This window comes from Acromyrmex echinatior, chromosome 7 (genome assembly GCF_024713525.1).
Source record: "Acromyrmex echinatior isolate Ae372 chromosome 7, ASM2471352v2, whole genome shotgun sequence".
NCBI lineage: Eukaryota > Metazoa > Arthropoda > Insecta > Hymenoptera > Formicidae > Acromyrmex > Acromyrmex echinatior.
This window is the reverse complement of record NC_141858.1, coordinates 13,180,701-13,252,789: the sequence shown is the minus strand read 5'-3', so window position 1 is coordinate 13,252,789 and position 72,089 is coordinate 13,180,701. Positions and strand designations below refer to the sequence as shown.

General features: G+C 30.1%; 3 protein-coding genes and 6 non-coding genes across 11 annotated transcripts; 6 read left to right on the top strand and 3 right to left on the bottom strand.

Annotated features, from left to right (window-relative positions):
• Positions 1 to 37,433: 37,433 nt before the first annotated feature.
• TRNAC-GCA (transfer RNA cysteine (anticodon GCA)) lies at positions 37,434 to 37,505 on the bottom strand. The gene has a single exon. It is a non-coding gene; the product is annotated as a tRNA-Cys (tRNA).
• A 9,012-nt stretch (positions 37,506 to 46,517) lies between these two features.
• LOC147909228 (U5 spliceosomal RNA) lies at positions 46,518 to 46,638 on the bottom strand. Its single transcript, XR_015545807.1, has one exon. It is a non-coding gene; the product is annotated as a U5 spliceosomal RNA (small nuclear RNA).
• Positions 46,639 to 48,143: 1,505 nt separating this feature from the next.
• TRNAA-AGC (transfer RNA alanine (anticodon AGC)) lies at positions 48,144 to 48,216 on the top strand. Its single transcript has one exon. It is a non-coding gene; the product is annotated as a tRNA-Ala (tRNA).
• Positions 48,217 to 48,566: 350 nt separating this feature from the next.
• On the top strand, positions 48,567 to 48,640 carry TRNAT-AGU (transfer RNA threonine (anticodon AGU)). The gene has a single exon. It is a non-coding gene; the product is annotated as a tRNA-Thr (tRNA).
• Positions 48,641 to 50,423: 1,783 nt separating this feature from the next.
• TRNAP-AGG (transfer RNA proline (anticodon AGG)) lies at positions 50,424 to 50,495 on the bottom strand. The gene has a single exon. It is a non-coding gene; the product is annotated as a tRNA-Pro (tRNA).
• Positions 50,496 to 51,102: 607 nt separating this feature from the next.
• On the top strand, positions 51,103 to 51,174 carry TRNAP-CGG (transfer RNA proline (anticodon CGG)). The gene has a single exon. It is a non-coding gene; the product is annotated as a tRNA-Pro (tRNA).
• Positions 51,175 to 54,343: 3,169 nt separating this feature from the next.
• LOC105152317 (aromatic-L-amino-acid decarboxylase) lies at positions 54,344 to 62,534 on the top strand. Of its 2 annotated transcripts, none has more exons than XM_011066523.2 (9): positions 54,344 to 54,508; positions 57,231 to 57,467; positions 57,920 to 58,153; positions 58,918 to 59,047; positions 59,238 to 59,498; positions 59,733 to 59,850; positions 60,240 to 60,330; positions 60,481 to 60,681; positions 60,944 to 62,534. In XM_011066523.2, exons 2-9 carry the CDS (start codon positions 57,267 to 57,269, stop codon positions 61,238 to 61,240), a joined length of 1,533 nt encoding a protein of 510 aa, XP_011064825.1. In that variant the 5' UTR covers positions 54,344 to 54,508; positions 57,231 to 57,266; the 3' UTR covers positions 61,241 to 62,534. The 2 variants fall into 2 exon arrangements, with proteins under 2 accessions (XP_011064825.1, XP_011064826.1); XM_011066524.2 differs by lacking the exon at positions 54,344 to 54,508 and adding an exon at positions 54,936 to 55,482.
• A 2,764-nt stretch (positions 62,535 to 65,298) lies between these two features.
• Positions 65,299 to 69,758, top strand: LOC105152331 (spermine oxidase). The gene is made up of 7 exons (XM_011066545.2): positions 65,299 to 65,525; positions 65,677 to 65,886; positions 66,213 to 66,563; positions 67,020 to 67,211; positions 67,720 to 68,045; positions 68,130 to 68,408; positions 68,778 to 69,758. The coding sequence occupies exons 1-7, from the start codon at positions 65,473 to 65,475 to the stop codon at positions 68,948 to 68,950; spliced, it is 1,584 nt and encodes a 527-aa protein (XP_011064847.2). The 5' UTR covers positions 65,299 to 65,472; the 3' UTR covers positions 68,951 to 69,758.
• Positions 69,759 to 69,869: 111 nt separating this feature from the next.
• Positions 69,870 to 71,609, top strand: Fsn (F-box synaptic protein). 2 transcript variants are annotated; one of them, XM_011066520.2, is made up of 4 exons: positions 69,870 to 70,283; positions 70,676 to 70,949; positions 71,226 to 71,316; positions 71,493 to 71,609. In XM_011066520.2, the coding sequence occupies exons 1-4, from the start codon at positions 69,979 to 69,981 to the stop codon at positions 71,585 to 71,587; spliced, it is 765 nt and encodes a 254-aa protein (XP_011064822.1). In that variant the 5' UTR covers positions 69,870 to 69,978; the 3' UTR covers positions 71,588 to 71,609. The 2 variants fall into 2 exon arrangements, with proteins under 2 accessions (XP_011064822.1, XP_011064823.1); XM_011066521.2 differs by having other exon boundaries at positions 69,949 to 70,283; positions 70,659 to 70,949.
• Positions 71,610 to 72,089: the final 480 nt, after the last annotated feature.

Here is a 72,089-nt window from a genome sequence, read left to right as displayed (position 1 = left end):
TTCCACCTAGATCTGATGATGAGAGCGATTATTGCTCGTTCATGACGAGCGAGCAAAGCGGGAAAGAGTTCAATGTGATTGTTATCCATTCTCTATTTGTAATTGACGAGTACAATAAAACGCAAAAATGTTACAAGATATTATTTATGAGATTATCATTTAAATATGTTAATTTCAAGATGTAATCTCTTGAATAATTAACTTCTTAATTTAATGTCTTAGGTTGTATGATACATTAAATTAATAGATAATACTTCAAACATAAAGTTCGCACGAAAGATTTCTTTGTTACACTTATACTTTATAATTTTGTAATTTAGAAATTACAGCCTATCATTTAAGAATCCCGTTTTTATTTTGCACGTACAAAGTGCATGATTCCAAATGATTTCTTATCTTTTTATCTGTCATTAGTTTATTAACCCTTCGGAGCTGACGTAAAAAAATCTGTAATACAATAACTGACACAATTACTGAGTAAGATCTGCTTAATTTATGTTAATTAAAAGACATTAATTTCAAGGAAAACGACATAATATAAAGAAATGAATATTAATTGTAAATATCTTAATAAGGTTAATCAATAAACAATATAAACAAGATATCTATAACATAAAATTAAATTGTTTCACGTTTTTTTATAAAAAAATTTATAATTGAATACACCGTCAGTTCCGAAGAGCTAATTAAAAATGCATTCTTTATGTTACTTTCAAATTAGTCCGCATTCATAAATCATCGTGTTTAATATTGACTGTATGTTGATCTTTTTAATAACATGCTCTGATAGTTTTTTAATATAAATTTATAGATAATCATATATTGAATGATCACTTCATGAGTAACTCTACGGGAGCACAAATGATGACATCGAATTTATGGCTCTAATTGAAGTATGCGGGCAATGCTCGAATTCTGAATATCTGCGGGTTATTTTCATCATATTATTATACAATTGTTCGATGGGTAATGATATATACCTCGTCTACGAACTATATAGAAATTATAAATTATCTGACTAAAATTACAAAATTAATGTTCATTATGTATGCATATAAATTAACAAAATAATAAATGTCATATGTATTAATTTCGTAAATTTCGAAAAATCTAAATTTCATATAATTATAACTAAATATTATTATGATGTTATAAAAAGCATTTTTTAATTTTTTTATTTGCGATATTTTAATTGTAAGAGTTAATTTATAACTTTTATTTTTTAAAACCTTTTATTTTATTTTTTAAGATATTTTGATATAAATTTAATTTTATCAATATTTATTATAATTATTTGTATTATTAGTATTGACAGCATACTTTATTACAGTATAATGAAACTGTATAGTTTATTATATTATATATTTGTATCTTCATATGTATCATATTTGTATACATTCAAATATACATACTGAGAAGATCGTAAACCGGGAACTGCGTTTATGTGTTTTCGATCAGCGAGTAAAGAAAAAAAGCGAAAAATACGTAATGATGTTCTGAATAGTGCTCGAGTTACCGTGCTCGACGAGCACTTGGTGTTAGAGCATTGAGAAGGTCACGTGTCGACTCGTGCATACCGGATGTCATGGTTTTGTCGTATTTAACGCCTCCTCTATGGTCTATTCACTTCGTGGTAAAAGCATGGGCGGTTCCTTTTCCGCCTAAATAATCAACAATGAGGTGCAAAGTCCCGTGCCATGAGAACACGATAATGCTGGATAACAATTAATACTGGATAATAATTGAAAGGATGTTCATTTTAATATAAAAAATATTATGGAGAGAGAGAGAGAGAGAGAGAGAGAGAGAGAGAGAGAGAGAGAAAGAGTAGAAATACTTAATCCCAAAAAATATTAACATTACATTAAAAGCTAATAAATGTTCTTATCATAGTTCTTATCTATTTTAATTGACTGCAATTTTGTATATTGTATTATGCATTCTTGTAAATTAAAAACAAAGGTTTCTAAATTTGTCAATATCTCTTCATTATTAGACGGCCATTTTTAATGGGAGAATTATGTTATGATGGTTGTACGATAGTCGGCACTCCTTCAACGCCGTTACTGGCTTATTTCACTTATGCAGATAAGCGGACATTTTCACGGACGATTACATGATGAGAGCATGGGAACTGGACTACGGAATGCCTCGATTTAACGTTGCTATAAATCTACACGTGATTTGCAATGCGTGCCACGGACGATCGTGTGGGATCCCTCCGATGAGCGTAGGAGTGCCGCATCAAGTATTGTTCCGTGACAACTATTTTCGTCTACAATAGGCATTTGACAAAACCGCGAAGCAATGACCGTGATCGATTATAGTTTTACTACGTATCATTTATGAATGATCGACTACATACGAGATAAACGTAAAAGAGGTTGTTAATTATAGTATATTAATTATACATATATATTTTTAGTGCGATCTACATTTAAAAAAAAAATATATCTACTGAGGAAAGAAAATTATGCCAAAGTTTTTATTTATAGCTAACTGTTTTGCTGAGAAAATATTTTTAAGCAAACTTGACTTTTCCGTAACGCCAACTTCTGGCGTAATTACGTAATTATTTTTAATTTTCTGATATTGTAATAATACATTTATATTTATATGACAATATTTTTTTATATGATTAGTTAATATAACAAGATTTAGATTTATATGACAATATTTTTAATAGTATAGATTCTGCTTTGACCTACTTTGTCCCTACGTTCGTAACTCATTAATGCATTCGACAAGTTTCCGTTTCGCATTTCAATGATATATTGTTCCCTAATGATTTTCCTTCACAATGTTATCGTGGACATCATCTACTTATGTAGGAAAGAAAAGAGGGCAATGGGGTTGTCGAAGAAAATAGACTATGGGGGACTAGAGACACAGAGATAGATAGGCAGATAGCTATAGATACTGGAAGAGAGAAACGATGTGAGCGTACAATTATCCTAATGGAGCCATGAACACCAGCACGCGTTATCGATTCGACGTAAGCACTTTTATACTGACTCTCTACGTAACTTACTAAGCTACACTATATAACTTAGCGCAACCTTTTTTATCGTATACGTGAATTCTTAATTCACACGTGTTCTAATCTTCTATTGCTTCTATTTCAAATATGTTGACTTTTTCCTTCTCTTTTCCTATTACTTCTTAAAATGCGGGATAACTTTTAAATTATAAAAAAAACAAGTACAAAGTGAATCAAGAAATAAATATAACTTGAAAATTTAAAATGAGAGACTAGTTTGTGTAGAATTAGGTAAGAATTCAAGGAGAAAATATGTGTGTGTGGAGGTAATTATGGAACGAAGATTAAAATACCGTAAAAAGTAATGTTTTAAGGAAATTATATATATGTTTTAAGGAAAGAGAGAACTAAGAAGAGAAAAAAAATAGAGCTAAGTATTTAGGTATAGAATATGGAAAATTATTTATTAGAAGAGATATAGAAAAATATAAGGGAATAAAGAAAAATGTTATTATGGTTTTATGTAAAAATTGTATATTGGATTAATATGATATTAACTTAAATTAATCTTATTATATAGAAAGGTTGTGATATTTAAGAAAAGAATGTAGGTTTAGGTAACAGTAATATTTAACTATCAGATTTTAGTTAGCCGTTAATTATAAGATATGGATGGATGTAAGATATGTATGAGATTAATAAAAGATAATAAAAGACAATAAACCAAGTACCCTTTTGGCACATAAGCTGGCAATAATAATATTCTATATTCTATTCTAAAGTGCGAAAATAAAATTTGTTACAAAAATTAAAATTAAAAGGGTGTAGTAAATATGAAAAATATTTTCACATTTTAGAGGAAAAAAGATCTTATTTGTAGAAAATAAACATTAATTATCAATTTTATACAATGAGTACTACCAATAAAAACTAAAGAGCATGTTTCTGATTTTAAAAGTTAAATTTCTCGACTACACGAATACTTTTGTGCGTCCAAATAATATTATACAATTATTTATTTTCATTTATTTTTAAGATAATTTGTATATTAATTTTTGTGCGTCCTTGTAAAATAATTGTGAGAAATACGAAGTCTATTTTACTCTTAATTAATAAATTGTTAATTAATATTTACTTTTTAAAAATAAAGCTTTTTTTTTTAATATTCTTCATTGTCCGAATACTTTTTGTACTCACTGCATATCGTCCAAACGGTGATTCAAATCATACGTTTTTAATCAGAGAGTTCTTTTCTTTTTCCTCCCCCAAGGATGGTCCCTCGTTCAAGCAAACTGTAAAGTCTGCCGCGAAGCCATCTAAACGATTATTCCCAATTAACGGGCGGCCCACGAAAATCGGCAACAAACTCAGCGGGAAGGCGATCCTCGTGCATCGACGCACACGAGAGACGTCGGAATGAACAATCCACTCGTCAATATGGCCACGTGCTTGCACGTGCCAGGAACGTGCCGCGACAACTGGTGCCCCGCTCGTGCGCGCCATGTGCTCCGATGAATATGTACCACCCTGTATGTTGGGGGTGACACGCGCATGTTGCTTCGCAGGGTGAAGGATTACTTCGCGAGAGCGGTGACTGTTACTTTTTCTCTATCTTCGTACAAAGGCGAAGTATATGAAGTTTGCCAGACCTGAACGCCTCTCGTTAATCTCTTATGTGACGATTCTTCTCTTTACAAAAATGACCAGGCAGCGATGCTCCTTGAATTGCGAGCCATCGGAAATTAAATGTCCCTTTTGTGTCCATATTTTACACGTATCTCAGATAAAACTATATATATGGATATGGAAAAACAGTTTTGTTTTATTAAAGTATCTAAAAATTTAGTCAGATACAGATCTGAAAATAATTTTGATAAATTATAAATAATTATGTAGAACGCTTAAATGTTGAAAATGCTACAAAAAGTTTTAACATTCTAGCAATCAGTTTAAGCATACATAATTATTTTTATGGTCCAAACGAAATTATTTTTAGATCTGTATCTAGATAAATTTTTAGATACTTCAACAGAACTATTCTTTTCGTTTATGCTACGCCCGCATTCCAAACGAATATTATGTTTTGAAGTGAATGACGGTATCGACATCGGCAATAAAGCTCTCGAGATGTAACTTCTAATCGACAATAGTATCACAAATAGTATCCCGTGACCAACTGTCGCACTTAGATCGAAGTTGAACGTGTTCTGGATAACATATGGGACAGAGTCGAGTGTCTCACAGTATTTCGTGACCCTTTTCGCAATAGACTACTTCAAGGATTGATACCATCATTCGAGCTTTCTCGTTTGCAAATTGACACACTCTCAGCCTTCCCCTACATAGTTTATCTTCCACCCAATTTTCAATGTCCAATCTTATGTCTTTCCCAGTAAAAAACTGTTTTTAGTATTTATGTATAACCTAGATAACACATGCATGTCTAAAAGATCTTATAAAGATCTTATAAAGACATCTTTTGAGATATACATGTCTAAAAATACATGAAAGACGTATCATAAAGACGTCTTCTAGACATTGCGTGTTGTCTGGGAAGCGATATAATTTTAGTAGGTTTATATATTTAAATATAAATGATATAATTTTAGTAGATTTAAATTTCGATACAAAATGATACTTGCATTTATTTCTGATAATGAAACCAAATCAATCCTTGGCATTGGCTTAAAACTTTCAACACACTCACTAACATTAAACTTCAACACACTCAAATCTGAATTAAAATAATAACAATTCAATATCTAGTTTAAGTTTTAAAGATGTTCCTAAAATGTAACTTATCAGAATTATACAGAACATAATATAAAGGAATAAAATAAAAAAAAACACTCACATTCTTCCTTGATAGTAAAACGGCTTGGTGCTTTGACTCTCCGTTCTAAAACAAAAAAAAAGAAAATGTAAATAAATTTAAGAGCTAATTTAAAAATAGCTTCCCCTTAAAACTAATTAAAAATAAATTTAAATCAACGTATAAACAAAAATTGAAAAAAGAAGGAGATATGTTGTTTTATAGTGATAAAATAATAAAATTTTCATAATTGGATTTAATTTGCTTTAATAAGCTTTTGCAGACAAAAAAGTTTAAGTTAAAATTTTATGCGTACTAAAATTAAAATGCTTCAGTGCTTTTTGTTGCACATGTGCGATCACATAAAAAAATACTCTATAAAATCGTAAAGAAAAGCTGTCGATTCACTATTCATACTATTCTTAGGATCACTAGAGATTTGAGTGCGCGTCGACACAATTGCTGAATACGAGCGTCGTTCACGTATTCTGGGATTGTGAGCACCATAACTTTTTTATAGGACATTGTGTGTGTCACTAACATTTCAACTTGCCTGCACTTTTCCCATGCCAAGATAATACATAATTTACTCGCCACTATTATGAGTGAGTTCTAACATATTTCGTACGACGTGATATTGCGATTCGCCACTTTTTTAAATTGCAAATTATTAAATTACTTATTCGCATGATAGCCTTAAACGTATTGCATGTACAAAAATATTTTTAGATAATATTCACGTACATGAATTAATCATATCATACTTTATACGATAATTATATGTTTTTGTATGTGTCCGTGTAATTTACGATTCAGATTAATTATAAATAGCGAATAAATATTCGAGCGTTAAAAGAGTATTTGAGAAACCGGATAAAATAATGAAATTACGAAATTAAATATTCCTCTGAAAAATTAATTACAAATTTCTCTTTGTTATAATTATTATAATATTATTATAATGAATTTTAACAAATACATTAATTTGGATATTTCAATGAAACAGGAGAACAATAATTTGCATATAAATTGCAAACGAAATAATATTTCCGAAACATATTTCCTATATTAAATATAATATTGTATTTATTGTAATAATTAAAAATGTGTATTTTAATTTTATATATATATGTATATGCATATACAATGATTTGAAGATTTTCGTATAACTCCTAGTTTTCTGTTTTATCTCTTTTTGTAAATGAATATATTATATATTATACAATTATCTAAATATTACCAATTAAAAATCTAAAATTTCACTCGTTGATTTGAAGTCGCCTGATAAGAATTCCTGAAAAGTACTGATAAAACTAACGTCGTGGCATGTCATAAACGGAATAAATCTGTGTGAAAATATTCATACATTTAAATTCCACTTCTTTGTTTCTCGATTGTCTGTGCATGCATTTATTGTGAAATTACATTTATTGATCATCAAACCGCAGTATTCACAATTTTAATGTCTCGTTTCGCGCAGTTTTGAATCGAACTTCACGCGATCAACACAATAGCAGTTAATATTTTGCTACCGTCGAATTAAAAGAAACGCGCAAGAGTAATTTGTTGATTCTTTGATGTCACATTTTCTTTCTTTTCCGCGAATTTCGTGTAATAAGCGTATTCGACATCAACTTGTAAAAAGTAAAGAAAATATACGAAAAGTGAAATTGATGAAATTTCTTTGTGTATTGCGCGATAAGAGTTTTCTCTCGGAGGGATAATTTAAGAGTTAGCAAGGATATTTTCCTTTTGGAAAGTTTTCGCTTCTTGTGGCTGTACACAGAAAAACATTGAAAAGTAGAAGTTTCAACTTTTGAACTTTTGTAGTAAAGATAAGCAAAATCTAGGATGATATCAAGGTTGATATCTAAAATTTCTTCTTAAATATAATGTAATATTAACAATACAAAAAGATAAATATAGTAGGCTAATGAGAGTCAGCAACGATAAGCGGCGCAATTATTTAATGAACAATCAATAATCAGATATTGGATTGATGTCTTCTTTATTTTGAACTTCTATTTTCGACTTTTTTTGCTGAGGAGTCCTCCTAGACATTTTTATTATCAAATTTTGAGAGAGCGTCCTTTTTACTTTTGAATCTATTTAATTTGTTATCGTTGAAAAACGCTAATTTTATGTTGGTGTCTCTACAAATCGACTTAAGAATTATGGACATGTGAGCTAATTAAATTTGTATCATTCTTGCTGAGGAGGTCTCTAAAGAGAGTCGAAACGTTCAAAATAAAGAAGACATCAATTCAATATATCTGATTATTGATTGTTCACTAAACAATTGCGCCATTTATTGTTGCTGACTCTCATTAGCCTACTATATTTATCTTTTTGTATTGTTTAAAATTCGAGAGTTTTAATATAATTATTATTATTATAATGCAATATATTATCTTTCAAAGTCTAATATAATATTTTCAAATCAAGCTATATTAATTAACTAATCAAAATTTTAAGAAGGGATTAATAAAATTTAATTTCAAGTAAAATTTAATTTCAGAATTTTAAAATAATAAATAATAACTAATTTGATAAAATATTATATCAAATTAGAATAAAAATAATGAATATGATTTTCTAGTAATTATATATTTTTACATATCTAAATTTGTAATAATATTAATATTGAGATAATAATTTTAGTATCATAATTTTCCTATATATTTATTGTAGATTATTATTTTTCCATCCAAGTTATTTTTTCCATAGTCTTACAATTTTGTTTTTCAAAAATCGAAATATCTGTAATTTATGTCAGAAAACCCATGTAGTTCACATCTATAAAATAGTTTTCAGATTAAATGAGCGGCGGAAAATATGTGTAACATTTAAACTCATGTCCTTTCGAGTCCACGCAATCCTAATGCCGTGTGCCGGTGACATAATCGTAAGGTTACATAAACGCGGCCTAAACACCATTTAGTTCCCATCATGAGCCACTTAATCTCCGATCGCGTAAACTTCCAGTGGCAACAACGAAAGGGAACCAACAAAGCATTGTGAAGAGAAAGAGAGATGTATGTGATTATGTTCTCGACAAACAGGAGAACTCTGTCCCGCAAGAGTCACGTGGCGCCGTAGAAGTGAACACCACCTCTCTCTTTCAGTGTAACACTCCAAAAACTTACCCTATGTGATAGGCGATCGGCGAGCACGCCTCCAAGGAAAACAACCCCGAGGCCTCAGGCTTGTGTTCCCACGTATATACGCTAACTCAATCCCAGAATTCTCCATATAACGGTTCGGATTACACGCCGCTTACATCCGGAGGATACTATTGAATTAATCGACATCCGAAAATTTCATTTCAATAATTAATATTTAACAATTATTAATTTTAATAAATAATGTAGTAATATTTTTAATTATTAATGCATTACGAAGAGAAAAACACATGAGCACATACCTTTTTCTGAAAAAATTATCTTAAAGTTTCTATTTCATTTTATTTAAATACAATATATATAGAGATGGCTACAATCAAAAGTAAATAAAGTTGTAGCTAGCTCAAAGCTTCTACCATAAAATGAAATAAATGTGTTAAACGGAGAACTGAAAAGGATTAGAATTTTCTGAAAACGCAATATTATTCATATATTCAGGTTATGGAACTTTGTACTCTATATTTAATTTTAGATAAAGTTTACTTTACCAGTATTTTAGTTCATAGCTTGATTGAAAACTAAAGTATGTATAAAATGTTAAAAATATGAAAAAAAAAGATAAAATTACAGAGCGATTATTGTGAATATTACTAAAAAAAAATTTATTCTAAATTACCTTAGTATCTCTCTATTTGTTAATAACTTTTTGCTTTATAAAATTTCTTTTATAAAATGTTAAAAAAATAGAAATATATAGAGTATATTTTATATAGAACATATTTTTATATTCCACAAACAAATAACTATATAAATAGGTACATATATATTTATATACAAATATCTGTTATTTTTATATTTTAATTCATAATGTAAATACTGTGTTAAGACAATATATTCGCAGAAGTGTAATTAATGTGATGTTTGGACCAAATTTTTTCTTCACTACAATTCAATTGATTTTAGTTACTTTCAATATATTTTATGTATCTTGAGTTATGAAATACTTAACTAATTGCATTTATTTTATGTATTTTTTATTTTTTATTAAAAGGAATGTAATATTCGGTACATTTTTTATGCACTTGATGCATATTTTTTCTTTTTTAAACGAGACTTTAACGAAACTTTTTTAACGAGATATTAATTGCTAAAAATCGCTAAATATTACTTTTCAATAATTTTTTAATCAAATACTATCAACTTTACAGAAAAATTGGAAAAGAAAAATTATTTATTTTCTTCTCATAGAACTCTAAGAATTTTTTCAGAATTTTTTATCAACTTTTTAATACTGCGTTTTTTTATTTTTACCAACATGAGAAAATACGGTATTAAAAAATTCTGAAAAAAATTCTGAAAAAATTCTCAGAACTTTATCTGAGAAGAAAATCAATAATTTTTATCTCTTACTGTTTTTCCGTAAAGTTGTACATTAAAAACACATACAGCCATAAGTTTCTAAAAAATGTTATTTTTCTGTATCAAAAATTTAAAAAATTTTTCTTGAAACAATTTTCGAACGACGTGAAATGTAGCTCAAACAACGAACTTCTCCTTGCGTTTACATATTCTATAACATTTTTTTCACAGCATGAACCTATTTTTACATAAATGTTTTTGAAATAAACAATTGTTTTTTTAGTATTTTTTGTTTAAAATTATTATTTTTTTAAAACGCAGGTTTGGAAATGTCACTATTTTTTATTTTTGCTTTTTTAACTTAAAAATAAATTGTTAAGTGTATATTCATTATAACATTCCCATTTTGAATTTTTCATTTCAAATAAGAACAACAATCCCTACACTCCACGATGCAAGGCACCTTTTTTTTAGTTAGACATACATCCTTATAACATTAATATTTAAATATAATATTATAAAAATAAAATTTTTTTCAAACCTACTAATTTAATTAAATAATAAAGTATACTGAAAGTTTCAAAAAAGATTGATTCTTCATAATAAATTATCAAAAATTGATGAATTTTTAGTTATTTACTTGAGTTTGCCTTCTTAAATTAGATAGCGTTCGCTATCTCACATGCACGAGATTGCGGCTTTTATTTATTTGCGAGTTATGGCACATTGTCGGTGCACCAACTGATCTCTTAAAGATGATCTCTTAAATTATAGTTATACTTTCTTAGCTTTTGTATTTTTGCAGCCATCCATTGCACAAATGCCAATTCAAGTGTCAAGATCGGTCGTAGATTCTTAATATCGCGAAGTAAATGGATTAAATGGAGTAAATGGATTAAATGAAGTAACTTTAGAATAAACTTTTTATGTTAATTTAAATATAATAATTATAATTATCAAGAACATTAACATATAGACTTCACAAAATTGTTTACTATAATTTAATAGCTTCGTCCTAGATTACTCATTAGACATACTTTGTATATTTTGTTGCTGTAGTTGAAACAATTTTTATTGCTTTAATTAAAATAAAGTTTTAATCTTATCATTTGCTTCTTCCTGTTTACAATCAAAATGATATTCTAATAGTCCTTATCTTTTTTAACGTAATTTTTTCATTGATAACAATTATAACAAATAATCTCCTTTTAAAAAGAATATAAAAAAATTATAATAACCTTAATAACAAGAATTTTGTATTTGTACTTTTAATTCTTCATCTTGTAATTAATATTAAGCAATCTAAACGTTTTTCAAGTTTTAAAACAATTAAATAAATGAAATATAACTAATTTAAGTATTTAACAATAATATTAATTATGAAATAAAGAATTAAAAGTACAAATAAAAAAATTCCTTGTTAATAAGAATAATAACTTTTTATTTTTTTCTTTTAAAGGGAGAGATTATTTTTTATGTATGATTTCCTAAAGAGATGATGCCATGTTGCGATACGGTCCAATGATCCCACGACTATCTTTAAACGTTTTCTTTTACCATAAAAAAAGACAGCTATCGATCAAACTTCGATTAGTCGGTCCTTGAAACCGGAAATGAATTGACCTCGGGTAAGCCACGCGCGAGAAAAAAAAATCGTAATGCCGTAATACCCTCGGGGTGAGATGTCGTAACCCGATGCGGGTGGCGGAACACGCGCGTGTAGGCGGGAATTGTTTTTAGCCGGGAAATATTATATGTCGTCGACCTTCCTTCGTGCTAAAGGCTTTCGCGTGGTTTACTTATCAATTTGATGGAACATGTTAACGTAAGTTTCAGAATTACAGAAAATGTATCGTTACATTGTTTTGTTGTAAATAGAGATAATTAAATTAGATTAGATTTTCCTTTACATAAACGCGAAAAGGACATATAATGCAATGACATATAATTTTAGAGATTCTTATATTCATTATAATATAATGTCTTTTAAATTTTTATATTTATTATAAGGAATATAATGTATGTCTTTTTTAGATCCTTATATTTTAAGGGTATAATCAAATTATGACTTATAGTGATGTGGATTGGCAATAAGGGGACGATAACCGATATTTAACGACATTACTGAACCGATCTATCACAACGAGTGGTCATTCGGGGCGAAGTTGCGCTACGAAAAGCCAAGAAAGCGAAAGAAAATATAGGAAAAGCTCGGCCGATGCCTTCTCGATCTGGTGGTTTTCATGCTCCGACCATAAAAAAAGGTAGCAAAACCGCCGTTACCACAGGAACTTTCGACTTGGAAAGCAATTTCCCTTTCCCACTTAGGCAACTTTTTTTCAAGAGAAATGGAGGCAAGCAAAAGGTACTGCCGCAATTATAGCACGTGAAAAAGGTTGCCAGCATTTTCATTTCGCCTAGATATATTATAATGTCGCGAAATATGATCGAAATATGATCGAAAAAAGTATTGTATTCCTATTCTATTGTTGTTTTGTTAAATAAAAAAATAAAAAAATAATTAATAATCAAGTGCACTGTCCGACTAAATTAAAAAAAAATTTATTATTTGTAAAACTTATTAATCAGATCTTTAACCTAGATAGCTAACGATATTTATCAACTCTGATGTCATTTTTTCATCAAAATAACGACAAATAACGTAGCTTGCTATTCGAGAAGATACTTATTTTTTTTTGCGATCATAATGCTTGCGTTATTCAGTCCATTTATGGCAAAGAAGAGGCATTTGCGAACATTCGAAATATTATATGAAATATTTGAATAAGCGACACGAGAACGTCAGCTCGCGTTGCTCCAATGAGGAAAAACTACAGAAACTGTGCTTCACAGGCATCGTAAAGTGACACGAGGAATTTAAGCCCCGAGGGGAAGAGCTTCTTCCAGCCGCGTAATACGATCAACTCGTCCAATCATCGGCTTTGGCTACCACGAAGCTCTCAGAGACGTTTCTGTGCACAAAGAGAACGCACGTTCGTATTCGTACACAAGTAAACGCATGTGTGTGTTAGTGTGCACGATTATACGGAGTAGGAACCTTAAGGTTCAGCCCTTTTAGAGCACCAAAGCTGATCCGTCGTCGGCAACAAAGGTACCGACCTTCATCCTCATTTTCCCACCGACTTCTCTTCACCCCTACACGTGAATACCACACTACCCCGTAACCGGTCTGCCATTTTCTTTTCATCCCCATCCCGACCAGCCCTCATTCGCTATGAGCCGTCGTTTCCTATGGTTACCATTTCGCTCGGGGGTTGGTTGACATCGTCATTGGAGCTTTTCGCCCCTTGTCAACGTACGTTTCTAACAATCTTTCATAAAAAAAAAGAAAAAGAGAGAGAGGGAGAGAGAGAGAGACTTTTCATTTCATGATTTTCTCTCTTTTTTGCTATATACAAGATAATATCCAAAGCAATGAAATTATGCATCAAATATTTTAACAAACACAATGATTAAAATAGAGAATTTTATTGTCTTATTTCTATTATCACTTTATCCAATTTTGCTCCTTTTAATTAAGATACACATATTTTGTCAAAATCAGTTAAATTAGATGTCTCATCGTTCGTTTATTTCATATCTTTCTAATGTTAGAATAAAAAAAAAAGAATAAATTAAAATTAATATCGAGAAGTCAAATCTTAAATAAGATCTATGTCAAATATAATGACATAAGTTCCATTAGTATTATGTATAAACCAGACAAATTATACATTTATCTCATATTTGCGCATAATTCTCAACATAAAATAATTTATATTGCAATATATAATTTATCACGTTCTCAGTAAACATTAATTATGTAAACATAACATAACATTAATGTTATATTACTGTCATAGTTGATGTTTACTGGGATCAGACGATCAAACAATCGTTATAACGTGAGATGAAGTCCGCGGCAAGCCTATCTTGGATCTCGCGTTTGCAATAGCGTTTGCTGTGATTAGTAAGAAAATTGGCAAACCCTCTCCCCGGGCTTTGACGTGGCTCTGACGTGGCTTACACAGCTCGCAAGTTTAGTTCTAGATCGGGTGTGGGATTTAAGCGCGTCGTACGTACGCGCCGCGTCGTGCCCGAAGCAATACCGTATATCGATTGCGGGACGGCCGAGCCTCCGAACACATTACATGATTAAACCGCCCCAATAGCATAGCAACCGGCCTTGCAGCACTTACCTTATTAAAATATCCGCCACCCTCGCCGCGCCCTTTTAACAAAAGCGGAGCCGCGAACTACTTCGCTCTCTTTATTACCCAGAAACGCTTAGCCGGCCAGAGGTTCATCGGTTTCTCCGGGTCACAAAATGATCGGTTGAATCTACCCTTTTCATGATAGGTGTTAATTTTTACAGCGATTATGGCACTAATAATCGATCTGACTGAATTTGAAGATGTAATTTTCTTACAAGACGAATCAATTTCGAGCTAAGTTTGATGAAATATAAAGAATAAAATTTAGAACGGATTTAAAAATTTGAATTTTATTATATCAAAATAATAAAAGTGTTGTATATTTTACAGTATATTTTTAAATAAATTGATTTATTCGAAATTATACTCGATAAACACTTTTTGCGAAATGAAAGAAATTTTATTTCATATAAACTTTGCTGATGATATGTCTATAATATGTCTTATTAAAATTTTTTTAATTTAAATATTATTTAAAATGTTTTATATTAAATCTAAATGTTAATAAAAAAGATAATCATATGCAAAATTATTATTTCCTCGGTTAAAACACAGCACAGTTAAAAAATGAAATTCTGAGTTACCCTGATTGATAATCGAAATAATCCCAACACACACACACGCAGAGACACACACACACACACACACACACCGCAGATGTCGGTTCGTAATAAGAGTAAAGTATAACTCATACTTGAATTCCGAAAGGGTTACGAGGTCACGAGCCTCTGTTTACGGGGTGGCGAATTTAATTATCGCTCGCGCGATCCGTCGTGAATTAATATTCATTCGGAAAATCGGTCGTCGACTCTGCATTACTACTACTGCGAGGTCGTCTTCCAGCCGCGGACGTTCATAATTTAGGAAGCCTTCGACCTTGCTCCACTCACCGAGATCGACTGGATGAATAACTCAGAGGACAAGGCGAGGTGCGCGTGGCAGAGAAGAAAAATGAAAATGGCGGACAACGATGTGACGAGATGAGCAAAAGTCGTGCAAAGGCTATAAAATTTAACATCCTTGGGCGGCTAATATTTATATGATATTTCTATATTTAAACATTTAAAAGTAAAAGTGTCCTTTCTAATAATGTCATAATACAGTGCCTTACATCGTTCATATTTATTATTTACTTCCACTGATTCTTGAATTAATTTGGAATTGTATTGTTCTTAAGACACATATTAAGGCAACAATTTCTAAATTATAAACAATTACAATTTTAAAATATTTCAGAGTTGCAAAATAATGAAAGACTCATCCTTGACCGTATAATTAAACATATTTTTCACTCAATTATTACATGAAAAATGTGAAATCCATCTTTATCATCAGATAAAGATAGATCTTTTTTTTAGATAGATGCGTCTTTCTGATACGAATGTATTTTGCATTAAGAAACGTAATGTTTATCTAATGACAGAAAGTATGTCATTAAAAATTTACATTAAAAATAGCGAATGTTATTCCAGTTACAGACAAAGATGATATCTTGTGGCCCTGAAATACAACCGATCAAATATAGTTTATTTTGATAAGAAGATATGAAATATTCTTCGTCATTTCAGGTGATTGTTATATAAAGAGAAAATATCATTAGACAAAACAAACAAATATATAAACAAATAAATAAATATATTATGTAACTATAATTATTAAATAATGTAAATTTACTGTATATATACGTAATACAATTTTTTGTAATAAAAAATTATTAGATTAAAAAAATGTTATACTAAAAAAGAGCTAAATTATTTCTTGTATATGTTCAGAAAAGACATTAATAAATGTTATAAGTCACATAGGGAATCATTATTGCATTCTGCAAAGCTTGTAATATCGTAATCTTGTAGAATCATTATGTAATACCGCAATCAATTTAATATAAATCGATTAATCAGCTGTGCCTAATTATGCTAACTTGAATTAAATAGTTAAAATTGATTGTTAAGTGATTCAATTTATTATTGTTAAGTAATAATTTTTATATTCACGTTTTAAGATCGAAACAAGTTACTTTCTAAAATTACGTAAAGATGATTCCGTGTTCAATTAAAACATGTAAAGTTTAATAATACCAATTCTAATATAAGATCAAAATAATTTGAGAATAGAATCTTGAGCGCGAGCATATAGATTTAAATATTTTTTATAATCCATATATTATTATTTGCATATAATTGAACATTTAAATCAAATTTATGTTATTTATAAAATAAATATTTAATATTTAAGAAAAAAAGTTCAATGTTTTTTTTTAAACAATCATAATGTTTGTAAAAATATAAGTTAAAAATAAATAAAAATAATAATATAATGAAATTATGATAAACTAAATTTTTTGTTATCGATGTTATTTTCACAAATTCTTGTTTTTTAAAACTGATAAAAATATATTATAGAGACAGAATTACTATTGTGCCTTTAAAATACAACTGATTTTTTAATTACAACTGATTTTATCTATAAAAATCGCTTAATTATAATTATAATTTAATATAAAAATGATCGCAAAAGACTTTTTCAGTATTTGAAGTAAAAAAATTTTAGTTAAAAGCATTTCGTTGAGAACTTTAGTGCCGATAATCATACATTTGACGTCATTTTGTTAAAATATCATAGCTTAGAAGATACGACGTCATAAAATCGATAAAGAAAAACAATAAGACGGTGCCATGGACGCGATAGCGAATTTTTAGATGAGGCTATTAATCTTATCGATCGCTGATGGAGACATTATCGAAAAGCGGCCACTGTTCATGTAACATCCAAGCAAGAATTTTAAGACAAGCTGATATTGCGAGATATCGGTGTCATTGAGAATAGAAATTATGTCAAACGACTCGCGCTGTAAATCGAAGAAGCTAAGTTGCGATCGAGTTTCGACAACCAGTGCAATTGTTCAAGTGTTTTATTACTAATTTTACCATTAATCATAGCGCTTCCGTCTGTAAATTGTTTTCGATGTAATTGCCATTGAGCAATTGGCAGTTGCATTTCGCGAATAAATGCCGCAGATGAGTTTCCGAGTCAACGAACGTAATGGAAAATCGAACAATAGTATAAATTAAATGAAGTCTAATGTTTACGCTGATGATGCATTTGATATTTACATTTCATATTTCACAATCAGTAGAAATTGTAAAAAGAAAATGACGTTTATTTTTACAAATACGTTGTTCAAATATATTTAATCGTACCAAAAGATAAATTATTATTAAATAAAGTATCACGACAACGTAAATTTAAATAAACTTGTTACTAACAAAAATATGGTAGTGTTACTAACCATAAAAGTATTATATTTTCATACAATAATTTTTAAATTGTTATATAAATAAAAAATAATAATCTACATAAGTATTAAAATTTATGTTTATTCTTTTTATAAGTGTCATGTTGAATAATCGTGAAAACTTAGACATAATAGAAAAGAAACGCTCAGAATATAACATATATTTGCAACGTTGCATCATCATGCTAGTATGATGATAGTTTTTTTAATATATCGCTGTTCAAAATAGATATATGTGTTAAGAAATTTTAATGTTTAAAAAAATGAAAATAATATTTCTACAATATAGCTTTTCCAATATCGTCTTCAACGTTGCATAAGTTACAAGCAATCTTGATTTCGTTCAAAAATAATCTTTGATAATATTCACAGTTATCGTTCTATCGGTTCATTGATAGTACGTCATTTCATGATTAATGAGTTATGTAAAACTAAGTGTTTAATAATTACATTTTTTAAATTCATTTCTTTTTATCGTCATTTCCTTTTTTAAAAAAATTATACCTTGTGTCTATCTTTAGAAAAGATTCAGTAAAATATTTAAACTATGTTTATTTTAATAGTGATTATTAATTTTGTATGTAAACAGAAATTTAATTAAATTCCGAAATATAATTAACTGAAGAAAAATTATTTATATGAAAAAAACACCAATTCATAAATAACTCTTTCCCCGATATATAAAACGTAATTTTTTTAACTCTAAATAATAAAACATTTTATGAGTTTTCAACATTTTTGCTATGAAAATAATTCAATCATTTTTCTTCTTAAAAAGAGGCATCCAATCGCAGAGCAGTCACATCAAGGTATCGCATTTTTCTATTCATCTTTCAGACTCATTAGTTAGAAAATCTAACTTCTTACAAATGCAAGTAATGCAAAAATTTGCAAACCGATTCTTATGTGAGATAATTTAAGAAACATCTGTAATAAATTCCTGTTAATTGTTGCTACTTTCAAAAGATCCTTTGAAGAATTTTCTCGGATGAATGTCGCTTTTTCACTCACCTTCTAGATTCTTGTTTCTCGCGAGGAGCGCCAACAGGACGTCCTGATTAGGCGCTGCATCGGCCAGGTCCTCGTCTTGATGGGTCGGAGGCAGCGTCGGTCCCAGCGGTGGCATGGCACCCGGCGGCGGACGCGGCATCATCACCGGCGGGCCCGCTGCAGCACCCAGTGGCAGGGCCAGGCCACCGCCTGATGTGTGATGCAAAGAATTGTGGGCCGCTATTGGGCCGCTGCTGGTCAAGTTCGTCGGTAGCGTCGCGACCGGCGGCTGCACCGCTGCCGACATCGACAGGTCGACACCACCCAGCAGCACCGGACGACAACCACCGGAAGCACCGCTGCCGCTCACCGCCGGGAGGATCCCGCCGCCCCCCGGCAGCGGTGCGTATGGCAAGTACAGCTCCAGTCTAAGAATGAGTTCGTGCAGTCGTGTCGAGGAGCAATTCCTGGCGAGAGATCGTCGCTCTTCGCCCGATTTTATCTCTTCTAAGATTAACAATCTGTCTCTGCGTGAACAGTGAGATCGTCACTGAATAATATCGATGATTTCTCAAGTTATAACGCAAGTTGATGTTTTAGATTAGTCACAAATCAACGAACTTTCATGGAATTGAGTTTGCTGAACAATGAAGATACTTAAGAGATGATTTATGCGAGATATATATCTGTCTGCTGTTTGGTCCAAGAGAAAATTGATGGATAATTTCTTGAATTGTTGTTTGATAAAGATTTTAATACGAGATTTTATTACGTTCGGAAGTAGTCTGTTGTAGGATTTCTTGAAGTGAGAAACTTTCGCGCACATAGAAGTATACCGTCGTGCATCAAGGCACTTTCTTCGCCAAAAGTGAAATACAATTATTAAATTTCTATATTATTTCCAAATCAAAGAAAGAACGCTTCAGTCGCCATGTTACAGACAAAACAATGATAAGAAGCTGCATCTCTGAATATTTTTTAGTTGTATCTTTCACTGTCATTTAAATTCGCACGATATAATTACTGATGTTTCAAATGTCTCTTGGAGTTACCAAAATCACTTAATGTACAAGATATTTCAAAGAGAGATTATCCGAAAATAAACAGTAGCCATCTAACAAAAATCTCCGAGAACGATGATATTAAGTAGAAAATTCCTGTTAAAAAAAAATTCCTCAGAATTCTGCCAAAGCTGACGATTCGCGAGAAGACTATTAATGTTGCTTCGAAAGCTCACTAAATTCACTCCCACTTTCTTATCACTCCGTCTGTCATCGTTAACACCAGCACACTAAGGAAACTGAGTACAGTTCTTGTGACACTCTCGCGAGTAATTAATTCCACGTTTCCTATTTCTATACTAGATGTAAATCTTTCGATAATTCTGTAAACACAATCCGATACTCGAACGAAGGAGCAAACTGCACAAATAATTGCTAAGTAGTTTTCAATTGAAGAAAGAATACGTACGCCGATTTCATTTCTTTGTCTTGGCCTTTATCTTGAAAAGTCTCGAGCGCGCCTAATTTCGTTGCGAAATTCGTGCCATTGCTCGTAAACGACGAAATCGCGAAGGAAAATGCTTTTCCTGCACAAGATGCGCTCTTTGCGCTCGGGACTCGTTTACGAGCTCGTTGCACGAGACTTGAATGGGCTGTTTGTAAATAGTTCCGCCTATACTACCACCTACAATCGCTTATTGTCAATGTTCCCGCTTGGCTCGACAAGTGTATGCGATTTTCTAGCCATGACGCGATTTCTTCTCAGCGCACGTCAAGTTGAACTTACATCTTCTCGTAATTTCTATTTTGACGCACCTATCGAGAAAATCACATGTTAAATACGTTCAACGTACATCATCTAATTGTAATCCTAGTTTTCTTAGAGTTTAAAATTATCCAATAAAAACTGTTCCTCATCTCCTAGTTGGAAGTCAAATCTTGTATTTGTACTTGCTGTTGCTGGCGAACAAAATGCAATTTGCGAAGAACAATCACATATTATCACGAAACAACGATGAATAACGCGATTCACATCAAAGCTGATAGTCAAAAATTTAATCACGTGTTTGAAATTAATTCAGAACCGCGTGAAGTGTGTATTTTTCACCACCTTCTGTATTTTCCTTCAATGTTTCTCGCGACACATATGATAATGTTTCCAATCTTCTCCGATCAAAGTAGATCGCGAAGTCTACGCCGTTTCCTTCCACCTTGACCGATCCGAATCTATGTCCCTTTGCATGATAGACACAACGTTTTCTCGCACCGAGTTCGTCCCAGCTTGCGACCGCATCGAGTAGACACAACGTCGTCTGAATCTCTCTAGAAATCTTCGACTGGGCCGGAAATCGCTGTCGACGCACCGCACTTCTTTCGTGCGGGCTTGAAGCCGGCCGCGCACTCGTCGATGCCCCCGAGAACCGTCGATAGATCGACAGCCGCTTATCGGACCGCTTTACAAGACCCGATTTATCTCGTAACCTTGAATAGCGTCGATCAAGTCAGACGTCGAGTTCGCTGCACCGCGATTTCGCCTGTCCTTCGAAAGCACACTTCTCAAACGACGGTGTTCTTGAAGCAATCGAATACGATAAAACATTTACTCGAGATGTATAATGTCTTATGCAACAGAGTCACAATAACGTTCTCTAATTCGACGAAGACTCAGAAAAGTACTTGGAAATATTTTGTGTAAAATTGAGATGCAACTGAAGGTTTAATTGATAAAAATTCATGCTTGCGCACTATTTTTGTATTAATAGCAATAAAGGGACCTTCCTTAAATACAGATTAACTAAGTACCAATGCACTATATTCTTTTTTTACTGTCTTTTTTCTAGAGAATTGCCTAATTTCCATTATTGTTCGTCAACAGTTAAAACTGCGTTCTCTAATCATTCTGTAATCAGTATTTTTCGTTTTACTAACGTCGAAGCTTTCCGCAAACTGCATTCATTTCTTATATGGATATTTCCTCGAACTTTTCTTGCAATGTGACAATAATATTCTCAAGATCTCGATCGATATTCTACGGAGCGGCTAAAATTTTCTTTCAACGCTGAGCAAACTCGATCGCGGTTGATAAAACTGGAAGTTTCCGAGGCTCTCCTGCAAGATCCGATCCCCCTGGAGTCGCATCGAATCAGTATCGTTGTCCTCGTCGTGATCAGTAGCGAGACGACGGTTTTTACGCGCGTGTCGATGTAAATTTCGCGTCGTGCCCGACGTAAATCGTCCGATCGGCCGATGCGGAGAAAAACGCGATTGGACCGCGACCGATCTAGTCGGCCGCCGTTCTCCGTCCGGTTGATTCGGCGATTCAGCCCGAATATGCGGTCAGCCTCGCTGGTCGTCGGTAAGAAACGCCAAATTCCGCGGCCTCCTGATCGCGATCTTCGACCTGCCACGTTGTCCTGCCCGTTTTTTCCTTCTCATCGGTGAAGCGGACCTGTCCCGATGGTCCGGCCGGTCTACGAGCGCGTTCGATGACACTCCTCGATGACCGTCGCTGATCGTTCTCGCTCGACTCGATATCTTCTCATCTTGTGTCTAGCTTGGATGCCAAAACGGAGGCGGTAGATTTTTGGTCGAAGTTGGTGATATCGATAATCCCGTAGATTTTAAATTCTGCAAGTACTGTCTTCTATTTTGTACCCGCAGATAAAATTGTCCCTTGATTTTCAGATACTGAAGTTATGGAGTAATAGAAGAATTAATCCAATTTTCAAGATACTCCAATTCGAATGTTGCTTAATCACTGAATGTTTTTGAACAATACCAAAAAATGACTGTATTAAGCTGATCATCTAGGAAGACAGAGGATGTTTGATGCACAACGGATCGAATTATTCCAGAATCTCTGTGAGTCGTCCCGCAAAATTCACTGATAAAAAATTTATCTACTGATTGTTCAACGACAAATCAGCATCCGATTATCCGACGTGCGACGATGCTTCAATTTCTAAAGTAAATACCGCTCGCTCAAAGAGAGTAGCGGTGGTAAATCAATAACAATCGGCAACAATCGGCGAGATGATACCGTATTGTAGAATAGGAATTTCAATGTGACGTTATTCCGAGTTTTCTTTGAAACGCGAAACTCATCCAGACACTATAGACACAAATTTGATTTGCAATCCTCGCGTTTATCGACGAGGAACGTGCGACGCGATCGTGGAATGTGCGATTTGATTAGCAGGTGACGCGGTACTATGGTGCCGGTTTTAGTCTCAGCACGGCGTAGTACACCGGCCAGCAGGAACCCTGCTCTCTCGGAGGGCACGAAGGACGCGGAAGGTGGAGGTGGTCGCCCACCGGACGTACCGTCCGAAATCGCATACGCAGCTATCAGAGGAGAGGTTGCCACCCTACCTACCGTCCTCGGCCACCACCGAGACCGCCGCCGCTACCTCGAGCACCACCTCGAAGAGGGGAATCGTCGGTGGGGGAGTCTCTCGGCACGCCTGCGCCCCGTGAGCGATGTTTGCCCCCCTTGCACGCGAAGCGACGACGAGGTGGAACTGTGGAAGTCGGTGGAACGCGTGGGGAACGCGCACCGAGGTACGATCTCGCGCAAGATTTCGAGAGATGGTTTACGATACGAGGCGAACCCTAAAGCCAACAGAAAGCTATCTTTCTCAAGCGCGATAGATTTCGTTTTCCATCAAAAGAAAAAAATTACTGCGACTAGAGATGACCAATACAATACAGGTGCAAATGGTTTCGACAGTTATGGTATGTGAAAATATAGATATAATGAAAAGATTTACTTAATAAGCTTTTTTACCCCTAATATGTTTAATTATACTCTATCTGTAATAATCTATATAGTATAGTAATATATTTACAGTTAGTGTAGTTAGTAATGGTTTTTAGAATAATATTAAAATAAAAATTTTAGAATTTTTATAAACGTGAATTTATTTTAGGATAAATCTTTTGATAAATATCAATCGCAAATTAAAATGCATTTCTATAAATAAATGTAAAGATAATAAAGATTTGATAGAAACGAGTCTTAAAATGTTTTAATTTATATTATTTATAATCCTTTATACAATATACTTTAATGACGTTAAATAATCTGAGAATAAATAATTTTATTTCATAATTATAACATATTATTTAAAAAAAATGTTTTTACCATTTAAATGTTAGAGAACAATAATATTTAAATTTAATTATGAAAACTCAAAGATATTAAGAGTTTTGATAATAGCTTTGTAATGTAGCTAAATATAATCAAATACTTTTATTAGAAAGTAAAATACTTTAATATTAATAATCAAAGTTTATGAATATTTAACTTAATTATTGACTTTGCTATATAACAGCTATGAAAATAATTTCAATTTAACATTTAATTACAAATGTTTCGCATAATGTAATTCTGTAGAAAGAACTACAGAAATAATTCAAGATGTTATGTCGAGTATCATTGTAATCATTTTAATTACCTATAATATGCTAAGCAAATATATTTAACAAATTAATATTTAATTACTTTTAAATAAAGGATTCGAGAAATCTATAATATTATTATTAGATTTCTATTTCTAAATTATATATTTATACGACTATATTTTATTTCCATATCGGATTTCGCGATATAAATGAGACTATGCGATGGGGAGGAAGATCGATGATGTACGTACGAGCGTGACGTTTATAGTGGGGTTATCAATATCAACCTTTTACCGGTTTTTTTATATAAAAGTTATTGTAGAGCTGAAAAAATGAGAAGAGGGAAAAAAATAATCGTAACTATATATTGCAATGGTTACAACTTATTTTATACGAAAATAAGAAACTATTGTGATCTTCTCAGCAACTTAAATTTATAAGTATATAATTAGATAAATTGGAATAATAATTAATTTTATTTTTAATCTGTTAAAACTGTCGGTATTAAAATAAATCTATATACGTAAGAACAATTGAAATATAAATAAATATATATACAGTTTTTATAGGAAATTAGAAAAGGAAACTTTAATATTTATACAAATTTTTTAATTGTGAATAGTACAACTCAAAAGATTTATGTTAAAATTAAATACATTTTTTTTGCAATTTCTGTATTTATTCATGTCTACTCTTTTATATCTTTCGAAATAATATAATTAAAAAACTAACATCTTTCTTTGATTTTTTTTTTAAATTTATTTTAAAAATATTTTCAAAAATAAGATTTATGTCATATCATTTATATATTATTATCATTTTATTTACATATATTTTAGGTTACATATGAAAACTTATATGAAAACTTTCATTTTTTTAAAATATGTATTTAAGATGCTTTACCAAAATAGGAGAAGAGTCTCTCAATTTCGGATTTCACTTGCCTAATTTTTCCAAGATTACAGTTGACGCGTAGTATACTATCTACACGATGAGAATACCTGAACAAATGCTTTAACCTATTTACGTCTAACGCGAACGATAAATCATACGGCCATATTATTAATAACGCGACGGCGGAAAGGGCTGACAGGACGGCGCGAGAAAAAGCGCGTCCGAACTTCCGCGGGCGTCGAAGGTTCCGCAAGAAACACACAGAACGGGATAGTATCAAGCGCTAATCAAGACCGATGGTCAATAATGGCGGCCACGGGCTGGCTGGTCGGCCAACCCAAGTCCAACCTACCCCTCGGGCGCCGGGCGTGTACAGGGTGGTTTAAGCCACCACCGTCGCCGCCGCCGCCGCCGCCGCCGCCGCTGCCGCCACCACCACCACCTCCCACTATCCTGCTCGACAGGGGTTGATTCTGGCTGAAGCTGGAGAGCGAGACATATTTTTATTGTAGCTAGGTGAATCACTGCTACGGGCCATTTCTCTGTGTGTTACCTAACCCGGCCGCTTGTCTACGCGCACGCTTTTACGCGCGCGCGTGGATCTGCTGTCTTGTATTTTATTCCCGTTGCTGAAAAATGCATGTTGGCTGCATGAAAACTTTGTGCGATTTTAGTAAACGGATTTTTCATGCAAAAAACCATGTCAGCCATAATAATAATAATAAAAATCAAACAGATTACAATTGCAAGATTACATAATTGGCGCCTGTTCTTTATATATGAGTGAACTTCAGAGAGGGAACTGCAAATTGTCACAAATGTCTCCCTTGTTATCATATCTGTATACAGAGAACGCTTTCGTATACTGAATAAAATCGTTATATATTCGGCTATACCGAAAGTAAAAAATTAATCGGTTTTTTTTTTTAGATTTTGCATCGGGGAACAAAGCTCGTTACATGTAAAATACATGGTGCGCACATTGTTTGCGGCTCGCATCGAAAAGAGCATTTGCGAATGGCTTGTACGTGAATATACGTTCATATACACGTGTACATAGAACATACACTTGATCCTATCCTATACATATTTGGTCTCACGTATTCACGTATATCGCTATATGAGTCTGACTCTTTCTGTATTCAGTCAGCACGTTCGTATGAATTTGCTCTGTTTACTACATGTATTTAAATACGGTGTCGTTATATGTAGAAATGCATGCAAGCAATATGCATCAGAAGTCGCGCTTTGTTTTTTCTTTTAGATCCTGGATGATGAACTAAAAAGAACAGCAATTCGTTGCAACGCTGTTATAGAATTATTTAATGTCTAATGATGAAAGACTTTTTGAGTACAGTTATCATTTACTGAAGTACTGCCTATTAAATATGATTAAATATATTTAGTTATTTTTAATAATTAATTTCATCAAAAATTTTTAAGAAACAAAGTCGATTAAGTAAAGATCGCTTATTTGCTACAATAACAGCACAACTAAAAAAATTTAAACATTTTGAATTATTAAAAGTTTATGCTATTAATTTTGAAATGCAATTCTGGTGTAATAACTAATTGTATAATAGAAGAATAAAAGTATGTTCTTTCTCTTATTCTTTATATTTCTATTCTTTTATTGCAAGCAACTAACACATGACAATTTTTAGTTATATCAATTGTAACAACTAAACGATATGATGTGATAAATGTAGTTAAATGAACATTATTATTATTCAATCATTTCTCAAAAATTCCGCGCAAGAAAGTTGTATTTTCGAATCTGTCGAATCTGACTGTAATTAAAGAGAGCCTTGCAAATCGGTAAAAATATTTGTAATTAAGACGGAATTTAGAATACAGACGCGAAATCTACCTCTTCGCTATTGCGTGCAAGTACAGACCTACGTAGACCTACGTGTAAGGATTGTTATGGCATACACCCACGTGTCGCACAAACGCGTTCATTTCGATTCTCTCGTACGGTACTCGGCTCCCGACCATGCACGCATATACACACTACTCCCACACATGTGTGTTCGCACACACGCGGGGGACAACCGGATCAGTCGTCGGGGGTGCACTCAACGAAATTAAACTCGCTACGTTCCTCGACCTCGGACCAACGTGGCAGTCGCAATCTCGCACCATCAGGAGAGAGACATCGACGGCTTTCGTCGCGTTTCGTACGGCCGACCCGCGATGGCTTAAAAGCCACCCCCGCGCAATTTCAGGCACGCAGTGCAGCGGATCTTAACCCTTAACCCTTAATCCTTCCATTCCGGTTATATATAGTATTTGATTTTGCGGAATCTCGAGACAACCAGGAAAGAGAGGACGTAGAGAGAGAGAGAGAGAGAGAGAGAGAAAATAGTAGCATACTTTTGAAGAGATTTAATCTGATAGTATAAAATATGTATTTATAATAATTTGCCATTCTTCTTTAGCGGATCTCATAATTATACAATGCCAGAAATTTGAAATTTTATTCTATATAGAGTTAATATATACATGCAAGAGATAAATTAGTTTCTTCTGACACTCCTATTTATCTCTATCCTCTTTTTTTTCTTTAAGCGAATTCTAAGAACTGTGAATTTAACTGGATAATATTAGAAAAGGAACAATTTTTAATTTTATTGAATTGCTAGTATTTTTTTTAATACAAATACAAATATAGATAATTTTATACACAAGATATTTTTGTTTTCAATTTTGCAAAATCATTCAAATTCATGTATTTTTTAATATATCGTAAATATCTCGTTTCTTTTCAACGTCTAATAATTTCCGAACTTTTTTGTATCCATAATGAAATTGACTGATACTCTTTTGTATCTGTCATATATTTCCATTAAATAAATTTAATATTGCAAAGGACAGTTTGCAATACGTTTGTAAGTGGTCGGACGCGATGACTAACTTTTTTTCGTTGAAGAGGAAATCGTGATGGTTATATCGGGGTGTTGCATAACGAAAACGGATAGCGCGCGATGGTTAGCGCAAGTGAACGGGTCGAAAAGCTCGAAAAGCTCGAAAAGCCCGAAAGAGAGTGTCACGTTTCCATGGTAACCCGGCGTGGCAACTCCGCCTCTCTGGTCTCGTCGGTTCGATATCCTCTCGTCTCTCTTCCCTGGCTCCCACGTCAACGTGCTCTACATTTTTCCAAGCCGAAGTCGAGCCCGCGAACCGTACGATTAGAATTGAAGAAACTATAATAGTTCTACGTCAAAAGGCACGCCCGACAAAGTCTTATTCCGAAACGTCTTCGTGATTAATCCTTTCAGCGATGTCGAGCATCATAGTTTATATCCATCATCTAGGATATAAACTTGATGATAAAATAAATATGTTCTCTCAAAATATATTGCAAAATATATTTAGTGAGATTCCGATGTGTGTTTAGTTCTATTCTTGTTCTGAATAACTTTCAATTGTTTGAGAAAATTTTTTAATAATTGTATAAAAATATTTTAATGTTGTAATTTAATAGAAATGATTATTTAAAGTTTAGATAGTTTGATATAAGAACTATTAATTCAAAATTTTCTTTCCTATATTTTTAAAACTTGAATAATTTTGTATAATATCGTGGTATTATATATGTATTTTATATATTTGTCTATTTATAATTGTGTGGAAATACAAACGAGTTTTTCATGAAAATAAATTTTCAATGTAAAAAGAGTACTTTCACATTTAGAACTTTTCAAAATAAAATATTGCGTTAGTGATATTGTGGAAACAATGTTTTTAAACGAAACTAAACAAATCACTGTTAGATTTAACTAAGTGTAAATTAAATTAGAGAGAGAGAGAGAGAGAGAGAGAGAGAGAGAGAGAGAGAATCGGAATTAGAATCATCAAAAATTCTCCTTACTTATTTAAGTTGGAAATCATATTATAAATTTTGTAAATGATAATTACATTATGAGTATAGAATATACGAAAAGGAGACAAAATTATATAAATAGAGCTATAAGAATAATGACTGATTATTAATAAGTAATATGGGACACGATATGTAAACCGTACAAATACGTAGATTTAAATTGGTACAAATATAGATATTTAATTGTACTCTACTCCAATATGAGATCTTGCGTTATTAAAAAAATTAAGCAACATGAGACATGGTTACAAGTAATTACACGCATACATATATTCATGTCGGAATACTCAGTACACTAAGCTTGAGAGCACAGAAGCTTATGTGCTCAAGAATGATTAAAAGTGGGTCAGGTTGAAGATTAGAATTGTACAATTCCTTCTGAGAGTGTCTTTTCTGTTTGACACATTAATTTTCCATACATCTCCAAAATCAAATAATTCTCACGGCAAGATTCATTCCTCTCTCACGCTATGCTGAATTTCGGAATTTACCTCCGGAACGTTAATATCTGAACGATGGTGTTGAATCGATACGAGCCGGCGCGCGGTCTCTCCCGCCGAAAAGGGCAAACAAATTCGTACGCGCTTTCCACGCATCCGTCCATCTATCCTGCTCCCACCTTCCTATATCTCGTCCTCGTTTTCGCGCGGCCCATCTTGTCCTGTCCTCCCCAATACATTTCGTCCGCGCCGATGCAGCCGCGTACCCTCCTCCTTCCGCTTCGCTCTTCCACCGAGCATGTGCTCTCTCGCGTGCAAAACGTCCTCTCGCGATTTGCTTTCCTCGCTCCTTCGCGTTCCTCTTCTTTTTCCATCTTCCTCTCTCGCTATCCAGCGCTTCGCTCGCTTCCGAAGTTCCGCACCCCCGGTGCTTCTTCCCCTTCACGCCCCACCATCTTCGGCCTCTCATCCCTCTTTCTTCGTGCGAGGACGCGCGCGTTAACACGCGCGAGCGAGCGATGGGCGAGAAAGAGCACGGATGACATATGCAGAATGTAGCCACCTCTATATTTTACGCCGGGCTGTTCGCAGGAATTTACGACGCTGCTATCGGTATTCTTCTCCTACCTATCTACCTACAGCATTGCTCCTTCCTTTACATCCTCCCGTAGCTCGTGTTCCCTTCACTCGATCGCGCCGTTCCTGTATTTTACCGCCTCTCTCTCTCTCTCTCTCTCTCTCTCTCTCTCTCTCTCTCTCTCGCTTTTCCGGGCTTTCACCGATTTGCTCGCTTTTCTCATTTCTTTTTCTGCGTTCTTGTTTTTTTTTCTTACCATCTTGCACTTGGAAACATCAAGAGTCGACTTCCTTTTCTTCGAGACGGATATCGACATTCTTTTTGTCAACGTTGACTTTTTTCAAACATCACCCGATTATTCTAACATCTGTCTTTACATTCTGAATTTATTTTATGTACTTTTTTTAGTCTTGTTAAATTGATATTAAATTTATAAATATAAATTTATAATAATTTATATGCTTAAATTATAATAATAAATTAAATAACGCTAAAAGAATGTATCACCAAAAATAGAAAAATTTTTAACAGATTTTTCTTGAAACTTGTTTGCATATTTAAATGCATATCCCATTTCATCAATTATTTTTTTCTTTTTCTTTTGTTTAAACAAAAAAAATCTATCTGGTATGAACATTTAGAGTGCAAAAATTGAGTATTTGTACAGTCAAGAAATTTAGCTTTGAAAATCATAACACGCTTATTTTTACAAAGGTTTTTTATTTGTATTAAAACAGAACGTACTCGTTAAGAAATTACTAATTAATGTTTATTTTCTAAAATATCAATGTTTCTTTTCTAAATAAAATTTTTTTTATAAAAATCTTTCCTGTATGAATACTTTTTGCGTTCACATTGAATTCGGTTTAATAATACTTTTTCGGTATTTTACTTTCTTTCTTTCTCTCTAAATTATTACGGATAGATTCATCTTTGTTAAAAAATTTCAGCAACTGTCTGTGCTTTCTTTTGCCGATGCAATCACATAAAATATTGTTAGCTATGTCTACGTAAAATGTTAATAGCAATATACCACCGTACGATAGAGAGAGCACCTTTTGATAAATAATTCGCAAAGTCTACGAGAATCCTTGCTCGCGGTATCCGGCAAAGAAGAAACGTAGCTTTGATTAACGCACCTCGATCCGTCGATGCGTTATTTGATTTTTTAACCGGCTTTCCAACCAAGTCCTGTTTATGTGAGCCGCATCACTGCTCCGGGCGAATTTTCAGTGAAGATCAAAGGAAACTAGCGCGACTAAGGAACAGATTAAAGCTACAGCCGTGAGGGTTTTCTCTCTTCTCGGCTTTGGCGGAAACTTACGACGTTTTCTTTATTAAAAGCTAATAAACCGGCCGACTGTGCTGGGTGCCTCGACTACGATTTCATTAATTCCGTCTTTAATATTGCAATCCGAGCGATTCGCTGGGTACTGCCGTTAGTTTGAGGGTTGTCAGGTCGGCGTCGAAATATTATAATCGCTAATCAAAGCACCGCTTCTGCGAGACGACGCTATATTGCATTCCCTTTGACATACGGCATCAGGCAATCTCGTCGACGCCCGCGAATCTCCTTCATTACGATTGCAGGCAAATTTCGCGTTCGGCAAGCTTTGATTCCTACCGAGTTAGATTTTCAATTGTAACGTCTACCTCGAGGCGACAAGGTACTCGGTTCTACTTACAGAATGTTTTATTATTAATGATTTTTAGAGTTGGATTCTAAAAGGGGGTCGAAAAAGGTCAAATAGAAAAATGATATAATAATAATTAATATCTAGATTACTTGACCTAGTTCGAATTATATAACTATTTAAACGTTTGATCAATTTTTAAAGCTATTATTAGAACTTTTTGTTTTTAAAAATTGAAAACAAGTTAATTTATTTTACTTTGCTTTACTTTTATTTTATTTATTTCATTTTACTTTTGTTTTATTTCCTTTTAATTTCCTAAACTGCAAGAAAAACAGAATGATTTTATAATTATTTATATTTTGCAAAAAATGAATGGAGAGTACTGTTGGACTTTACAAAATTATAAAGCGTATTTTTTTTATTTTAAAGAGCGTAAATGATTTTTCTTTTTTTTTTTTGTAAATTAAATCTATTTTTACAGACTACATTTATAATGTAATCATTATGTGTGATATGTGATAATTATTCATATTTTATTTACTTATTTAGATCGATTGAAAAATCGATGGTTAACTCATATTCGCGCCTACGAGTTGCGGATAAGAATCAAACAGCGTTAAGAACTTCTTAATTGAGAAAACAATTCCGTCGAGCAAGTCTGCGTGTACCTACTTCGACGAAACTTTCGGAAGTTTTATAAGCCGTTATCTTTTACCGTCGTGCTTCGGCAACTTTTTAAACCTCTGCCGCGCGCATTGCAGGTCAGCATTTTTAACCCGCAAGACGTAAAGTTAAATATTCACTTCATGAAAGCGCCGTAAAGGGTCCACGGTTTCTCTCTTCCCATGGCTTGCGGAAAACCAACGGAAAAGACGGAATTCATTTACCTCGCAGGCATTTCACACAGAAGCGGATTTTCTTCGTAGATCGATTACATCATTCTAGCAAATATGACTCTTCCTTTAAGTATTTAGAAGACCACCACGCTAATACATCAAATTTGAAAAAGAACAAATAAAAAAAATCTTCATACAAAGTCGGTTAGGGGAAATTATAGAGTTTCGTACAAAACTCTTTCAAAGAAAATTTTTTTACTATTAATAAACATATAACGCGATGGTGTGATACATTTAACAATTTATGTTTACTAGTATTCTTAATTTTATAGTAATTGTTAAGATATATTCAAATCCTATTTTTAAATTAATAAAAATTTAATTAAATACTAATTGTGGAGTATTAAAACGACTCAAATTTGTTACTAGAAATAATTTCAATTTTTTCCATTAAAAGTTCTAAAAATATATTCAATATTGATTAAGAATTATTTGAGCAATTATTGCATAATTTGAGAGGATCAACAAACACCCTGGACAAAGTGGTCAGGCACGGCGTGGCGCCACGGCGAGAAAAGTTATACACTTTCAGTAACATGAACAAACCAATTAGCTGGTTAAGCGGCCAAACCCCCATGAAATTCAATTGTCTTCGCCCCACGCATCTCGCTGTAGCTAACCGCCCTTATATTTTCATCCCTCGGCACGAAGACCGTGTGCCCCGAAGAGTCTAACGGCCATACAGACTCGCTATTATGGTGTCAATTAAATTAGATCACCAGCTAGCTAGGGGTAGCTTAACTGATATGATGTCAGCTCTGCATGGGGATATATTCATGCAAAGTGCGTCGTTTAAAGTGAAATGTAAATACTCGTAGTAAATACTACATTAACGGTATATAATGTATATAATTTTAATTAATTCGCATTTGCGTATGTTAAATAGACACATTTATGTAAAGTGCATCATGGAAAATAAAACTGTAATTTACATATATGTCTCATACAAAAGCTTGCAGCAATATTGTAAACGTTTATAATGTTATTGCAATATTGCTAGAATATTGTGATGCTGCTGCAATAACATTGGAATAATTTGTGTCGTATAGGTATGGGATGATTTATATTTTAAATAAAAATATAAATTTTTAGAATATTGTGCGCTTCATGATTTATTAATAATTTTGGCCGATATTTATTCACTGATTATAATGTTCGTAGATTAAATGTATTTTAATTCTATTTATTTAATATTACATAATGTGTGTGTGTGTGTGTGTGTGTGTGTGTGTGTGTGTGTGTGTATAGAATGCCAAAAATATATAATTAAAATAACATAATAAATTGAAATATAAATATATGTATATGTATGTGTTCAGATGACGTATATTGTTAAATCGATTGTTATCTTCAAATAAATATATCATTCTATACATTTCATATTCACAATAACGAAAAATATGTAATAATATAGGTAATATATGATAACAATAATTATATCATTATCGTCATCAAGCGTTATTATATATCATCATTATCAATATATATTATATTTATTTATTTTTTTTGTATTATATATATATATATATATATATATATATATATACATATATTATGTGTTATAATATAAAGTTCGAAAAATGGCTACATAAAGATTTGCATTGTTGTAGAAATTGCATCTTATTTTTTGTCAGCCGGATGTGACAACTCAAAATTTAAAATTGAAAAAGCAATATTTTAAAAACTTCGAAAAAATCAATTTATAAATGTAAAATATAATCTACTTAATAGAAAAGTAATAATTGTTTTAATAAAAAAATTATTCAAAATTTTTATTTTTTAAATAATTAACAAGTATATAAAAAAGTAATTAAAAATTGTGTTAACTTTATATTGTCACCATATTCTCAAAACATTATTAATATACTTTTACATTTTTCCGTTTCTTCATTAATTTTTCTATATAAAACTTATTTAATTATTTACACAAATCTGCAAAATGTAAATATATGAAAATGTCGATCTGAACGATAACCGAATCGAATTAAGTGTGAAAATTGTCGAACACAATAGTAAGTCATATTTTACAAATCACTTGACTGTTTATGAATAATTTAAACGTTCAGTCCCTGAATATGGACGAGGGTAAAACTGACAATCCTCCGAGGACAAAACGCAGAAGCCCCTTAGGGCCATGGACCCTTTGTTACTGCCTGGTCGCTGGTTAGAGCAAGGACGCCAATGTTTGATCCTGCACTACGCGGTAAGCCACGGAGGATCATCGTTCGTATTGATCTATCCTACAATTCACTCCGCTGCTTCTCAAGCAGCAGAGGTTTAGAACCGCGTAGCATAAAATAAGTATATCTTACTGTTATATAGTAGAAGATCATATTTCTTCTATTCTGATTTAACTCTAAGTTTAGCATAACTAGAGAAGTAAATGGAGAATTGCAATACAAAAAAAAAGATAGAAATTACTTAAAGCTATTTTGTTAAAAAAGTTAATCAATAGTGAGACGTTTTTAAGTTTAACGTAATTAATTTAACCTTATATGTTATAAATGCGAAGGCCAATTTATTTAATAAAAAATATAATATAAAATATTTATTAAAACAAACAATTATCACAAAAACATTTTCGAGAAAAAAATTTCAAGATCTAATTAAAAAAATGTTGATTTATTTGAAAGATTTATTTGAATTTTTAGATGATTATTTCTTAAATACAAATAAGGAGGCTGCATTTTTTAATTTGTACACAAAGTATAATAAAATAATTCAAAATATAAATATGGAGTGAATATCTAATGGATGACTTTTCATCTTATTCATAGTGAAATCGCGTCGACTCCGTGACTCATACGATTACTGAAAAAGCATTGAGCCCGATTCTAACGTCGATCCCTAAGCTTTGCGAATACAAAGGGCTGTATTCGGGATCGAACTGATCATTGCTAACGATAATGGTGGATTAGCACGATCACATCTGTCATTGACTTATGCAATTCCGACAAGTTTTTTCGAGACCTGCTACGTTACATTGAACTAAATTTGATCTGTCGAAATTGAAATTTGTTAAATCAAATTCTGATGCGAGACAAGAAAGGTTTTTCTAATATATTTCGAATAAATCGAAATTTATGAAATAAACAAATATTTTGTACGAAGTATTCGCTTACATATTAGAACACATAAAATAATTTGATAAGAATATGGTTTAATTTATTAACCATATTCTAAAATATTTTAAAAAATTTGTATGCTATAATGACTAAAATATTCTTTACTGACTATAATAAAGATTCGGAATAGTATGAGTTTCAAAATAATACAAGAACTATAATATCTTTCTCAATCGTTCTTCTTATTCATTTCTAAAGTTAATTTTAAATCCAAGAATCAAAGATTATTAGTTGTTATCACTAAATAAAAAAGATAAAAAGAGAAAAATAAAGAATAATGATAAGTATACAAATTATATTATTTTTACGATTTCGTTACGAATATTCATTACTTTTATATTTTCTATTTGTATACATACATTTATTTAATCATATAAAGATAAGTGCAACGTGCTCATTTAAATCAATTTCTCAAGAAACCAACTTTGCGAGATAGCATTATAAGAAAATTTTTTTTCAAAGGTTTTCTCAGATATAAATATTGTGTAAGGAATATTGCTATCTCTGAAAACAACAATATACTAATTGTAATTTTGTACTAATTGTAAATATTGCATGTATACAAATTATGTTAGAATATTTATGACGTGCAATAGGTATATAAAAATAAGCGTCACTGATATGCAATAAACCATCTTCACATATTCTCGTATTACGACAAAGATTTAAGAAACCACGTCAAAAACCCGTGTGCAGATATAGAGAGGCTTATGCCAGATATACATTTGGCGGCCTGCCAATTGGTCTGATCGCCCCAACCGAGCACTGCGGGCATTTCACGGATTCGCCGAATATTCAGTGGGGTTTTACGGATTTAACGCTTGCCGTCAAAGCAGGTGGTTTGCGCATCGAACATTCATCTTCTGCGGTCGGTAGTCTTGCGGATTAACCGATGGCCCTCTCTTCTCTTGTCAGGTCTTTATCGTGGTGTATCATGCTACCGTTTTATTCTTCATTGCTTTCTCGATTCTATGCTTTACTTTATTCCACAGAGTACTTTAGTATAAAAATTTCGTCTGTCGATGTGAAGGTCAAAAATTGCAAATAAAATTAGAAAAAAGTGCGTTTCTCTAATTTAATTTTTAAATATTTTAAAACAATTTCGAATGAGATAAAAATAAAAAGGAAAGAAAAGAATTGATCCTCTTTTTCTTTTTTCTTCCTTTTACTTCAAGAATCCACATAAAAATTGAATTTCTCTCTCTCTCTTTTTAGTTACATTTTTTTTTATTTAATATCTTTTTCTTTGTTTTTTGTTTAAAATAATATAATTGTATTTTTCAACAATGATAGACTCTTTAATAGATTCTTTAATAGACTCTTTAAGTATAACGTAATCATAAATATATAAACCAGTCAAGAGCTCTTAAAGTTTAATAACAATATGATGAAAAAAGGCAAATAAGAAAAAAATATATACATAATAGAAAACTGAAATATTATAATGTATCGATATTAAGAGAAGATATATAATATAATATCAGTTTTCTATTATGTATGTATTTACTCCTATTAATAATTTTTATATGTTTATATATTTCAAAGAATCGACTCTTATTTTTCTTTATTATCGTCATATTGTTATTGTATTCATAAATAATGAATATATTAAAATATATTAAAAGTATGATGAAAATAAATATTTATATACGTATATTTAATAGAGAGCTAACAGTTAGGTTGCTTTCATCAATTAATTTTAACACATTTTTTTCCTATTGCTAATCATTAAAAAATGAATCCGCGAAATTATTATAAGAATAAAAGCAATATAATAAAATAAAGAAAAAAAACGATGTTGAGGGGGCACCCGGGTTTGAACCGGGGACCTCTCGATCTGCAGTCGAATGCTCTACCACTGAGCTATACCCCCAATTGATGATACATGCTTATATTATTCTCTTACTTCTCATTTCCAGAAACACAGCACTAATGTAATTATAATATTTAATTAGTATTTTATAGAAATTTTTCAAAATTTTTATTTTCAATGTACACAATAAGTATCTCTATTACAAAATATTGAAAACGATTAATGGAAGAATCTTTCAGAACATTAAAAATTTTTAATATCTATTTAAAGCGACAAAAAAAGACGAGAAGATATATAGAAACGTTAATAAAAAATTTATCTAAAAAATTTGTCTATAAAAAGAATATAAAATTCCAAATTCTTCAATTTATCAAAAAATATTTTAATATAAGTGTCTAGATTTTTAATATAATAATCTAATAATCTATTTTCTATCACTGTTTGTAAGAGTAAAATAAAATTAATACACTCCTTCTCTCCGCAGGAGATATTTTCCTTTCTAAATATTCAATATTGTGTTTATATATATTAAAGAAAGGCAGATACACTACAACTTTTTTATGCAAAACTAGACCATGCACAAATATCCCCTTATTGTATAAATAGCCCCCGGTGACAAGTAAAAGAAGAGACGGAAAAAACTGTAGAAAATTATAGAAGAAAAACAAACACAGATGAGAACACATACACACGAACTATAATGTAATGAACAAAGATAAGTATGTATTCAGATATTCATTGTATAGATATTCAATGTACTAAATATATCACCTAGAATGTCAGGTACTTTACGAGTCTCTTAGGGCAGTGCAAAAACAGCCCTTGTTGTCGTACAAATAGCCTTGAGCGCTACCCCCCACGAGCACGGATGGCGACAGGTAAAGTAATATACTGCAGACCACCTAGTGGCTTCATGACTTTGCCATATGTCAGCGTGACTAAGGCACACATGGTCGAGATCATTGTGCGCCGTATCGACTGCAGAGAGATATCTCATTTCCCATTAAAATGCAATATTTCGAAATGTCAAATCAGTTTAAACAATATATTTTTGAAAAATTTTGGTTCAGTGTAACTGAATATATAATCTCTATTTAATATTTCTTTTAATAAATTATAATTAGAAAATATTTACATCTTGATGTTTTCAATGAAAAAAAAAACTAATTCTGTATTCGTGAAATAAAGTGATAAAAATTAGACTCGTAAAATACATGTATCTTGTATCACACTTTTCCTTGTATTATAAGACAAAATTATTATTAAATATAATATATATCTTTTTAGAGAGAGAGCGAGAGTAGTCTTTTCATAAACTTATATTTGATTTAATTATTGTCAGAAATTTTACGCATGCTATATATTTGTACATCATTATACATTCAGCGACGAGAAATTACGTCATGAATAACGAATATTCCTGTGGAGAGTGCATTATCTTAGATAGATGTGTGTGTGTGTGTGTGTGTGTGTGTGTGTGTATGGATTGCTGGCAAATTATTAATTAAAGTAAATTGTCGCTGCTATTTTCGTTAATTTACTTGTATAATTTAGAAATCCTGACAGAATTCTTGCGACATCCAGTATGTAATTTGAAAGCTTTCCATTATAAATTAAACCATAAATATAATATAAATATAATATAAATATCTAAAGATTTTATGATCTTAAATAAAAAGAATTCTTAAATAAAAATAGATTTATGTTTATGTCTTAATATTGCAATTATTTTAACGATTTATATTTAATGGTTTTCTCCGGGAAAAATGTAAAATTATTTACTGTAGACCTATAAAGGAATTTAATTTCTTCTTTAATATCGTGTCATCATTACTAATGCCGTTACGTCGTATTGCATAAAAATCGATGAATACTCGCATTCAATATATTTTACGAATCGATAAACAGTTTGGTTGGTTGTTTTTACAATGCTTGCCGGTTTAACGAGAAAAATAAAGCGGGTAACGTCGAAGTCGGTCTATGCAACCTTCCGTTTGGTTTGCGAATTAATCCATCAAAACGGTCACGTATAACTCATCCCTTCCTTGTTTTGTTCCATGCGCATCCGCTTCTGTGTTCACGTCCTAAAGTCCGAGAGTCAATTGCACGCTGCATTTAAATGTACCGACAACGACGGACGGCACAAAAATTTTATTTCCTCCTACGCATCCATATAGACAGACAAGAGAGATTACGTTTTATACAAAGTATTCCAAAGCGGCTGCGCTTTTTTTTATTTTACGATAAGTAATGATAGATTATCTTTGTGCGATTATTTTAATAATTGATTGATAAAACAGTCGTTAAGCGATAAAAAGATCCTTCACGTGATACACTTTATACAAAGTAAACCGTAGCATCAATTCGTGTGAAAGTTATTAGAAAGAATGATTTTGCTGACGTACTTATGTAAAAGTTTAGCTAGATACAAATCTAAAATAATTTCGTTGATCTACCAAAATAATTACAAATAGAAAATAATTCTGTTAATCCATGTATGTCATCAAAGTATGTAATTGTAAGTAGAAAACTCAGGAATGTCGCAAAAATTTTTTACATTCTAGCAATCACTTTGAACGTTTTACTTAAACATTTTAATAGTATTTTGATATTTCTTTGTAAATCTTTTGATAAAGTTATTTTCCAATCTGTATTGAACTAAATTTTTGATACTTTAGCAAAATTTTTATCCACGTAGATCTTACAGACAAGAAAAAAGAACGAAAGAAGTTCGTTCAAAACAGTTTGTTATCAAGAATATTTATTATGTGTCGTACGTGATATTTATCACGAATATACATGAAGTTACGCGTCTCGAATATGACTATAAGCTATTCATAACTTTGTTCCTCGCAGTAAGTCTAATTTGTGTTGCTGTGTTATGAAATGATATTGACAAGCATTACTAAGATAAAAATTATATCGATTTGACTTGATCCAAAGAAAATTCTCTCCTAATAAAATAATTATGGAAATGATGGAAAAAATATATCAGTGACTTTTAATAAATCATAATTACATTACCCATTTATTTTTTTGTTGGTTACTTCGAATCGCAAATAAAATTAAATCTAATCTTGCTCGACATTGAAAAAATTTTCACGGTTCTTTCACAGTGTCGATATTTGTACGCGATATATTTATACGAGCTTTATTTTAATCGTCTTTAATATTCCGTCAGTCTTCTTCAAATTTCAATGAATCGATCATTGGAAAATATATTTGAGTAACTTCCGTATTTTTGGACGTCAGTAATGAATTTTTCATTAGAAGCATAGAAAGCAGATTGCCATTGATTAAATTATAAAATAAAAATGTGTATAAATCCATGTAATGTCAATTAAAATTGACGTTTATCTTTATGTGAAAGATTGGATTTATATGCGTTTACATATACATTTATTTTGTTAAAGTATTTAAAAATTTAGGTACATGAAAATCTGAAAATAATTTTATTGGATTGTCAAAATAATTATGAATAATTATAGGAAACTCAAGGATGACATAATAAGGAATGTTACAAAGAATTTTAATATTCTAGCAATTACTTTTATTTTCATAATTTAACAAAATTTACTTTCAAATTACATTTGTATCTCGCTAAAATTTTTAAGTTTTTAAACTGTTCTTTCAATATATACAATATATTATGTTTATATTTATGCAATATACAATATTATTTTTGATAATCAATTAATATAATATTATTTTAAAAAATGTAAGAAATTTTTTAAATATAAAAATATTGTACACATTTAATAAATATATTTGCATACCTAAAATATAATCCTAAAACCGATATGTGTAAAAATATAATTACTAATTTACTAATTTTATTAGAGTGTTCTGAAATCTGTTTGATTACAAACAAAAGAATAAATTTGCTACTTTATTTTAAAAATATTGTTGAGAAATTAATAAGTCTAATTGCTAACGATAATTTCTCTCGCAATTCATCGAATCAAGCAAAGTAAGCCACGTGTGTTTGCTATGTTACCGCACCTATCCAAGCTCTCGCGAAAATTACTAAAACTCTTATCCTCGTATAATTTTTACTAACATACATATTCGAATAGGTATCCTGGCAAACCAATTTGCACCATTAACCTAAATATATGTATATGCTGTTGCTTATGAGGTGAATACCTAATTGATAAATTAATCATGTATTTCTCTTGCATACAGTCTTCGTCTTTATCGAAGACCCCGAAATAGTGTAATTCGATAATTCAGGATTCAATCAAAGATTCATTCATTATCAGAAATTCTCTTTCCGCGCTAGTTATTAGTATCATCATTTCATCATCGTTTTATTTAAAACAATATGTTATTGATATTATTTATAAAACATGAAGCAGTAACCAATCATAATAAATTATTAAAGCTTTCATAATAAATTTTTCGCTTTTCGCAAATATAAAAATCGTTTTTATAGCATCAATATATTATTTTATATAATGTATCACTTTTTATAATTAAATAATACATATTTATAAAATGTAATAAAATGACATATAATATTATATAAAGCACAGTTTGTGATCAGTCTCCATAATTTTACTATGAATTTTTGCATTATTTAAGTAATGCCTAAATATACAATATTTCTATTTTATGAAATTTTGTTCTATAAACTTTTTGACTTGTCCTTCGGTAATCAATTCATCACAAATGTTTTTTTATTTTTTGCATGAAACAAAACAAATTTCGATAAATAATATATATTATTTTAAGTATAAACAATCCACACCATATTCTCATTCAAGTTTCTTTAAAAAATTAGTTGCAAACGGATTCGGATTATGAAAAAATACATTCACTTATAAGAATCTTTTTTCCAGGACCAAATTAAATTGGTGCGATTTTTTTTCCTTTTCGCGAGGAACCCCACCAAACATTTTAACGTGCGACACATGCTTGGGTATCCATTATGCAGATATACGAATGTTACCTCACGTGTATTCGTAATTTCTCTGTACGTAACAGTGCACGCATATGTGTACATGGAGCGTTTCGTATATAGGGTGATCTAGAAAAATATCAATAATAATAATCATATGTATATAAGACAAGTTGATTTAGGAACAAAGTGTGGCATAAAATTTCTATTAAAAATATTTTTCTTACAAAATTTAATTATATATATTGTATATATAATATCAGTATTATAAAGAGAAAGTCATTTTACGTTCATATTTGCATTATTGAAATTATTCTTAAAATAAATAATTTAAAAAAATTAAGATATATATATATTGAATTTTCATTGAGAAAAGAAAAAAATTACAAGTTTATTAGTGAATATCAGAACCTAAGATAATAATGATAATTTCAATTGTCTGTAGACTCGATAGACTATATATTGTCTAGTTTTCTTGATCACAAATGAATATATAAATCATTTTAATAGAAGACATAATTTGTAACTCTCTTACAAGAGACAAGAGTCACAGTGATATAAATCTGAAATTTATTGCTGATAACGACGACGTGCAAAGTCATCAAAATTAAACAGGATGGTCGATAACAGATCCGATATTTTTCAGACCACCCCATACGCACCCCCATGTACGCGTAATGTATGCAGGTACCGCGGTGCTGTATATGCACCCCAGCCGCTCGCGATCGCGCCGGTGGACGCATCGCGCGTCCGTGGATGCATCGCGAGGTCGGCGCAGCCGTGGATCCCTTGTGTGGGTGTAGCGTCGGTGGGTGCTGCGTACACACCGGGTAGTGTAGGATCAATATAAGCGATGACACAGCGAGAGCTCATCTTTAAGCCACGCCCATAAGCACGCAGGGAACGAATGCAGACACGAGCCCGGCCGAGTACGGCCAATCGGCGTGGCGCATCGATTTTTCGTGCCTTTTTCCCTTTTTTTCGCGAAAGTGAATTTCTTCGCGAGGCTGACAAGGCGGCGGTGAGGGCGGTAAAGGGAAGAGAACGGAGGGATGGGAAGAACGCGGGCGAAGGCTTAAAGGGCGAACGTTGGAGTACGATGATAGAGAGGGGACGATGAGGAGCGACGAAGAAAGAGAAAGAGGGAGAAAAAGAGAGAGAGAGAGGGAGAGGGGGAGGGGGGAAGAGGAGGGGGGAATAGAGGGATGGAAATAGTGACGGCAGTTGAGGGAAAGTACGAGGGGGTGTTGGAGAAACGAGGGGAAAGAGAAGCGTATGGAGAGAGACGACTGTGGAGAGAAGGCGGAGGATCGATGAGGACGGGGTGACTCTTCCATTCCAGGGGTAAACGAACCTCCATTTCATCTACCCTTCATGCCGTTATCGGTTGTCCCTTTTTCAATCGAGAGAGCCCCCTGCTGCTAGGAACATCGAGGTGTACCGCGAGCTCATCCTCGCACGTAGCCAGTCAAAATCAGCAGTTCTTATCGTTGCTCAAAATTGTATTGTTAGTATTATGATTAGTGTATCACTTTTCACGAAAACGAGTTTTTTTATTGTGCTGGATTATATGTTTACATTACGGAAAAAGAATCTTGATGAACCGTAAAATTTTAATACACTCTAATGCGAAGTATTAAATTACATGTTAATGGGACAAGAGATATTATCAAATTTTTCAATAATATAACTATATATTTCATAAATTTAGAATTTAATTACTTTCACATCTCGATAAAGCTTATGAAATTATAATGGAATAGTTAATATAATTATTTTTATTTCATACAATAATTTAAAATACGTTTCTGTTCAAATAATTAATAAATAAAGTCACAGACTTCTAAATAAATTTTCAGCAAAGACATGTATTTTGCTACTGTTAATTCGAAATAATTGTAAGATTAATATAAAAGATTTAATGTGCAAAAAAATATATATATAATTTTTAATTTGAAAAAAAAAGTTTATATATTAGTATTCCTTATATAAAATATTAAATTATAATTTCTTTAATTCGGAGAATTCATATTATATTAATTAAATAAATATAAATAAAAGTTTTTAGTTTTATCTTTTTCCAGTTTTTTTCACATTCATATCACCTACAAATATAAATTTAATTCTCTGAATCTTATTCTTTTTGTCATTTTTCAAAAGCTACATTTTACTTTCCATTTTTTCCAAGTGTTTATTACTCTATACTCACAAAGATGTATGAATGTATGCATATAAATATATATAATACGTAAGTCTGTATGTGAGCTATAAATTAAGCTCAATTCCATGGGTATATTTGCTACATGATTGTTCGGATCAACCATCCTTACAAAATTCAAAATTCGTAATACGAATAACTGAACCTCTTTTGCCATCTTGTAGTACATGAGATAACTATGCGAGAAATGCTTTTATCATTTGCGATAATATATAATACTAAACATTTATAAAACAATTAGACATCTATTATAAGCTTCTACATTTTGCATCATGCTTTATGTTTTTATGATATAAATAAAGTTGTAAATTTTATTTTTTTAGTATACATATATACATAATTCAATGAATCATTATTCAATAGATTATTATCCTGAAAAAATAAAGACTAATAGTTATAAAATTTATAAATTTTAATATAAAGTTATTATATATTTTTTGTAACTTCTAATATTAAATCTGTTTACTCAATATAGTATAGTAAGCATTTAAGTTAAAAGCAAAATGTAGGACTCATATAATTGCACGAGAATATGTTAATGATTAAATAATCATAATTATAATAATTATAATAATCATAATAATAATCATAATAATCATAATAATAATAATCATAATTTTAATTAGATTAAAATTGTTTGATATAAATATGATCTGTATTAACAAATAATAAATTTTTCTTTAAGCATATGTCTAGGATTTCATTACAATTTCAATACAACACGCTACTAATTAAACCATTTCAATAAAATTATAACAAAGTAAAAGTAACTTTGTATTTTACTTATTAGCAGAATGCAAATTGCAAGCAAAGATGCGATTTGTAGTTATAAGTTATTATATTATAATATTGTATATATTTAAATATTAGATATATAATTAATTTTATTCATTTACTATATACAATATAATAATTTATTTCTTTTTATCACTCGTTCTAAATTTTAGAAATGCTATCAACCGAAAAACAATGAATTCCTTAAAATAAACGAATTAATAATATTAAATTTGCATCACTGTACGCAAAGGACAAAAGATTCAATACACTTTATCCTATATATACTATATATAATGTATCTAATACGTAGTGTACGTATATTCAATTAAGTCTTTAAGTATAATATTTCAATTAAATTTAATGGAATTTTGTGCATCCTGCACTCATTTTAACTTAAAAAACTTCAAAGTAAAAATTATACTAAATGGGAGAATCAAGAAACATTCAAGAAAATACGAATCATTTTAAGAAACGTGACGCCATCTAACATCATGCTACTGAATAACTAGAGTAATACGAATTGGTAATCGAGAGATGGCACTCATAGTTAAACTTGCATCAGCTGACACGAGCGATTGATTTTTACGATATTTTTAATAATCGGAATCATATATATATATATATATATATATATATAATATATATGTGTGTACATATTAAATACAATTATATATATATATATATATATCTTTTCGATATAATATATGAAATTGTATTTAATATGTACACACATATATATATATATAATTCATCATACTATTGTAATTCTTTACTTTTTACCTAATTGTTTTCATTAATGATTTATAATTGATAATGTAAAACAACTTTTACCCTTATTGTATATCATTTCTCAATAAGTTCTTTACATTGTTATTTTGCATATCTAAGGAAGATTTTGTAATGGCAGCAAAGATGTCAACAGATGTAATAATTATTTATACATAAATTATTTTATACATTTTTTTTCATATTATTATATTAAAGAGAAGAAACGGAAATGAAAGAACCACTTATTACATCGATTTTATTTTCAAAAGATTCGTTGGAAGCCAGACTAAAGGAGTAGAAAGAAGAAATAAAAGGAACAAAAAGTTACGAAGGGAACTTCGTAGCTTTAAAGTATATATTAATTATAAAAGAACCTGTAAAAAAAACTCTTATGCTTGTATTAATTTCTGACCCAACTTTCGTTGGGTACGCAAAAAATTGGTCTATAGACTCATCAATTGTTCCCCTCCACGGAAATCTTTAGTAAAAGGCGAAAGATTTATGCGTGATTTGAAGGGAAACCAGAGTACCAAACCGTTCTCGGGCTGATGCTCTTATAGCATGCGTGGATGAATCTTACTTACGAGTTATCGAACCATCTAGTAGTAGTGAATGTAACTAATCCAAAAGCGCGGGCTGCAGCCACCGTGGCCACGTGGACGGTATAAACTTGTTTCTCAGCGTGTAAACTTGTTCTCTTACCGTTTCACGGATGATGATCCATTATTTTATTCTTATTATTCATCGAATGTTGTCGAATATTAAAGAAAAAATGTATTATACGTGATGGAATCACTCATGGTTTATCTTAATATTTTAGCGAACCGACAGTCTCATTTATGCCCAATTTCTTCATCTCTAGATAACTTTATCCAAGAGATATCTTCTTTAGGAGATATATAATGGAGATATCTCCTGGATAAAGTTATCCATAACTTATTTGGAAGTAAAGAAATTGGGCATTTGGAAATTGGTCTGATATTTTTTTTACAATGAATCATTTTAAAAAAATATGTAGCTGTACCATGCACACTAAACGTGTCACAATTAACACTAATCGTGTAAATAATTTTAAATGTAATTTAATTTATATTTGAGTATATGTTAAATTTTTCTTAAATTTATTTCTGAAGAGACTATTTTTTTTTTGTACAAATATTTTCCTTTCCGTGTGTGAACAATTATTATTTCAGAAATAAGCATTACAACATTTTCTTTAGAGAAATAAAAATATCAGTTGAAGTTAAAGCGGAACGAACAATGTATTGTCGAAATCTTAAAACTGTTTCTATTCTGTTACAAGGAATACTCGTAATAAATGATAATTAAGGTAACACGGATCGAAGATCCAATTTTCCGCCTCACGAATTTTTCCATTTCTCCTATCCCATTCTTGTGAATTACTAGATCGATGTGCTGACTGCGCATCTAAGTTTTTACTAAATTTCATTTTCTCTAACTTTGCAGTCGATATTTGAAAGCGATGTATATATATATATATATATATATATACAGTACATTTCTTTGAGTTATTGGATACATATCTGAAAATATACATTTCCTTTGTACATAGTTCTTTTGATTTGATTTGTTTTCCATTATGTTATTTATTATATAATAATCATATAGTAAGAAAAATTAATTATTTTTCTTACTATAATCTCAGAATGTCTACATGTACATAAATTTGCAATTTACAATTTATAAATTTGATCCTATTTAATTTCTTTTATCATATAAATATTTTGTAAAAAGTAAAGATAATTAAATCTTACAAATTAACATTTAGTTAGTAAAATAAAGTATTTATAAGCATTTTACTTACATTTAATTTAAAATAGAGTTTTGATCAGATTGAGTAAGATAAATTTTTTTATATCCTGGATATAAATTTATTAATCTTTTTAATTCTCAATAAATATTTTCTTGGCTTAATTTTTAGTTTTTTTTAATTATTACAAAATGTATGTCATGTGCATTCTACATTTAGGGAACGTCTACTATTTTTACTGATATTGAAGAACGATGTTTCAAAGGGGGCGTAGCTCAGATGGTAGAGCGCTCGCTTAGCATGCGAGAGGTACCGGGATCGATACCCGGCGCCTCCAAGTTCTTTTTTTGCAAAAAATTTTTGTAATGAGAATAATAAGAAAAAAAAACAAGAACAGCTATCAAAAAAATAGATTTTTTTAAATACATTCCCTCTTAATACAAAAATATTTTTTACTATTATCGATATACTTTGTATTGTAATATTATTTAAAATTTTTAAATTCGTTTAAAATGTATTAAAATTAATATAATGTATTAGAATTAATGTAATATAATTCGAACTATATTGATATCTAAATCATTTAGTATCATTTGGTATCATTTAGAAATTTTTTTAAATATACTATTATTATAAAAAGTATATATTAAATTTTTATGTGCAAAAATAACATTCCCATATCACGTAGGCGCCGTGGCTTAGTTGGTTAAAGCGCCTGTCTAGTAAACAGGAGATCGAGGGTTCGAATCCCTCCGGGGCCTCAATCCCGTGAGTACGGGTTATTGATTTTTTTTATTTGTATTAGAAAGTTTATATATGTAAAAAATATAAGTATATTATACTTGTATATTTTTTATGTTTGTATTTAAAAATTAGGAATTTATTACCGATAGAAACATACTAAAAAAGTGAATAAAGCGATTACTAAAAAAAAAAAAAAAAAAACCAAAATATCTTTGTACGCGGAAATTTTGCTAAAAATGATTTAATATTAATTATCGAAGAATAATAATTATTATATAATTATTATAATTATCAATCTCGTAATATATTTATTAATAGAGCTACAGAATTCTAATAATTAATAATAAAGTAAAGCATATTTTATTTATATATATATATATATATATATATATATATATATATATATCATGATACTTGTACAAAATAATTTTTTTAAATGGATTGTGTAATAATTATTTTTGTTTTTACGATCATGCTACTATATTTTTTTTTATTTTATTAGATCTAGTTAGATTACAAAACAACTCACGTAATCACATTTGTTTAAAAAGATGACTGTGAACAAAGTGATTGTTATATATTGAACTTTGACAATGAAAAAGATACAAGACTATTTTAATATTGTTAGAAAGATTTTGTTTCAAATTAATAAAAACTTTGAATATTACATATGTCATTTTGCAATATTTTAACTTTTTTTATTCAATAATTAATTACTTATCTATTTTATTTGTATAGTATAATTAGTAGTTATATAACTACTCCTAATGTTATTATAGTAACTTAAAATACTATAATATTATAGTATATCATAGTATATCAAGATTGACAATTTCGTTTAAGTGATTTGTCTTTGCGTTTATATCATGTAAGTTTTAAACATTATTTACTATTTATCATTTATGTCTAGTTAATGTCTAGTTTATGTCTTATATGTAGTTAATGTCTATCTTATTCAAATATTTTAATATAATTAACTTGGTAATTATAATGAGAATACGCTTAGATATCACAATTCATTATGACTACATCACAAGACACGGCCACATGTCGCACAATTCAATTTTTAAAGTTCAGTTTGTAATTGTATGACTTATCAATTTTTAATTATATTGTATTGAATATTATTGCGATATTGAAAAGGATCCGCAATAGGATCGAAATGTCTATTGTTACATTAATATACTAATTGAATAAATTCTATACATGCAAACATCTAGTGTTCGACTCTTATAGGAATTCTTTGATTTATTCTTTGGAATCTGTCAATTATTTTTATTGTATAATACATTATGCAATAATTACTTAACGAAAGTTACTTAAAAAAAAATAAAGTAGTCTCAGGTAATCTTAAATGGGGACTATGAAAGTGACACAAAATACAGCAATCCTCTTCTGCTTTCTATTTGTTTTGCTCTTATACTTTCTATTTGTGAATAGAAATTAAATTTTGGTTTTCAGATCTTGTATTAATTATTATAATCAATTGGTATTTAAATATCTATTATAACAATTTTAACATCAATAACAAAATTAATATCAATAAATATATTAATTTTTTAAAATATGAAAAAATACAAATTTGATATGCAAAATTTATTGTCTTGATCTCGCTTGACGTACGTAACAAAAATTAATTTGAATGGTATATCTCAGTCTATTATTGAAACGGTAGAAAGAACTTTAAACTCAATAATGTTTCATATCATGCAATGTATCATAAAAGACTTCCAGCGAATTACCAAAACTGAAAGTCGTGAAAGTAGGCCACTGAGAAACTAATTGGATTAATAAAAAAATGGGCTCGTCCGGGATTTGAACCCGGGACCTCTCGCACCCTAAGCGAGAATCATACCCCTAGACCAACGAGCCATGTTGGGAATTATTGCTCTTGTAATAGTTGACTTCTCGGACTGTCAAATGTAAGTCAATTAAATATATTGGCCACGTTCTTTCATTCATATACAATAATAGACTGAAGCATTATGTACGCTATAAATTTATATATATATATACACACACAATATATATATTTGAAGTCTTTTAACTAAGAGTACGAATAATATAAATTTATTAAAAATATTAATATAATATAATATGTTTCATATAATATAAAATATCATTATTTTTTGTAAAGTATATTCAATGATAAAAATTATATAATGTGAAAATATCTTATCATATAACGATGATAATAAGAGATTAGAAAATATTTTTAACAAAAAAGAAACACTATCAAATAGATAATGAAAATAAAAAACACATAATCTCACACCTTAAGAAAGACATGAATGTTTTATAAAACGATATGTTCGGTAATTCAAAGAGAAGTTATATACGGATATGATACTCAATGATATATGTAACTACTTCAAATACATTAAGTCATTTTTATTGGATAAATAATGTTTTCTTTCAGTTATTAATGACTTTGTGATTGCGATTATGTGGAAGATCAAGATTGAAAAAGTTTTCATGAGGCTCGTTGGTCTAGGGGTATGATTCTCGCTTCGGGTGCGAGAGGTCCCGGGTTCAAATCCCGGACGAGCCCACAATTCTTTCTTTTTGCACTTTATTATTGCATGCGATAATATTGAAAGTTAATGATATTTATGCGAATTGCTTCAAATTATAATATTAGGAAGAAAAAATTGAAGAGAATAGATAGTTATACTAGGAATAATAATTATGGAGAAAAATATTGTATTAAAATTAATTATAATAAAAAAATATTTGACAGATTTTTTAATGGCACATGTAAGTCATATAACATTGATGTAATAAATTCTATATTATTAATTAAATAGGAGAATAATAAGTAGAGATCAAAAGTCTTGATCTAGAGATCAAAAATTCCTCAAAATTATGACGTTATAAAACAATATTTTTAAATAGTATTCAGCGATCAACAAAACATGGAAAATAATTTTCGGTTTCATGCATTTCTTTGTCTAATTGTAATTACTTTGTGTTTCAGCATTGCTAATATATTTGCATTTTAAATATGCATTTTAAATATGCATTCTAAATGTAAATACGAACGTCATGTCTTTTAAATAATGCGTACCGCAAACCTCATTCTGATTCTCAAATGTCACGAATATATTTGAGTATCTATGAACACGCGTTGACAAACTTGACCATGAAGTATGTTGTACTTTCCTTATAACTTAATCGTCAATTTTGTATAATTTTCGAGATACAAGTAATAAAATATTTTATAATACTATTTATAAAACTGTACGAAACTACCAATTAAATAATAATAAGGAAAAAATAGCACTAGTTAAAAAAATGTTTTTTTTTTTAATTATTTTGAATTAGATAAAGTATTTTTTAGATTTTTGAATACTAAAAACGATGCCGCAAGTTAAATTTCATCAGCACGTTAGATTCCCGAAACAATTGAAGTTTAAAATGCAAAAAAATAATTTTTTTGCGTTACGTCATTTTGTAAAAAAAATTAACATTATCTTAAAATTTTGATCAGAGATCATGAATGTATTGTTTATCTCCTTTAAAATGTACTTATAATTTTTTATTAATTTCACTGTCTTACTTTTTAGTTTTTAGCCATGAACGATTCAATACAAAGTTTTTCCAAGATAATCAATTTTTCGTCTATAAATGGACTCACTCATTATTATTAGTTTATGACTATTGACATAGTGTAATTTATCGTCATAGATACCGCTAAATATACATGTATCAGCAGGGCTGAGCATGTACTTGAAATACTTTTATTTAAAATATACTATTAGCAATACAAGCGTATTTTGTATTTCTTATTTCAGTGGATCACATAAAAATATTACGTATTTTATATTTAAAATCGAAAAATTGAAAGCTTTTTGTAATTCAAATAATAAGGCTGATTATCAATGTTAATATTTGAAATACAAAATACAAAATACTTTCAATCTTTTGTTATTAATACTGAAATATAAAATACAAAATACTTTTATATGCTCTCATGAAATACAAAATATAAAATATTTTCATATATTCCGAACAAACACAAAATATAAAATTGTCTTACCGATAGTGTTTTTCAAATAAAAGTTTTCAAATACATATCAGCCCTGCATGTATATACATATCGCCGATAAATAAAGTCACTTATAATTATTAGTTTGACCATTGATACATAATGTAATTTATCCTCATAAATATGCATACGTTGAGAATATGCATATGTATATAATACATATGTATACGAAGTCTCATTTTAATTCTCTACGTCGAATATTTAAAAAACGGTTTTCTAGAAAAAAAAATGTTTCAAACAAAAGTTGTATTTGTGAATGTATATTGATAATTACAAATTAGAAATTGTGTATGACTTCATTGTTATGAACGGAAAATTTTTACTATCTTAGAAAAGCCTTATATTTAAATCCTTCATATAACTAAAAAAAAATTGAAATAAAGAAAAAGCATTTTATAAAGCATTTTATATAGAATAAACAATATATTTATGACTTTTAATTAGATTTTTAAGATAATGTTAACTATTTTTACAAAAAAATGTCAAATCATTAACAAAATTATCGTCAAAAAAATTATATTTTGGGCAATAAACCTTAAACCTACCTTAGAAACCTGACGTGCTGGAATTTTTTGGCTTGCAACATTGTTTTCAGTATTTCAAAATATATATAAAACTAGTCCAGAGTTTGAAGTAAGTTTTTTATTGTAAACTAGTACAATTAATACTCTCACCTTGATATTGTATTATTTATATAGTTTCAATATTTATAAAACACAATTTAGCATGTTATAAAGCACGCTGATATCATATGAGCTCGGTAAAAAACAAATACTATTTATTAATTATTTAGTTTATTTTAGAAAAAAACACTAATTTTTGTAGGATGAATTCTCTATAAATATATAAAATTTATAAATATTGTCATAATAAAACAAAATGTAATAATAATTAAGTTAATTTTTAGTAAAATGTTATATTTTAGTAAAATTCTAGTAAAATGCATGTAAATACACGTAATGACATCAAAATACATCAGAAACAAATGCAAATTATTTTTAAGAATGTTTTTTAGTATCTATTTTTTAAATATTAAGAATTTAACAAAAATTTCACTGGTTGTTCTATTATTATCTTTCTATTATTATTTTTAAGTATGTATATAAAATTTAAGCACAAATTTTTTTATTGATTTAAAAGTTATATAATTTTTTATTTGCTATTCAAATCTTTAAATGTTATTAACTGGTGACTGATATTTTTTTAATTAGCTGATATAAGCTATTTCTGGCTAATATCAATTATTTTAATTAATTATTCAGTTGATACTTTTAATTAATATTACAAAACATTTTTATATTTTGATTGATATTGTAAAAAATTTTCATAAAATTTCAAACCAATAAGATTTTAAATACATTGCGAATAAATTTTCAATCTTATAGTGTTAAATATAAAAATGTTTATTACAATGCGTATAATATATATGTATACATACAATAATAACAAAATTAAAATTGCTCTTTGATTTTTTAATATTTTTCTCATTTATTATAACATAATTCGAAAATTGTCATTTTTAATTGCTTGCAAAAAAAGAACGGAAATAGAAAAAAAATATGCAAATGTTTAAATTTCCATCTCATAAATAATTCAATAAATATTTTAAAGCTCAATGAAACATTTACTTAACACTTGAGCAAACTTCTTATATAAACTTTCAATGAACATACTTATACAAACTTTCAATAAACATATTTCATTAGGTTTACGTGTTATCAACTGAGGATATATAAATTATAGAGTTGCTCGAATAGTTCACATTGCATAGTGAGGCAAAGTTTCTTCTACTATACAGCAGTCTACTTTTATTGCTTTGAAAAATATAAACAAAAAGGTATAAAAATATACAATCACAAGAAAATACATCGAGATGATACAAGCTAATTTTCGGAAGTAAAAAAATTCTTTCCGTGCATCTTCTGGAAATGAAAGAATGTTACAATTTTGGTTATGTTCATATAGTAATGTATTGTAAATTTTGTATTGACACATTTTATTTATATCTAATTTATAGTACCTCCGAATTTATATTAAACATATCTAAATCCTTAATATTTTGTTTTGAGAGACACATTGTTTTGACAAATATTTAATTGCTGGATATATTAATGAAATTTAATTTTTTTATTAATGCATGCATTTCATTTAGCTGATTCTTATTTTCTTGATATGTTTCTTCTCGATTAATTAGATATTTAAAATTATTACATAGATATAAAATTATATAATTTTCCACAAAAAGAATATTTTTAATTGAATGAAGAATATAAAGTCTATATAAAAAAAACTCGTTATAATGAATATCAGTAGTACACATTTAATTAATATAACTAAACTGGAAATTTATAAATATAACTATTATGAACTACTATTGCTCTTATGTACCGTCCAATTAGAATTAAAGAATTAAAGAATTGAGAGCCATTTGAAGAATTGACATTGTTTTAATTAAAAAAAAAATCAGTTGAAGCGGAAGAACATTTTCGGAACACTAAAGAAGAATTGCTTTCTTCGTTCGGCAAATTTGGTATGATTACAGAGAAAGCAAGTGAAAGTTTTTTTGGGTGGCGGTATTTAACGTTAGAGAACGGTATTCAACCGAAAACACTTCCGAATCATCCATCAACTCGTACGTTTATCTCGAGTCGTACAGATTGATCAGTTAAATTTTTGTCTCTATTGTGTCCGATGGTGACAGCGAGATACAAATCTCGGATCTAGTGAAAGATTGCTACTTTATGATATTTATGGTGTTTACATAGTGAATTTACCCTGTTCTGTGCAACACGTGACGCGTAGACCGTACAGGTACGACTTCCATAATGGATCGTGAATGGAAATAATACTTAGAAATAAAAATATTCATCTTGAAAATAGAAAGAAAAATATAAGATTTTATTGGGAAACTCTCACATTTTGTACGCAAAATTTTTTTCTTCACTATTAAATTCATAACATCAAATTATACTTAATTTGAGTTATTTTTAATAATTTTTATAGTTCACCATTATTTCCACACTCATTATGTCGTTAACTAATCATTTAACTAATTAAAGCAATACTGGTTTTAAGCAATTTAAGAAAATATATAAAATATATTGACTCAAATTTAATTTATTATTTGTGCATATATTATATTAATATAGACGTTATTTACTTCAAAATCAAGCAATTCAATCACAGAAATTGATTTACGTTTTATATATTGATTACGTTTTATTAATATACATTAGTAATACGTTTGCTGCTCATGATTAGCTGTTACGAGCAAGACACACTGTAATATGTAAAGTATTAAAAAAGTTCGACAATTGTCTTCTGACTGAACTTTATTCAACGATGAGACAGGCAAGCTTATAGACTAAATCGGAGATATATTATTAGCAGCTTATGAAAACAGACTGACTCGATCAGAGAACTAGAGGGATCTTCACTACGATAAAAGAGGTGGAAATTCCGATAAATTTTAACAATAACATGACATTTTCGAATATCAAAAACATGCGTGATGGGAGTGAAAAAAATTGAGATGTGTGAGAGTCGATAACTTACGAATCGTTTAGGGATAAGTCATAAGATATCTATAAGACTGAATAATCAAGAGGCTTAAGAATTGAAAAAAGGACTAAAAACGATAGGTGAAAGCAAATAAGATAAGTAACAGGAAACAAGATTTTTAGAAAAAATGTTTAGAAAAAAATGTGGAGAATATACTAAAAACGTGACATAGCACATAACACAACACGATAAATTTATTATTTCAACAGTTTTCACGTTTTAGTAAATTTAGTTATAGTGAGCAAGCCAATTGGGCTTCAAATGTGAAACTATACAGTTGTGGTACAAAGACATCATTTTGTATTATTCAATTTTGGTTCGCATTTTTTGAACTTAGTTTTTATTGCAGACGGTAAATAATTTTTGAAATTGGCTTAATTCCCAGAGATCTTTTCAGATGGGCAGTAAACGTGTTAAAAATAACGAAATGTTATTTAATTTCAGGATGATTAATTAAATGTTATTTAATTCCAGGATCATTGATATTTAACAAAGTTTTGCTACCAAGCATTTCCGCACTAGCTCTTTCTAAGTAGAATCATTAAGTGAATGAAATTTAGGTCAAGATAAAATAATCTTGATAATAAAACTTATTATTATACTGAGAAGAAAATGTTGATTCAATTAAAGTTTATATTACTGACTGTCACTAACATAAGTAATTAATTCATGTATATTTTTATTGACATAAACGTTTTGATTATTGAAATAATTTATGCCTTTATGTCAATAAAAATATACATGAATTAATTACTTATGTTAGTGACAGTCCGTAATATAGACTTTAATTGAATCAACAGCATTTTTTTCTCAATGTATTATAAAATTTATAGCATTATGTGACGGTATAGTTATATAAAAATCGTTCGCAAGGTAGCGATTTACTACATAATTTTAACTTTAATGACGTCAAATTCAAAGCCGTATTTCAATATCCCTTCATTATTTTCATATTATGAATATTAATTAAAACGGATTTTTCAACTCGTTGATTACAGCGCGATTGGCGTCGCGTACTCTTGAATTTAGAAAATATGGACACATCAGAATTCGTACAATTTGCCAAAGCCACTATAGACTACGTTGCGGATTATACTGATACTGTGAGAAGTAGAAACGTATTGCCGGATGTGGAGCCGGGTTATCTCAGCAAGTTACTTCCAAAAGAAGCACCGCAAAAATCGGAAAAATGGCAAGAAGTTCTCAAAGATGTGGAAAAATATATTATGCCAGGGGTAAATTTTTAATTCTTTAAAAATTTTTTTTTATTATAAAATATTATTATATATATATATCGCATAAAAACTTGTAATTGTAAATTTTAATGTTTAATAGAGTTGTATTAAAATTAATAAAAATGTAATCTACCCAGATATTCCAGATAAATAAAGAGAAAAAAATTAATTTTTTAAAAATATATATATAATTAGAAATAATATACCTATTAAAAGTACTATAATTAGAAAAAAATAAAATTTAATAAATAAAGAATAAATACTATTATTTTGTACTACATAAAAACTAATACTTTTATTTTTATTGCTTCTTTTGCAATTTGTCTTTTCACTTTATAATTTATTTTGCGGTATTAAATAAATTTTCTCTAAATTTATAGAAAAAAATCCCTTCATATTTTATATTTTAAAGAAAAAAAGATAAATTTTATCATTTTCATCAATATGTGCAGGTGACACATTGGAGCTCGCCATACTTTCATGCATATTTCCCATCGGGTAATTCTTTTCCTTCACTCGTCGCTGATATTGTGAGCAGCGCGATTGGGTGTATCGGTTTCAGCTGGATAGCATCTCCAGCTTGTACCGAGCTCGAAGTCATTACATGCAATTGGCTTGGGCAGATGTTAGGACTTCCTAGCGAGTTTTTGCATAGTAGCAATGGAACAGGTGGTGGAATCATCCAGGTAATAACAATTATACATATGATTACTTATACGTAATGATAGATTCTGCAACTTTTTTCAACAAAATGCATAGAATTGCAATATATTTTCAATCTAATGCGAAACTATACATTTTCGGAGTTTTCGAAAATTATAGCAAAAATGACGGACAAACGGGACCTCTCATGCAGCGAGAATCATATATATATATATATATCTTTAAATCAACGTATTAATTTTTATTAATATACCGTGAAAAAGATAATAATGTTCAACTCTACTATAAGAAAAAATTCTATTTATATCTATTTCTATAAAAAAATCTATTTATAAAAATCTATCTATTTTTAAATAAATATTCACAATATTTTAATAATAGATATAAAAAATGTTATTGTGAAACACAAGTTGCTTGTAACCTTTTGAGAAATCAATAAAGTACCTATCTATCTATCAATAAATTATATTTCAAATCATAATTTATAAATAAAATTTTTTTTATAAATAAAATTTGTAACATTTTAACATTATATTTCTTATATGTTATGTAATCTCACCAAAAAATTATTATATACACATATATTTTAATTAAATTTTTGTATACACGTATTTTCAATTTAATCTTACTTTGTATATCTTAATCTTATCAACATATTATTATACATAAATTACTACTACTATGTGTACTACTAATATGTTTCAATATATTTAATATTGTATACGTTAATATTCAAAAATTTAATCATATTTTAATTCATCTCATTAATTCGTCTCATTAATTTCAGGGATCTGCCAGTGAATGTACATTCATATGTTTATTAGCTGCGAAAGATCGCACAGTGCGTCGAATGAAACAACTTCATCCAGAACTAGATGAGGATCGCATCAGAGCTAAACTAGTCGCATATACTTCCAGTAAGTATTAATGAAAATAAAAGAATTTTGAGATACAAAAATGTACGTGTTACATAATATAATATTGTAAGTCTAATATAAATTCGCGTATTATATTGATTTATGTCCTACAGATTAAGTGTACAGATTATGTTTCTACCAATCCTATGTCGAATATTTGTATAAATATGTTTTTTTTTTACACATTTAGATCAATCTAATTCTTCAGTAGAGAAGGCAGGAATTCTAGGATCAATGCCAATGAGGTTGCTGCCAGTGGATGATAAGTGCTCTCTGCGCGGAGAAACTTTAAAAAAAGCGATGCAGGAAGATATGGAGAAAGGCCTTATACCGTGTTACGTCGTCGCTACTTTAGGAACTACTAGTACCTGTGCCTTCGACAATATGGAGGAGATAGGACTAATATGCAAAGAATATGATATGTGGTTGCACATTGACGCAGCTTACGCGGGTAGATAATCATTTATCTCTTTTTTTATTAGCTTATTTTAACTTTATCTTTTCGTCTTATATATTTTTTTGTTACAATGTATTACGTCAATCAAATTAAAATTCATAAGAAATATTGGACTTGTATTATTTAATTAATTATCGGCTAAGTTTGCAGTGTGTGTTATTCATATTTATATAATATAATAACAAAATTTATTTCATTTATTTAATTAATATAATAATATTGATTTAGGTGCAGCATTTATTTGTCCGGAATTTAGATATTTGATGTCTGGCATTCAGTATGTGGATTCTTTTAATGTAAACGTGCATAAATGGTTGCTTACGAATTTTGATGCTTCGGTAATGTGGTATGTATCAATAATATTGCTAACACTAGTAATATTACAAATAAAAATAATTTAATCAAATTATTTAAGTAAATTTGTCTTTTTTCTTGCCATATTTCTCATGTAAAAAATATATAAATACTAATTTTAACTTTTAAATGTGTCTTTTGTATACTCTTTCTAATAAAAAAATTTACATAATAGATATAGAATTTAGGTAATTTATAAAATATTTAATTTAAATTATTATATGAAAATTTAAGAAAATAAAATTTAAACAAGCTATCGTATTAAATAAAAATAAGTTTACTTACGTAAAATAAAAATTTATAAATAGAAATTACGGTAATATTTTATAGAATAATATTAATATTTATATAAACTATATTTGTGTGTATTCTTACTTTTAGGGTAAAAGACTCAAGACGCCTTGTAGAAACATTCAGTGTTAACAGAATATATCTATCACATGATAAAGAAGGATTGGTACCAGATTACAGAGTAAGACTTTATACATTTTTTTTACTAGCATAATATCCTTGTTTTAATAGACTTTTTAATAAATTAAAAATGTAATTAAAAATATTAAAGTATCATTAGATGTATGTAACTAAAAATGTTCTTAATTTTTCTTAAATTTTTCGTATACAGAACTGGCAGATACCGTTGGGCCGACGTTTTCGTTCTTTAAAATTGTGGTTTGTCATGCGCATTTATGGAGTACAAGGTCTTCAGGAGTATATTAGAAATCACGTAAAACTAGCGCATCTTTTCGAAACATACGTCAGATCGGACGATAGGTTTGAAATAACCACTGAAGTCATTTTAGGTCTTGTCTGCTTTCGTATCAAGGTACACATATTTTTTTTCTGCAAGTTCTTTTTCAAGTTTACAAATTAAAAATTAGCTTTAATAATAGATAATTTCTTTTTTTTTTGTAAATTTCTATCTTAATTAAATAAATTTATTTCTATTTAACTCGAATAATTAATTAATCATGTATGTTTAATTTTTAATATTCGAATCTCTTTCTGATTAGTGATACATCTTTAATTATAAATTAATCATGTTATTTCGAATATTTCTATATTTCCAAAATTATTTCTTTTTTCAGGGTGATAACAGTTTAACAAAGGAACTCTTAGATCGTCTGCAGGCTAGGAAAAAAGTTTATCTCATCGCTGGCACGCATCATCATAAACTTGTTGCTAGATTCGTCGTTTGCAGCCGATTATGTCGGGAAGAAGACATTGCTACCTCATGGAATGAAATACGCAGTCAGACGACAGAAATTTTGCGAACAAAATTTAATAAAGAATCGGTTAAGAATGGCATAAAATCGGATGATATTGCAACAAGAATAGAAAGTTTAAACTTAGAGTCAAAGAAAAATATGCAAAAAATATCATAACTAATCTTTCCTCCATAAAATTTCGCGATCGATTAATTATATTATGTATTATTATTTTTTATGGCTTCACAAATTCTTAATAGTAAATTAAGAATTTTTATGTCTTAATTATGCAGAATCTATATCAATTACGTAGTATCTTAATAGCGTGTAATATCTAAAGATTGATTATTATTTTTTAATATTTCTATTGGCGGTTCTTCATTATATATTTTACATTTTAGCATTTTACTTATTTTATATACGTGTATAATTGTCATGATAAAGAGTGCACTTATATATTCAATGTAGATATTTGTAGAATGTGAAACTGTAGAGGAAATCAGTTTTTGAATGTGCGGTCCACTTACGCCCGTTTCTACCAATGCAGTTTAGTTTTATAATCTGAGTTCAATTAATTCTTCATCTTTTTTTATAGTTCAAAGAATTAGAAAAAGATGAAGAGTAAGTTGGATCGAGATTATAAAGTTAATCTACATTAGTAGAAACGGGCATTAATTCTACAAATTCTTCAAAGCATTTGATTGACGAACCAGAAGAAAGAATGTTATTAATTGACCAATCAAATAATGCCTTAAAGCATTTGTAGCTTCAAGTGGTGCTTTTGTTGCTATTATCAATCTTTGGTAAAATTAGAATTTTTAATTCAGATTTTAAAAATCAGATATATGTATGAAAGAATTCTGCGCTATATTTTTTGCTTGTAGGTTTATATCTCAAGTAACATTTACATTACAAAGAAACAATACAATTACAAAAAAAAACGCATGTATTATATGCCCTTTGAAATACGATTATCATCGTATTTACGTTACCATAGAAATGCGCGCGCTGGCCACGTCAAATTATAAGATCATATAATCAATCATCAATATTTTTGCAAATAATTTTGCAAAAAATTGCATCACAACAATCTTGATCTCGTTTGAAAACTAAAAATCTAGTGTATCTATAAATAAGAATATAAGACAACAAGTTTCTATAACTGCTTACTTCACTGCCATGTTAAGCAATATTCCGATAGAGGCTCTTATTTTTTAGATACCTATTTATGCACGCACACATGCACACACGCACGCACGTACACACCACAGTATGCATATATGTATATGCATAAATGTTGACAAACAAGGACAGCTTGAAAAACACATTTATCTCTTACTATCATATACAAAATAATCATAAAGTGAGCAGCTAGTTATAGAAATCTGTGTAAGATTCGCTTAACTCGAACGATTAGTTGGCAAAAAATATCGTCGATTTATTAAGAATAAAATTAATTTTGCTTCTTGAAGTCTTGATTAAAATATTTTTTAGACCATTATTTAATCATTGATAGGCATCTTCGTATAAAAATCATCGTTTCTTTAGATTATAATATCTCAATTCAAAAAATTATAATTTAAAATTGCATTAAAAATGCTCTCGCATTTATAATAATATCAAATAAAACTTTATTATCTTTTATTAAGAAATGATTAATATTAATATTATTTATTTGATGCTTTTATAGCAGAATAGAAATTTAACTATTTATGATAAATTAATTTAAATAGTTTTTGTTGAACAAATTGTCTAAAAATAACAAAACTGCGAAAAAGGATTTAATTATAGTTTTCTTTTCTATCAAAGATTGATGAGTAATTATTTTATGTAACATCAATAGAATCTCTTATTAATAAATAAATATATATATATATATATATATATATATATAAAGTATTTACCATATTATTTCCTGACATTGCCCAATATTTCTGTAATCTCCTCTTCCTCATTTAATCGTCTGTTATTGTTTCTTTATGACATTCATATAATTTCCATCAGTGAAAATTCTCAAATTGTGACATCAGAACAAGGAAACACAGTAAAAATTTCTGCAAATTATATTTGAATTAGAAATATATGTATATATTTTGCCAAATATCGTTGTAGTTATTATGTATATTTTATCTAAATTAGATTTTACAATTTTCTTTATAAATAAAATAATATCTTTAGATTTTAAAGTCCTCTTTTCTTCAGTTCTAAAATGCAATAAGTGCAGTAAGTCTTAAAAATTGACTAATCATAGTCGAATATTCTTTACAATCGATTGTGATTAATAAATTTCTTAAGATTTAAGGCTTGTTGCATCTATTTACACATTATATTGTAAAATGGAATTCGGCTTAAAATCGAGATAACTTTGACACAAATTTTGACAAAGCTTAAACAACACACGTCAAAATCTAGACATAAAAAATCTTAAAAACGTCTTAAGTCCGATTTCACAATATATGATTAGCTAAAGATTAAAGGTAACCAAGAAATTCATGAATGAATTTTATTGAAAAATCTGTTAGTAACTTTTAATCTTTAGGTAACTATATATTGTAAAAATGGGCCTTAAAGACGTTTTGATTTCGAATATGCATGCTGCCTATAGACATTTTTCAAAATTTGAACAAAAAATGTCTCGACTAAAGTTATCTCATTTTATGGTACATTCTTTCACATTTTTATTATTTACATTATTTTGTATATAATTTATTTTACATTATATGTAACACATTACCGCAAGAATTAAATTATTAAAATTAAAAATTGCATTATTAAAATTACAAATATAACATAATACAACAAGAATACATGCAAAATTTATTTGTGATGTAGAATTACACACAAAACATTATGTGCATATAATACAATTTTGTCACGATACAATGTGAAATATGTGAATATAATTATCAACAAATGATTATTACGTAACGATTCTTATTGAGCACAGCAATTGCAAAGTTTAATCTGTTTAAGCCCAGTTGCACCAACGTTACTTTAATTTTAAGTGAGGCTTAAAACTCTCTGTGTTCCCTATCTCTTTTCGGTTTTAAAACGAGATAGAGAAAGTTTTAAGTTTCGCTTAAAATCAAAGTAACGTTGGTGCAACCGGGCCTTAGTACTGCTTGTTTAATTTACACGAGCAACCGCAACCAAAAAGATTGTTAATAAATATGATATACATATCTTTCAATTAAAAAAAATGTCAATTATTGATATATTTTCTCTTGTTTAATATTTAATAATATTGTAAAAAGGGTAAAATGATGCTTGTGAGCGTTGCAAACGTTAAGTGAGTGAAACGTATTCTTATTTTTATTACCGTTATTATACTAAAATATAAAATATAATTTAAAAGTATATGATATATGTATCTGAAGACACTTTTCAAGTATCTGTACCTAAATACATTTTAAAAATATCTTACCCATCACTGTAAATAAGTTTCCTTATCAATTAATGAATCGCGATGCCGAATATACGAGTATCTAATCTGCTCCGTGTCCATTGCGTCATGCAAATGAAATGAATGCGTCAAAATGGCGGAAGGGTGGCGAGAGGGCCGCGTTTTCAGCGCGACCTCACGCGTTAAAAAATTTGAACTATACGCACCTATTCTTAAGTCCGATCTACACGCAGATCGCGAGTCGCAGATCGCAAGTTTGTTGCATCAGCCAATCCGATGCGTTAATTTTAAAAATGATATGCTTCGAGATTTTTGCATTCTGTGTGTTATGTAGATCGGCTTTAACATCGAGTTTATGCATTTTCCGCGTAATAAATACCATACATTTTTTATGACAGAATGTATATTAATCTTATAACTTATACTTATAACTATTAAATTACTTATAACTATTAGATATAATTTTTTGATTTATATACGTATTTACATCTTATGTTCTCAATTTAATATTAACTTTTCACAAATTATAAATTTTTAAACAAAAACTAAAATTCTATATTTCTGCTTTTATCACTTTGAACGTTAATTACCTAAAGTTTTTTTGGAAACGCAACAAGAACTCTTTATGAAATAACGAGAATGTTTGCAAATTGATTATATACCTATATTCAATTATATATTAATTACTATTCGAATTTTTTTCTATTAAAGTAGGAAAGCTGTGAATTGATTATTTGCCAATTATTAATAATATTGTAAGCTTACCAAATTATAAATTCTTTTACCAATTTAAATTACAATTAAAATTATCACAAGTAATGCATCGCTCGATAAATGCAAAAGATAACAAAACGACAATAGAAAGTCGAAAATGATCGAAGTTGTTTGTTTGTAAATGACACGTCCTTCTCATAGCAACGTGTCTAAATTATATACATCTAAATTTCCACAATTAATAACTTCTTTTTTATAAATTAATTGATTTTAATACCACACAACTAATGAAATGCTTTTCAAATCTAGGATATCATCTAGGAAACTATTACAATTTTTCACAAGGTATGCAGGAATTAATCAATCGTCAAATGAGATTACACAGTTCTTTTGCTAAAATGATATTTTTTCATATTATTGATGCATTTGTTAATGAAACTGGATTTCATTATTTGCAATCATAAGTAATCGAATGAAATAATCTTCTGTGTTGCAGATTATTCTCAGATAAAGGTGGAAATAAAAAAAATATATCAGAATGTGCAAAGTTGACGAACCTCGAATCGCTGGATCCTTGTATGATAGATCCAAGCAAACCACAACCAACTATTGTGATCATAGGAGCTGGCATGGCTGGATTATCGGCAGCACATCGATTGGTTCAATGTGGCCTCCGTAATCTTACAGTTCTAGAAGCCACAGATAGGTACTTCAAACAAATTCAAAGTTAACATTAAAATTTAAAAATTAATTTTAATAAATTCCTTATTATAAGAACAACATACTGATGTATGGCATATCTTAACATTAATTAAATTAAACTAAAGTGATAGGATATTATATTATCTTAGTAACTCTTACAATATCTTGAAATAACATATTGCAGCTAAAAATTTAGTTGTGTTATTTTAATGTTATTTTAATACGTTTTGTCATTTTATTAGTCCTGATCCAGAAAAATGTAATAGATTTATATCGTCGTTTTTAATTTTGCTTTTATATAAACTATAATTAATGCATTTCTGATTCTAGACCGGGTGGACGGATCCACTCTTGCTGGTTGGGCGATGTGGTGACGGAAATGGGTGCTTCATGGATTGAAGGTGGTAGCGTGGCAAACCCAGTGTTCACTCTCGCGGCACAGGAAGGTCTACTGAAGACACCGCTCTTCAGGACAGATTCAAGTCGTGGACTTTTCTGTACCAGTGATGGTAGAGCCATTGATTTCCCAATCAGCATCGCGGCGTATCATGCCTTCCGGCAAATCGAGCAACAGGCGGCGGCTCTCTTTTCTCTTGGCTGTGGTCGTGCTCACGGTACGTTGCTGAATTTTATGGGTGTCAGAATTCAACAGGAGCTCCACAATTTCCCGGAGGAGCAACGGTACAGTTGCCCAGGTCAACTTCAAAGCCATATTGGCAGCGATGTAAAGGATTTGCTTGGATGATCATCAAATGAGTGGGAGTTTCTCATTGATTAGAAATATATGATTTTTTATTTGTTTTTTAGGATATAATATTTAGAAAATATTATGTAGATATAACTTGCAGATTTAAATACTCAAACAAAAAGATACGATTAAGATAAGATTATATGTATTATACGTAAATAATTATTTATTCATAAATGGTAAAAAATCAAATATATATATTTAAAAAATATGAATGTAATGTATATTTAAATAATTGAAGAGGAGAATATTTTATATAACTGGGGGAACGTTGTTTTATAAATTTAATTCGGTTTGCAAAAATAAAACCATTACATCGCTGTAACTAATTACGACTCAATTACGTTCATCGCCTATAATCAGAAATATGGATAATTCGTGATTCACAGATATGATGCCGCTAGGGTGATGTACGGTATGATAAATTGCATGAAATGTCGATGCGGAGATGACCTTTCGCTTGTCTCAGCTGACCAATTCGGCAGCTACATCGAGATTCCTGGTGGAAATATCAGAGTACCCTTGGGATATGTTGGGGTGCTAGCCCCCTTGCTTCGAGATCTACCTAATGGTTGCGTCAGGTTCGTACAAAAGTGTCTAATCTTTTACTTCGTCATTATTTCACGAAGAAATCAAATTAAACGATATTAATTTTCATTACTTCATATAAACACCTTATAAGTACGCTAAATGCTTTATACACATTATTTAAAGTAAATTATTGTTTCACAATTAAAAAAAATTTTTACATTCATCAATTTATTTTTAATAAAAATCACTCTAATGTAGGATTAAGAAAGAATTACACGAAAGTTACACGAACTTTGAATTTTATGAATACAGATGTCATAAATTTGACGATTATATACAAAATATAAATTAAAAGATAAATTTATAAAGCTGTAGTTTTATAGAAAAATTTTTTAAAGCCCGGTCTAAACCGGAATGATTGCGTATGTTTAAAAATACTTTTTTTTCTCTATTTAATCGAATAGTTTTAAGCTTTAACTATTTTAATTGTTTGTTAAATGCTATTTACAAATAATCATTTAATTTCGGTATTTTCCTCATTTATTTTCCTAATTTAAGGTATTGTAAACCAGTTAATTGCATTCGGTGGGGTACAGTGAATGACGCGTGTCCACGAGCTATCGTGAAGTGCAACGACGGCGAAGAGATTCCTACTGATTATGTGATTGTAACCATTTCACTTGGTGTCCTAAAAAATCAGCACACGAAATTGTTCTTACCAGAATTACCTGCTGAAAAAGTGGAGGCAATCAGAAAACTCGGGTATGGACACGTTAATAAAATCTTCTTGGAATACGCGAGACCATTCTGGGTTTGGCGAGAGGGTGCCATCAAGTTGGCTTGGTCCGCTGAAGAACTAGCAGATAGATACGATTGGGTGAAAGGTTGTCACTTATAATATTACAATGTAAAATATAATTACTACGATGTAAAAAAAAAACTGAGTCAACGAAAGTGCTCACATTTAGGTGTGGCAAGTGTGGAGGAGTTGCCCAATTCTCAACATGTGTTGTGCGCTTGTATATGTGGGCGCGAAGCGATGGACGTGGAACTATGTTCTGATGAAGAGGTGGTAGAGTCGATGACGACGGTTCTACGCCGGTTTACTGGCGACCCGACGTTACCTTACCCAGCCAACATCCTCAGGAGCAAGTGGTGCATGGACCAATACTTTGCTGGAGCCTACAGTTACATGGCGATGGACAGCACCGTTGGTCATCAATGTGATCTGGCTAGTCCATTACCAGGTATTTCCAACTTTTGTTCACGAATATTCAAATAGTAAGGTGACGTTTTAATAACGTTTTATTATTGTTAGAGGTGTCATTAAGACAATTAAGACGTCATTTCGTACCACTTTTGCTACTTGAATATTTTTTTGGATATATATCTTGAATCTTTCTAGAGCTTCACTTTGAATTTTGAATATTCAGAGATGCTACACATGATGGCTTATAAATATAGTCCTCAATAATATAAAAATAAAATCTTTAATATAAAAATAAAAAACGTCAGATAACTATTAACAGTTACAGCTCGAACAGTTTTATCAGACATTATTATAATTCCATTAATAACAGTTTGAGCATTTTTTCAACATATGTCATGGTTTCTAGACTCTCGCGAAGCGATACCTCCCATACTTTTATTCGCGGGCGAAGCTACCGTACCTGGGCATTACAGCACAGTGCATGGTGCAAGGCTCAGCGGTATTCGTGAGGCGGAAAGAATAATTCAGTTAACAAAACGATATGAAGGTCCTCCCAAAAAAGTGCTCGTTAAATCGTGATCGCGGCTATCCGGAAATATGAAGAAAGTGATTGAAAGTGTGCGATTTTTGTTATGTAACATATACATATATTATACATTTTATAAATTTTGTATAATTTTCCGTATAGATAAATTGTTTTTGATCATATAAATGGCCTTATTCGAAGAGAAAAGATATATAAAATAATAAATAGAATAATAAATATTAATTTAATATTACATTATTGTAGTTCTATTATAGATACGTTTAAATATTTTCTGACCAGAAATTGAAATTACTGCTAAAAATAAACTTTAAGAATAATTCTAATTAACTCGATCTCTAATGTCGTCTCAAAATATGTATTTCTTTTTGCGCAACCACTTTGTGGCACGCAATGCATAATAACGCGATCGATCGAAAAGTATAATAATTGAATACTTACTGGACTTATATGATAGCAAAACATCGTATAGATATGCAAGAATTTTCTCAAATTTTTTTATCTTCTGCTAAAAAAAAAATTGATTCTGCAATAATAACTATAACTCGCAATTTTTGTGGCCAACAATCAATACATAATAACGCGATCGATTAAAAAGTAATTATTATATATTTTAATAATCAAAGTCAGGAATATAAAAATCTGCATTAAAGCTCAAAGATCTAAATTATTGACGGAAGATGTAAAATTTCACATGATCCATATGGAAGGTTAATTATATTGAATATTAATTGTTTTAATTGTACCTTGCACGATAATATAACAACATTATCTGATAATAAATATCTGAAATAAATTCAGTGTCATTCTTCTAGTTCATGTAGACTTTTAATTAATTGGAACTCCGTCAAAGTTGTCCTGAATTCATCCTGAAATGCATAAAAGTGTGAAATTGAGAATGTGGGATACCCGATAATATCTCGGATACATTCTCTAGAATCGGGCTGCGCCGATGAACGTCAATGCCCGTACCCGTCTAACATGCGCATAGTTTGTGACGTACGGACAGTGTTTCTGTGCCGCATATGTTTACGCTCGTTCCTCTCAAGACAGACCCGGCAAAATGGACGATATAGCATTGCGGGCGTCTGATCATGTTTTAGAGGTGATATTCTCGTATCTGGACCTGCACACGCTAAGAAACTGCTCACTGGTGTGCAAACGATGGTACCGGTTTCTCAACGACGAGAACAACGATGTGTGGCGGATGCACTGCATAAGAAAGCTTGCCCAGGAAGCCCTCAGCTCCGACTTGTTGTCGTCTGTGCCTACGTACAAGTCGAAACTGCGTGCGTTCTATCATGCGTGGAATCCGAACGATTGCTCGCGAAACATTTACATAAAACCCAACGGATTCACCTTGCACAGGTTGGTGTGCGACGATGTTGTCCCTCCCACGCGTTATGCTCGTCGAAAACGAAGACTCCGTTTGTACTTTTTTAACATAAATATATTTCGAGAGCAATCTTCACTGGTTATAATGTTGTTTTCTGTTGTAAAACCAGCTGTCAATTGATGTAACAGACAAGGCTACAGAGAAAAAGATTCATGACTTTTTTTGTAATTGGAGGATGTTTTTTTTTTAGATGCTTGAAGGAGCTACAGTTGAACTAAATTGTAATTGATCTCTAGAAGAATGTACATAAACAATGGAATTTCTTAAGCAATTAGTGAAAATTATGATGATATAATAGAAACATGAAGTAATCTGACAAATACAATATCCAAAATGTCTCGCATCAGTTACCATATCATTGCAGAAATCCAGTAGCCCAGAGTACAGACGCGTGTAGAGGCAAAATAGGCTTTCGACATGGGCGTCACGCTTGGGAAGTAATCTGGGAAGGACCATTAGGAACAGTAGCAGTAATAGGAATAGCCACTAAAGAAGCACCCTTGTTATGTCATGGATACGTAGCATTGCTCGGCTCTGATGAACATTCCTGGGGTTGGAACCTTGTCGACAACCATTTGCTACATAATGGAGATCCACAAGGAAATTATCCTTTACTCAACAATGCTCCAAAATATCAGGTATTAAGTTTGTCATGAATTGTACTTGATTATAACCGAATCACTTTGGACATATTAAGTGTTGGAATTAATTCGTAGCGTTTTACAAGTGATGGGAAGTACTTTCATTAATGTATTTTTTAATGCTCATGTGAAATAAATAACATTCTTTCATTAAAAAACGCTACGAATTAATTCCAACACCTAATATATTTTTTATTTTTACATTTATTCATAGATATTTGTCGTGACTCGTTTAAAAATATTTCTAACATTTGATTTAATTTTCATTTACAGGTTGGGGAAAGGATTAGAGTAATTTTGGATTGTGATGATAATACCTTATCTTTCGAGAAGAATTACGAATTTCTGGGTGTAGCTTTTAGAGGTATGACATTTTATCTATATTTCTTTATACACACATTTTTATGTTATTATTATCTATTATCATTATTAGTATCTAAAGCTTGAGACAATTATATATCGTTTTCTTTTTCTATTTTTCAAATCATTCCTTGAAATACTAAAACAAGAATGTATTTTACGAATCACTTTGATAAACAGGGTTACCAGATAAAAGATTATATCCATCTGTATCTGCGGTTTATGGAAATACAGAAGTATCCATGGTATACTTAGGACCTCCATTGGATGGCTAACACATTACATTAAAAAAGAAAACATATCCTCAAAAAGCTCGTTTGAGGCTGTACAATGCATTCTTAATGCCAAGTTCTCTGCAGTATACTAACATTATCTACGTTTAAGTAGAGAAAGCACACGATAACAAACTGTATAATATTTACAGAGAATGTGTGCCTGTAGATTACTTGGTCAATATTGTAAATAATAGACATTTTATTTTATTTAACGGCGAAATTTACAATGCATTTAGTTTGACCAATTAAATCAGTCGCTTGATTGATACAATTGCACGTGTTATACATGGAAGTTTTAAGTGATACTAGTTAAATATATTATGTATGTGTATAATAATATAAAATTTATTTTATTGATTTTTATTAACATTTTTTGTTAGATATTATCATACAAAATTATGAGAATCTACACACATACGTATATGTATTATGTTGTAGATTATAAATTTGTCACATATTTAATGCTTCCATGTAATACTATTTTTATTTCTATTGTTTAATT

Coding starts and splice junctions, on each gene's coding strand:
- LOC105152317 (XM_011066523.2), top strand. CDS start 57,267: ATGGACACATCAGAATTCGTACAATTTGCCAAAGCCACTATAGACTAC. Junction 58,154..58,917: donor CAGGTGGTGGAATCATCCAG/GTAATAACAATT, acceptor CATTAATTTCAG/GGATCTGCCAGTGAATGTAC. Junction 59,851..60,239: donor TTTGATGCTTCGGTAATGTG/GTATGTATCAAT, acceptor TCTTACTTTTAG/GGTAAAAGACTCAAGACGCC.
- LOC105152331 (XM_011066545.2), top strand. CDS start 65,473: ATGCTTTTCAAATCTAGGATATCATCTAGGAAACTATTACAATTTTTC. Junction 65,526..65,676: donor CTATTACAATTTTTCACAAG/GTATGCAGGAAT, acceptor TCTGTGTTGCAG/ATTATTCTCAGATAAAGGTG. Junction 65,887..66,212: donor GTTCTAGAAGCCACAGATAG/GTACTTCAAACA, acceptor TTCTGATTCTAG/ACCGGGTGGACGGATCCACT.
- Fsn (XM_011066520.2), top strand. CDS start 69,979: ATGGACGATATAGCATTGCGGGCGTCTGATCATGTTTTAGAGGTGATA. Junction 70,950..71,225: donor ACAATGCTCCAAAATATCAG/GTATTAAGTTTG, acceptor TTTCATTTACAG/GTTGGGGAAAGGATTAGAGT. Junction 71,317..71,492: donor TCTGGGTGTAGCTTTTAGAG/GTATGACATTTT, acceptor TTTGATAAACAG/GGTTACCAGATAAAAGATTA.